The sequence below is a fragment of the Sus scrofa genome, chromosome 11, assembly GCF_054392235.1.
Source record: "Sus scrofa isolate SSC_HxYL_T2T_F1_AM1 chromosome 11, Sscrofa_HxYL_maternal_Yorkshire_Landrace_v2.0, whole genome shotgun sequence".
Classification (NCBI taxonomy): domain Eukaryota; kingdom Metazoa; phylum Chordata; class Mammalia; order Artiodactyla; family Suidae; genus Sus; species Sus scrofa.
In genome coordinates, this window is record NC_139393.1 from 18,596,917 (window position 1) to 18,667,720 (window position 70,804).

General features: G+C 46.8%; 2 protein-coding genes across 3 annotated transcripts; one reads left to right on the forward strand and one right to left on the reverse strand.

The window, feature by feature from the left end:
• The first annotated feature begins 3,340 nt into the window (after nt 1-3,340).
• Nucleotides 3,341-36,045, forward strand: EBPL (EBP like). Its single transcript, XM_003130959.6, has 4 exons — nt 3,341-3,581; nt 28,320-28,389; nt 33,462-33,600; nt 35,503-36,045. Exons 1-4 carry the CDS (start codon nt 3,411-3,413, stop codon nt 35,741-35,743), a joined length of 621 nt encoding a protein of 206 aa, XP_003131007.1. The 5' UTR covers nt 3,341-3,410; the 3' UTR covers nt 35,744-36,045.
• A 25,167-nt stretch (nt 36,046-61,212) lies between these two features.
• On the reverse strand, nt 61,213-63,517 carry ARL11 (ARF like GTPase 11). 2 transcript variants are annotated; one of them, XM_003357835.6, is made up of 2 exons: nt 63,151-63,517; nt 61,213-62,367 (listed from the first exon to the last, which is right to left on the reverse strand). In XM_003357835.6, the coding sequence occupies exon 2, from the start codon at nt 62,347-62,349 to the stop codon at nt 61,801-61,803; it is 549 nt and encodes a 182-aa protein (XP_003357883.3). In that variant the 5' UTR covers nt 62,350-62,367; nt 63,151-63,517; the 3' UTR covers nt 61,213-61,800. The 2 variants fall into 2 exon arrangements, with proteins under 2 accessions (XP_003357883.3, XP_005668457.2); XM_005668400.4 differs by having other exon boundaries at nt 61,213-62,408.
• Nucleotides 63,518-70,804: the final 7,287 nt, after the last annotated feature.

Here is a 70,804-nt window from a genome sequence, read left to right on the forward strand (position 1 = left end):
CATCGTGGTTCATGAAGTGGGTGGGATCAAGAGGGCCTAAAACTGACCCAGCTGGCAATGCCTTCGATGTGGAGTTTGGGGAGAGAGAAGTAGCAGTGATTTCTGTGTCTCTGGGCTGCTGTAACTGATGAATGAAGTAACATAAGATGGGGAACACAGACTCAGACATGGAGGATGATGAGTTGAGTTTGGGTTGGGTTGTGTGGAGACATCCAAATGACTGTCCAGTGGGGCAGGTGGGAATACTGGTCTGGAACTCAGAGGAGAGGGCCGGGCTGGAGATTTGAATCCTCCGCCTGTCTTGTGGTTACTAAAGCTAAGCGTGAGGGTGAGACTGCCTGGGTCCAGCACTGAGCGTAAGAACAGGGCTTAGAACCAGGTGTTGTGGAGTTCCAGCATTCGGTGGGCATGTAGAGAGGAGGAGCTTGCAAAGGAAACAGAAGATATGGCTAGAGAGGTGGAGAGAAACCCTGTGTGCCTTCGCAGAAAATGGAGGGAAGGAGTTCCTGTCGTGGCTCAGCGGAAATGAACCTGACCAGCATCCATGAAGACGAAGATTCAATCCCTGGCCTTGCTCAGTGGGTTAAGGATCCCACGTTGCCGTGGCTTGGGGTAGGCCAGTAGCTACAGCTCCAATTAGACCCCTTGCTTGGAACCTCCATGTGCCACGGGTGTAGCCCTAAAAAGACAAAAGACCAAAAAAAGAAAGAAAAAGAAAAGGAGTTCCCGTTGTGGCACAGCGGAAATGAATTCGACTAGGAACCACGAGGTTGCAGGTTTAGTCTCTGGTCTTGTTCAGTGGGTTAAGGATCTGGCGTTGCCGTGAGCTGTGGTGTAGGTTGCAAAGTTCAGCTCAGATCTGGCGTTGCTGTGGCTCTGGTGTAGGCCGGCAGCTGTAGCTCCGGCTCAACCCCTAGCCTGGGAACCTCCATGTGCCACGGGTGCGGCCCTAAAAAAAAAAAAAAAAAAAAAAAAAAAAGATAAAAAAGAAAGAAGGAAAGGAAGGGAGAAGAGATTTTAGTGTCCAGTGATGCTATTGAGGAGTCAGGTAAAGTAAGGTAGTGATGCAGGGGTCACCTTTAGTGAGAGCTGTATCATTGTGGTAGTGAGGGTGGAAACAGTAGGAAGGGCTGAGGAGCAGGTGCAGAATATGAAGCCAGTGAATGGAATCAGGTTCTTAAGTTTCGGTTTTACTCTGAAGGGGAACAAGGCAGGGTAATCACTTAAGAGTGGTGTGGTGAAACTGATGGAGGAAAACCAGTTGAGAAAGATATTGAATATACAAGAGAAGAGTGATCATTAATTACCTAAGTTACAGGAGAGAATCCAACGCACAGGAGACAGGATTGGCTATAACCACTCCTTCAGCTGGCATTTATTTAATTGAGCAACTCGTATATGCCAAACTCTGTAACAGGTGCCAGGGATACAACAGTAACTAAGCCAGACGCAACCCCTGGCCTTGTGGAGCTTATATTCTAGTGGCAAGAGACTGGCAATACATGTATAAATAAATTTCATACGGTGTTAACAGCTACATTTAAAATGATATAGGGAGTAAATAGGGGAGGAAGTTTTTGAACTTGTTCTCAGTGCCAGAAGTCACTTTCCTTTTTTCACTTTTAAAATATTTTTTGAGGTCAAATATTGGTTTTTTTTCATATTTTAATTTTTATTGAAATACAGTTGATTTACAATGTGCAGGTTTCAAGGTGTACAGCAGTGATTCAGTTATATGTATAAATATATACTTTTTTTTTACATTCTTCTATTTTAGGTTATTACAAGATATTGAGTATAGTTGTTGGAAGTTATATAAGAATCTACATATAAGTGATATATATTTGTCTTAAGTCATTTTTAATTGTGCAAAGTACACATCTTGAATATTTCTAAATGTACAGTTCACTAGCTTTAAGTGTATTCACATTATTGTGGAACTATGTTCCAGAACTTTTTCATCTTGAAAATTTGAAACTCTCTAACCATACCAACAACTTGCCTTTTCTCCCTTCCCTAAGCTTCTGGCAACCACCATTCTGTCTCTAGGAATATAACTTTTTTAATGACCTCATATAAAAGGAATCATTCAGCATTTGTCTTTTTGTAACCTGTTTATTTCATGCAGCATAATGTCCTCAAGTTTCATCCATGGTGTAGCATCTCAGGATTCCCTCCCATTTTATAGCTGAATAATACTCCATTGTGTGTGTATACCATATTTTAAAACAATAATTTTTTCAGCATAAGTACCCTAGTGATACATTAGAATAGTCTTCTAAATTAAGTCTTTTTTTATCTGAAATTTTTCTTGGTTTTCTATATTTTATCTGGCTACTCAGAGGTGACAACACAAGCTTGATCAATAAGGGTTACAGTCTTTTTAAAACTCTGATTCCTTTCTCCATTGCTAAGTCTCCCTGTGGAAGGGAGGGGGGGAGAAGGTTAAAGGCAAATGAACAAGATGCTAGCAAATTAGAAAAGGTTAATATGGTGATCTTGATAAAGTGACACTGCCTTCAAGGAGAGCTAGTATGTCGTCCCTAGGTACCCACCAGGCGATGGTTCCAGAAGTCCCCAAATATACCCAAATCTGGAGGCTCAAATCCCACAGTTGGCCCTCCCTATCCGCGGCTGCAAAACCCGCAAATACAGAGGGCTGACTGGGGTTGGTTGTTAAGACCTCAGTGTGTGCGGGTCAAAAGCCTTAGGAACAACGCCCAGTCATGGGCACTAGTCTTGGCCGTCACTGAGAGCCCTTAAACAAGTTACTTGATCTGAGCCTATTTTCACATTTATAAAATAGGAAAGCACATACTGACCTCCTAGGGTTGGCATGAAGCTAGATGATATAATGCAGGTGGAAGTATCTAGCACCAAGCCCATGTGGCCTATTGCTCCTCTCCCCCAAACATTTGCTGCTTTTCTGGCTTTTTAAAAAATAGGATCAGAGTAAGCCATGAGGGCTTTAAACAGACTAGGGGTGGCTCAGAACGCCACTGGCCCGTACTAATTGCAAAATTTTCAAGGGGCTAATTAGAACCTTTGTCGCTAAAATTCTCCCCCCTCTATTAGCAAAATTTCCAACATCTGGACTTCACTTTCTGGCTTAAGGTTTTGAGCCTTGTTAAGAATCAAACTGCATCAAAAGATGCGTGCCGACCACCGGTCTTTTGGACGTGGTCTGGGAGCTGCTTGGGTCCTGGCAGTTCAGCGAGATGGTGAGCAAGATCCTGACTTAAAATCTTGGGGCTCGGCACGCTCGCTGGGAGGCAGGGCGGGAGAGGAAGCCTCCCTCCACCTCGCCGGGGCCGAGCAGCCCCGCCCCGCGCCGCGCCGCGCCTCCCCGCCTCCCCAATCCAGGCTCTCCCTGCTCGCGATGCCCGCAGTCGGCGCCCGGAGCAGGAAGCATGTGCGCGGGCTGGGAGCTGGGCTCTGCGGCGGGCGGCTCGCTGCTGCTGACCGCCGCGCTGCTGGCGGTGAGCTGCGCGCTGGGTCTGCGCTTGGGCCGCGGGCGGGGGGCGGCGGACCGCGGAGCGCTCGCCTGGCTGTGCTTCGACGCCCTGGTGCACTTCGCTCTGGTAAGTTTCGTCACCGTGGCCCGGAACGCGCGGTCGGACGCCGGCTCACTTCCTTCCCTGTGCTCAGGGAGTTTCCTGAAAAGAACCGGGACGACTTGGCCGCCCCGTTCCCTGTGGCGAGACCCGGGACGCACCTGGAGGCCGCGGTGCCCGGGGCCTTCGGCGAGATGCTGCTTCTCTCCAAGGTCCCGAGTCCGTAAAAAGAGCCGAGCTTCCCTAGTGCCACTTCCAATAGCAAGTTAAAAAAACCCAAAACCCTGAGAATTGTTACTCCTGCACGGTGTTACGATAGTCGGATTGTAAGCTAGCGAAGGCCTTGGCTTACTTGATACGTGCGGGTTTGAACGCGCCAGAGGGAGCAGGGAAAAAGACGTGAGAGGAGTTCCGGGCCTGTAACAAAACCGAACCCCTGCGCCCTAATAGTAATGGCCATTTATGGGGTGACGACTGTATGCACTGTATGCAGGCATAATACTGTGTTTAAAATTTCTGCTCTACAAACACCCCACAATACTTTTTATTGTCCTCCTTTTGCAGAGGAGAAAACAGGCCCGGCATAGTTGGATGACTTTACAGTGCCCCACAGCTGACGTGATTCAGAATCTGTTGTAGTCCGGCTCCAAAGCCTTGCAACCTGATTTCATGCCACGCTTTAGGAAACATATCCCTAAAACTCTAACCCACCTAATAAATGGCCAGGAGGGTTGTATTTAAGTGATTCTGTTGAAATACCTTTATTGCAAATTTGACCTTCCGTAGTAGGCAAACCTGTAGCTAATGTGAAGCCAGAGTCTATGCAGTCAGTCCTCCTTATCTGCAGATGCATCCAACTAAGGATCGAAAATACCGGGAAATGGAAGCTCCCTTGTGGCACACAGGTTGAGGGTCTGGCATTGTCACTGAAGCGCCTGGGTCTCTCCTGTGGCTTGGTGTGATCCCTGGCCAGGTAAATGGTGCAAGCGGGGAACTTCCACTTTACTGCAGGCTCCGCCAAAAGAAAGAAAATACCAGGAGGAAAAAAAAAAAATTCGACAAACTCACTACCCCTGAGCTTGGCAACTCACAACATAGCATTTACATTGTATTTACAACTCTTTACATTGTATTAGGTATTAAAATAAGCTAGAGATGATTGAAAATATAGGGGAGAATGTCAGGTTCTATGCAAATAATGTCATTTTTACATAAGGGACTTTAGCAATTGCAGATGTGGGTGTCCCTGGCTGGGGGTGGGGGCATTCCTGGAGGCCATCCTGGCGGGATACTGAGAGAGAACGGGAGTATTAAGGAAGAGAAAGCAAAGCTTTGGATCATCGTTGAGGTCGGTGGATGTTTATCAGTTGGATATTGCCCATACCAGCTGTTGCTGGAATGATGAAATTCCTTCTTTCCTAATAGTCACCTTGGGGAGGTAATAGACAGTAAATATTTCCCCGAACGCCTTTACTTACAGAATTGATGTTTAAGCTGTCTTTGAACAGTAAGTGGCCAATAAAACAGGTTGCTAGGTCCACGTAAAGAAAGGTGTATAAGATTTTAGATACACAAAAATGGTATAAAAACACTAAAAGGTAAATAAACCCCTATGAGCATCGCCTGGTTTAAAATTAAGTCTACTTTTTAAGCACAGACTGTGGCAGGTAGCACCACACACATCTCCATTTGTGGCACCTTGAAAGGCAGCCTCCTGCGGAATCATTTCTCCCCCTCCGCTTTCCTGGTTCTGGAGGAAATGCCTCCCTTCCCCTCCCCCACAGCCCCACCTTGTGCCATTTACTTGACCCAGTTGTAGAACAGCCCACTAGTTAAAGGTACCCTACCAGGAGTTGCCGTTGTGGCGCAGCTGGCCTCGCTCAGTGGGTTAAGGATCTGGCGTTGGCCTGAGCTGTGGTGTAGGTCTCAGACACGGCTCAGATCCTGCATTGCTGTGGCTCTGGTGTAGGCTGGCAGCTGCAGCTATAGCTCTGATTGGACCTCTAGCCTGGGAACCTCCATGTGCCACAGGTGCAGCCCTAAAAAACAAAAAATAACAGTACCATACCTTAGTTCTTTAATTCTAAAATGCACATTTTTTCACATATTAGAACAGTCAGTGACCTATCCACTGTGGGTTATTTTATGGATATTTCACATTTGGAAGTTGGCATGTAACTTGTAATTGATGAACTATGATAAATAAAAATACGCCTATTAATATGGGCAGGCTGGTTAAATTTGCTGTTTACACCCAGTGCTTCAGCCAGCATCTTTATACCCATATCTTAGAGACTGGTGAGGAGGACACTTGAATTAAGTGGTTGAAGCCTGCAAGACAAATGCATGTCCATATTTGGAATAATTGGGAGTTGGTCGTTAAGAATACCCCAAAATGTAGCACAGGCTAAGACTGGAATGTAAAGCCTCAAGGAAAACTAAAACCACAATTCACTTGTTCCCACTAGAACCTGAGCTGCCTCTCCTCACCCTTTTTGACTTTACTTCTCAAAGAGGAGCTATTCGGGTCTGTTGGCCACCATCAAAAGCGGAGCTCTCCTGTTGGACAGGGTTTCAAGCCAAGCATTCCCGAGGTAGTGCGGCTCCCTAATGTCCAACCAGAGTGTAATTACCTGGGGCAGCAGCACCGACCTTCAGTTCTGTTGGTTATGGCCAGGGTTGAAGGGCTGGCTGGTTTCCCATTGGGTAGGTGCCCCAGTGACATGGCGAGGAAATCAGTGGCTTGGCTCACCATTTGTCAGAAGTTGCTCTGGGTGTTTCATGCACTGGTGCTTCATGGATTTTTCCCTCATCTACTATCTAAGTATGGCTCTCTAGGCCTGGCCAGAGCCTGGAAGCAGGACGTGTGTGTCCATGCTGGGGAAACATCTTGAAGTCCACATGGATTTCAGCACAAGGTTTACATAGGGTAAGATTCCGGCGGCATCTGGTATGTGCACGTATCCAGCTGATAAACATCTACAGGCCAACGCTTTGCTTTCGTTCTCTCTCTTGATCCTACAGCCCTCTCTCCGTATCAGTGGAGGATTGCTTCCAGGCCCTGTGGGGATACCAACATCCTCAAGTGCTTATGTCCCTTGTGTGTAAAGTGAGAGGACAGGCTCGAAAGGGATCTTGGATGGCAGGGAAGAGCTTGAGTTTTATCCTGTAGTAGAAGGCCATTCAAGGGTTTCACTAAAGGAAGTAGCGTGGCCAAAGCAGATCTTTCGAAAGGTAATTTGGTGGTGGTGTGTTAAGTCAAACTGTGAGAGGTCTGAGATTTGGCAAGTGATACAAGTTAGCCTGCTTAATCCCCCAAGCCCCACACGGCCACACAGAGAGGGCCACATGGTACTTGCACATGATGGGGGTGCATTACCGGAGAGGAGCCCCCAAACTAGGTCCCCCTCTTATATGGAGCTGCTGGTGACCTGCTCATACTTCTCTGTGGAGAGAGACCTTCTCTTTCCTCAGGAATGGTGACAGACTTTCTCTGAAGAAGAGGAGGAAAGGTCTTTATCTTCACTGCCCTGAAACATCTCAGGAGGATGAGGTCTCTAAGCTGTACTACCCTGGACCGTCTGCTTACGTAAACATTCTTCAATCGTGTAAATGCCTTTGCTCAGACAGTGCAGGAATAGGTGGTGTTCTTGGAGAATTCGTCTCCCAACACAATGCAGGGTGGATGGGAAAGGGTAGTTCAGGGGAGAGACGATCAGCTAAAAGCAGTTGCAGTAAATCAGGAGTGAGAAGAAAGACCTGAGCTAAAGTGGTGAGAGAAATGAACACGGGGAGGGAAGCTCAGTAGGAGAGAGAATCTTGTCAAGTCAGAGCGACCATTGACGCACTGGGCATGGAGGTGATCTTGGGGTTTAGAATCTGGCCAACAGGGGTCCTGCTGATAATATTAACAAAGACAGGAAAGTCGGATTTTTAGAACCGTGAATCTGGGGTTCTGGGGTGTAGTTGACGGGAAATGGCCAGGGCGCAATTGAAAGTGTAAGACGCTTTGGAGAGACAGAGTCAGGGCAGAGTAGAGAGCTGGAAGTTCTTTACCGCCTTGGAGGACACAGCAGGAAGCCCTGGGGACAGGTGACTTGTGAGTAAGAACAGACAGGTAAAGAGGCTGAGGTGACAGCAGAATCTTTCAACACATCTGCATTGAACAACCGGGAAGAGGAAGGTCCAGGAAGGGGAGAAACTGGACAAGATCAAGGACAGGATAGTGCTGGATCCTGGGACCCAAGGAAGGAAATTTCAAGATCACGATTAATGCAGTACCATTAAAAAAAAAAAAATTTAAAATTAAAAAAAAAAAAAAAAGTGGAGGGCTGAGGGCTGATTCAGGGCCTCTGGGACCAAGCATCAGGAAGTCGATGGTGAAGTGGTACTGCCTGAATAAAGGCGCCCAGAGCCAAAGGCAAGGGCTTAGCAGATGGGATAGAGAAGATGTGGGGTGGCAGGTGCAAGATCCTCAGGAGATGTCCTGGGTGGGAGGAGGGAGAGTGTTGGAAGATGCTGACTTAACAACATAGAGCGTGAGGGTTGTGAGTTGAAATTTTATTCGCCACCTTCCTGAGGACTGTGGTCAGGGGACAAACTCTCGGACGCTCTGAGGAAACTCCTCCCAAGGGGTAGGGAGAAAGCAGCTTATGATGATCTTTGGCTGGGAATTCGTGTCATCAAGCACTCACCTCCGGGAAAGCTCACTGCTAGTCACAGGGGACAGGCATCCAAGTTAATGATTTCAGTGCTTTTCCTTGTGTGGGAAGATGCCAGAATCCGGGCTCATTAAAACTCTTCCTAAAATATACATCTAGCTATCTATGGATTCTGTTTTTCTAAAGCTTAGTGTCTCTTCCTGTTTTTTGTTTTGTTTTGTTTTCTTCTTCTTGGGCTGCCCTGAGACGTATGAAGTTCCTGGGCCAGGAATTAGATCTGAGCTACACTCGCAGTCTGCCGCAATGCTGGATCCTTAACCCACTGTGCTGGACCGGGGATCAAACCTGCATCCCAGCACGCCCAAAGCACTGCTGCTGATCCCGTTTCGCCACAGCGGGAACTCCTCTCTTCCTGTTTTTTGTCCCGAATTCCTCGCAGGGTCCCCTGTCCATCAGCGACTGCAGTGGCTGCCGACCTGATCCTTATGGAACTGGGTGATGAGCAATGTCCTTAGTTCTCTGTTGACAGAGGAAGGCTTAGAAGACATGGCAGGGGCAGGCGAGGGACGTTGAGTTCTGGGTGAGTTGGGAAGGTCTGAGCGCCCTTGAGCAAGAGCCCAGTCAAGGGAGGGGAAGTGCAGAGCCCTGTGTTGGCAGCACGTGGCCAAGTGGCCTCCCGAGAGCCACCTGGGCCTGAATCCACCATTTGTTTTCTGCTCCAACCCCTCGACTAGCCACTCCCCCACTTCCATCCCCGGAAACGACTCAGGCTGGTGTTTGGTGTGAGAAGCAGGTGTCATGGAAAACCCAGGCCTCGGTGGTCTCTCCTTTCCTTCTGCTTTAACATCCATGGGTGATCTTGAAGAAATCCTGAAGCTCGGGGACTGCGTGAGGCCCTATCAATTTGGGATTTGGGACATTACCCTTTTCTCAGTCACATCGCCATCGGTTCAGCCTCCCATCCTGGGACTTTTTTTTTTTGGTCTTTTCTAGGGCTGCTCCTACGGCATATGGAGGTTCCCAGGCTAGGGGTCAAATCGGAGTTGTAGCCACTGGCCTACACCACAGCCACAGCAACACGGGATCCGAGCCACATCTGCAACCTACACCACAGCTCACAGCAACGCCGGATCCTTAACCCACTGAGCAAGGCTGGGGATCGAACCCGCAGCCTCATGGTTCCTAGTTGGATTCGTTAACCACTGCGCCACAACAGGAACTCCCATTCTGGGACTTTCTAAAAATGTCTTCCACCTCCTACTTTATCCTTAGGTCTGAAGGTGCTTTTTAACTCACCGTCCGTGGCTGTCTCATGTTTTCCTTCCTGTTCTGGCAACGTCATCTTGGTCAGTTTGGCTCCACTTTGGCTCTAAGACAGGTACCCTCTCTGGGAAACGACTTGGCCGTCGTGCTGTGTGGTAGGCGCGGTGGCTCGCAGTTGTTTTAACTGTGTTAGTGGGAGAGCGATGTGATGGTTAATGTCACGTGTCAGCTTGCCTGGGCCGTGGTGCCCGGACAAGCACGATCCTTGGTGTTTCTGCGAGGGTGTGTTTGGATGAGGTGAGTGTTCCGGGTGGTAGAGTAAAGCAGGGCGCCCTCCCTGCTGTGGGGAGGCCTCATCCTACATTGGGAAGCCCGGCCTTCCATCACATCAGTGCGAATTCCTCCTTCGTGACCACCTTCAACCTGCGACACTGGCTTTTGTCCACGTTCAGACCTGAACTGAAACAGCGGCTTTTCCTGGGTCTTCGGCTGCCAGCCTTCAGCCTAGACGGACACCGTGGGTTCTCCGGACTTGGATTAGAACTCTGTTAGCTTTCTTGAGTCTCCAGTTTGCTGACTCATAGGTCTTGTCTGCCTTCATAATTGCATAAGCCGGGTCAGTCTCTTTAGACAGATGAACAGACCTCTGTATACACATGGATATGGATGTCATCTCCCACTGATTCTCTTTCTCTAGAGAAGCTTAGTACAAACTTAGAAATGGTGCCTAATCAAAAGCCTCCAGAATAGGAACAGTCCTGACCCCCTGTCCATTATTGAGGGTGTGGGGTAAACAGCCCTTGTATTTCCGCAGACAAACTTCAGTCTGTCTTCTAACATCGGAAGAAGGATGTTACCTAGACGTAGAGGGGACTGTCTATGTAGCCACATCTCAGAATGTTATATTTCTCTTGTTCCTCATTTGCACAAAATGTGAGTGCCTCCTTGGGTATTTGTGTCTTGCTGTGCTAGACACAAAATAAATGGCCCCTGTCCTCCCAGAGCTTAGGGAATAGCAGAGTTTTTCTCTTATTGTTTCATATGGAGAAGACGTTACTAATGTCGCTCTTAATGTGAAGCCTATATGAGAAATTTCTTCTGCAGATAAGTGCCAGGAAAAACTAAGTTAGTCTGTCTATTTCTCTCTGGCAGCAAGAACAATATAAACGTTTCTCCTTTTCACTTTGGCTGCTTGGAAGCTCAGAACCCCATTACGCTCTGTAATAACAAAAGACTGTATGTGGACATTCTTGTCCCCGGATCCAAATTCTTATGTATGTATTTTACCATTTAATTGAATTTTTTTGTTGTAATTGACTTAAAGTTTTGTATAAGGGGAAAGTATATAAATACTTCAAAAATTTTTAATGCAACTAAAATTTATTTTCTTTGAAATGGAAAAGGCATTCTAAAGGAAATATATTTTTTCCTTTATATCATGAAACACAATTTGTAACTATTTTGTGTCTCTTTGTCTCCAGTACCTGGCATGGTGCCTGGTTTGTAGGCGCTCTTCTGGAGTATTGGTTAATAGCAAATGAATGGAAGAATGATTCTGTCCTTTTATTTATAGTAGTCATTTACATTTTAGGTCTCAAATTGTTCAGATATATAAAATGTCAGTTCTTTTTCTATGTCAAGATAGTCTTTTAACGCAGAATTTGTTTAAATTGTGTACTCCCACAGTCATTGCGAAACATAACATTTATATATCTGAAAGGAAGAAAAGATAAAATTACCCAGAGATAGTTATTGTTCATAGTCTTAGGAATACTCTTTCAGAATTTACATGAAAATATAGATCCAAGGAATTCCCACTGTGGCACAGTGAGTTAAGGATCTGACATTATCTCTGCAGTGGCCCTGGTTGCTGCTGAGGCACAGGTTCAATCCCCGTGCCAGTCCCACTCCATACAATGCATTAAGGATCCAGGATTGCCACATCTGTGGCATAGGTCACAGCTGTGGCTGGGATTCAGTCCCTGGCCTGAGAACTTTCGTATACCGCAGGTGCAGCCAAAGGAAAAGAAAATAGACAGGTAACTATTTTTCAGAATTCTTTTTACAAAAAGTGGAGTCATATTATTCATTCTTTGTTGTCTTTTTCATTTAACGCTGTTCAGTGAGCATCCATGTCCGTCTGTTGAACTACCTCATAATAGTTAAATAACTGCATAGGAGTCCATCATACTTTCACTCTATTTCCTAGTCCCTAATTGTTGACTTACGGACTCTTCCCATTGCTGGCCATTAGAATGTTCTATGTGCATTTTCATGCAGTGGCCTTAGGTACTTACCCAGGAAGAATCCTGAAAGTAGAATTTCTAGTTCTAAGGGAAGCCCGTTTTTAAAGATTCCAGAAAGAGGGCACCCATTTTTATTCCCATCAGCAGCCTTCTCACACTCATCCAGTATTGTATCAGATGCCTCTTTTGCATCCCTTCAGGTCTTCTTGGCCTCATCTGACCCTTGACAATATGCTCTGCGGCTGCCACCATGGTAGTGACCACCTCCAGCTTCATTGGGCCCCAACCAGCCAGCACCTGCCCCTACCTCCTGCCCCAGGCATCCTACCCACTCAGCTCCCACACACCTGCCCACAGGATGCACTTCTGATGGGGGTGCTTCAGAGCCACAGGATAAATTCTTCTTCCCTCCACCCCTAAGGTCGACTCCCCAGAGAGGTGGTAGTTCATAGAAACTATGGAAAAATTTAAGACTGAAACATCAAGGAGTGCCCTGGTGGCTCAGTGGGTTAAGGATCCAGCATTGTCACTGCTGGGGTGTGGGTTTGATCCCTGGCCTGGGAACTTTCACGTGCTGCAGGCACAGCCAAAATTTGTAAAAAATCAGTTAGCTTGTTCCTAAGCAGTGTTCCTAAAGCCGGTACTGCTGCCTCAATCTGATTCATACTCCTCTTCTGCCTCCTTGGGATGGCAATACCCATAAAAGCAGTAGAACATAGTATAATACTTTCTGGGGGACCTGGGTCAAAATATCCTTTTTCTTCTATCTCATAGCACGAATATGCAACAATTGAATCAACCACACAATCTCCAGCTTTATGGGATTTCTTGGGAGTTTATGCTACTAAAAATAAACCAAAAACTACAATCAACATCCATGAATAGATGTCTTCACTTCTGTATGACAAATTTCTAAAACTGAAATTTGGGTTTAAAAAGTATGTGTAGGGAGGAGTTCCCGTCGTGGCTCAGTGGTTAACGAATCCGACTAGGAACCATGAGGTTGCAGGTTTGATCCCTGGCCTTGCTCAGTGGGTTACGAATCTAGTGTTGCTGTGGCTCTGGCGTAGGCCGGCAGCTGCAGCTCCAATTAGACCCCTAACCTGGGAACCTCCACATGCTGTGGGTGTGGCCCTAAAAAAAAAAAAAAAAAAGGTATGTGTAAGGAGATAAGTTTTTCCACCACAAATGTGTCATATGAGAAATAGTTCTCTTTTTTATCAAAAATTTAACGAGTTCCCGTTGTGGCGCAGTGGTTAACGAATCGGACTAGGAACCATGAGGTTGTGGGTTCAGTCCCTGCCCTTGCTCAGTGGGTTAAGGATCTGGCATTGCCATGAGCTGTGGTGTAGGTCGCAGATGCAGCTCAGATCTGGCATTGCTGTGGCTCTGGTGTAGGCCAGCGGCTACAGCTCCCATTCAACCTCTAGCCTGGGAACCCCCACATGCTTCAGGTACAGCCCTGAAAAGACAAAAAAAAAAGTAAGATAAAAAATTTAGAAAAGAGGCCCATAGGAATAAAATCATGTCCACAGTAAACATTAAAAAAAAAAAAAAATTAGGAGTTCCCGTCGTGGTGCAGTGGTTAACAAATCCAACTAGGAACCATGAGGTTGCGGGTTCGGTCCCTGCCCTTGCTCAGTGGGTTAATGATCTGGCGTTGCCGTGAGCTGTGGTGTAGGTTGCAGACGCGAATCGGCTGCAGTTCCGATTCGACCCCTAGCCTGGGAACCTCCATATGCTGTGGGAGCGGCCCAAGAAATAGCAAAAAGACCAAAAAAAAATATATATATATAGGTTAAAAAAAAATTAAAAAGGTATATTTGTGAAGTGATGGGTGTTTTAATTCGCTATGGGAAGCCTTTTACAATGTATATAAATTATACAGTTTAAATATCTTACAATTTTATGTGTCAATTATACCTTAATAAAGCTGAAAAAATGAAAATAAATTGGATTGGAATGCTCTTAACCTGCCCAGGAGTGAGAACTATATTCAACCTCAGTTACTAGGGGGTCTTCTCTCATTTATAAAGTCTCATAAAACCCAGGAGGCTTATATGATTCCCAGGAAAAAGGAACATCCAGTCTTTGCTCCATCCTCCTCCTAGCGGATGCCCTCAGTGACTGAGCGTCACGTTTTCTTGCTGGAGGGCGGCTCTGCTCTTCTGTACCAGGCGTTGAGACAGGAACCTGGGCTGGGCTGCTAGGTCCACCTCTTAGAGCCTCTTTTTCTGTGGGACCGTTCATCTTTTCCTTGTTGATCTGCAAGAGATATTCTTATCTTAGTGCAAATAATAGCAGTTACAAATTTTTTTTATGCATTTTTTGGCAGGGGAGGCAAGAAAGTATTTCGTCTTTATTTGTTGAATAATTCATTTTTTCTCCGCTTGAAATTCCATTTTTATCGTATGCTGAAATCTTTCGTATGCGTAGATATGTTTGGGGATCTTTTAACCTAGTTTTACCTTATGAATCTTTTGGTTTCGATTCTCTCCACACTGTTTCTTATTATTATAGCTTGATAATGCCTTCATAAGAGCTGATAAAGTGAACCCTTATCCTTCCAGATGAACTTCATTCATTTTTTATTTTTATTTGTTGTCTTTTTAGGGCTGCACCCATAGCACATGGAAGTTCCCAGGGCTAGGGATTGAACTGGAGCTGTAGCTGCCGGCCTACACCACAGCCACAGCAGTGCGGGATCCAAGCCACGTCTGTGACCTACACCTCGGCTCACGGCAGAGCTGGATCCTTAACCCACTGAGCGAGGCCAGGGATCGAACCTCATGGATACTAGTCAGATTCCTTTCTGCTGAGCCCCGACAGGAACTCCCTCCTGGGGCTCTTCCGTCCTGTCAGTCACCCCCACACATGCCCCGGCTGCCTTTCCAGGGCAGTGCTGGTTACTCAGTGCTCCGACAGAAGAGTTCTGACCGATAGTCAGGAGGCCGCGGCAGAGGGGGAAGGTGGCAGGAGTATGGGCTTCGGGGTCCGACAGATGCGCTCTTGCAGCTGGCTCTGCCATTTCCCACCTGGGGAAGCTTGGGCAGCGCCCCTTTCCCTGCGGAGACTCCCTCCCGGATGCGGAGGGGCGGGAAGGAAGGACACGTCTTCTGTCTCAGTTCCTTGTTGTCTTGGTCCCTTCAGGCTGCTGTAACAAAATGCCACAGAAGGGGTCACTTAGAAACGACAGAAATTTAAATCTCACAGTTCTGGAGCCTGGACGTCTGAGATCAGGGTGTCCGCACAGTCAGGTGAGGCCCTGCCCCCTGGTTTGTGGCTGACACCTTGGTGGAGACGGGGGGCTCTTGCAGGAGCCTCATTTATAAGGTACGGATCCCTTTCACACTGGCTCCACCCTCCAGGCTTAAGCACCTCCCAACACTGTCATCTTTCGGAAGTAGGATTTCAGCAGGAATGTGGGGCCGTGTCGTAAAGTATGGGAATGATGTTTTCCTCAAATGGTTGTTACGAGGAATAAATCTCTAATTTAGGGCAGTGCTTGTCAATCTGGACTGTGCACAGAAATCGCCTGGGGATCTTATTACAATGCAGATTCTGATGCCCTAGGTCCGGGGTAGAGGCCAAGATTTTGCATTTTTCACAAGCTCCCAGGCGGTGCCCATGCTGTGGTTCGTGGACCGCAGCTGAATAACAAGGATGTGGACCCCGGGCGCAGTGCCTGACGCTCAGCAGAGTTGAGGGCATGTTCATTCTTCCTCTGTCCCTTTTGACCCCTCCTTGCCTTACTCCTTACTTGGATTACCTTTAGTTTTCATCCCCCCCCCACCCCTGCCGCATGTCATATCATGATATACATGTCCAGTTACGATGAGCCTTGGGGGGTTTCGGATCTCTAATCTGAGCAGTAACACCTGTCTTGGCAGAGAAGAGTAGATTCTTAAAAGGGGGGAAATGTTTTTGAAGTCCTCAAATCAAACACTAAACTGCCAGGTTGTAGGAACAATCGAATTTTGTGGCTGTTTGATACCCAAAGTTCTGAAAGGGCCAGCATGGTCCGTTATTCCTCTTGGGCCAGAGCCCATCTGCCGGGGCAGGTTCCATCAAATGGAAGTTGTCATCTCATTAAGTGGGTGACAGCTGTGCAGCATACGTTTATGAAGTCACTAAAGCCGTATCACCTAGGAGCCATAGGAAGCTGAAGCAGCTGACCCTTCTAGAAACAATGGTGTATGTTGTTGCCAGGACATGGAAATATCAAGTCTGATTAGGCTGAGATTTTGTGGGTCAGATCAGAAAATGCTAATAAATTTTGACAGGATTTACGAACTGCTTCTAGTTTTACTCTGCTTTATTCTCCCACTCCTTAATGAATGTTGCAGTGTTTATTCTGCCTCTTCATTCAAACACTTTAAAAAAACACACAAAAAAAACCAACCTTGCAATACATTTACATACAAATTCAGCCTTCACAGTACAAACACAAAGTACAAAAAAGAAAATGTATGTTCTTTTTTATTTCTATAAAGCCTTTTTTGCTGCTCAGTTTTTCTTGAATGGAGAAATGAGCAAACTGGGCATTCTCTGCAAAATGGTCATTGAATTACAGAGAGCAAAAGCTTGCCCAGCTCAAGCATTTTTTTCTTAATCTGAGCTTTGACTTATAGCAGTCTAAAGTCTGTACAGCACCTTGTTAAAATTACATGTCCAGAACACCTTAAGTGAAGAATGAGACTGGTCTTTGTTATTTAATTTATTGGCCATGATACAATTTAGCTTTTAAGTTGATTTTGTTGGCAACTTGATGACATAGGTATAGTTCAGTCACATTTTATAACATCTAATAAGAACGTTCCTGTGTTTTTATTATTTTTTTGTCTCTTTTTAGGGCCACACCCACGACATATGGAGGTTCCCAGGGTAGGGGTCCGGTCGCAGCTATAGCCACTGGCCTAAGCCACAGCCACAGCAGCACCAGATCTGAGCCACATCTGCAACCTACACCACAGCTCACAGCAACGCCAGATCCTTAACCCACAGAGCGAAGCCAGGGATCGGACCTGCGTCCTCATGGATGCTAGTCAGATTCGTTTCTGCTGAGCCACGACGGGAACTCCAGAACTTTCCTATGTTTTTTAAAACCGAAATTCCTAGTACACAGAACTTTAAAATTTTTTTAAGTAAATAATCATTGTGGAATTTTTTCCTCATCACCCTCTAGGTTAATAGTAGAAAAACTAATGGCAGGGACAAAGTATTTTAAACATTTATAGCTACATGATAACATATACATGAAAAATATCTTAAGGCTACTATGGAACTCAATAGTGGTATCTCTGGGGGCTGAGATTGGGGGATCAGGAGAGACAGAGACTTTTACCTTTCACTGTATAGCTTTTTAGACAAATTTTGAAAATTACACTATAGTTGACTTACAGTGTTGTTTCAGTTCCTGCTGTACATCAGAGTGACTCAGTAATACATATATATATATATTCTTTTTTATATTCTTTTATATCGTGGTCTATCCCAGGAGTTTGGCTATAGTTCCCTGTGCTATATAGTAGGATCTTGTTCTTTCCATTTGAATTGTAATAGTTTGCATCTACTAAACCCAAACTCCCAGTCTATTCCAAACCCTTCCTTCCCTTTGGCAACCACAAGTTTGTCTGTGAGTCTATTTCTGTTTGATAGATAGGTTCATTTGTGCCATATTTTAGATTCCACATATTAGATATCATATGGTATTTGCCTTTCTCTTTCTTTTTTCACTTAGTATGATAATCTCTAGTTGCATCCCTCTTCCTGCAAATAGCATTATTTCATTCTTCTTATGGCTGAGTAGTATTCCATTGTATATATGTACCCCATTTTTATCTATTCATCTGTTGATGAACATTTAGGTTGTTTTTTATGTATTGGCTATTGTGAATAGCGCTGCTATAAACATAGGGGTACATGTATCTTTTTGAATTAATAGTTTTGTCCAGATATATTTCCTGAGGTGGGATGGCTGGATTATGTATAGTTTTTTTTTTTTAACTTTCAGGACATATCCCTTTTGTAATTTTTAATAGTTAAAATAGCAAAGGTACATCACCAGAAGGAATGTCAGAAAAGTGAAGAAAAATTGGATGGCAAGTTAGCATGCCATGGATGTTGGGAACACAGACTTGGGAAGGACAGGTGACATGTGACAGGAAGAGAGCCTTTATTCAGGGGAACAAAAGCCCACCGTGCAGCTTCTCTGCAGACTTCACTAGGCAAGAAGAGAGAGTTTGCTCAGCCTGTCACCCAGAGCCAGGAGGACACCACGGCTGACATTTTGATGGCTGGTCATTCACGAGGAAGGCAGAGGTAATTTGGAAAAGGAGTATGAATAATGAGAGCTTTTTTCCTTTCTTTTTTTGTCATAACTGTTGGCTCTCTCCTTTCTTTTCAATCTTTTTATGCAAGTGTCCTCGTGGGGACAGTGGGGGGAGGGGCACTGTGGTGCTGGCAGAAGAACCTGCAAAAGTGAGCAGGTTTGCCCTAAAGTTTATCGAGGTTTGAGTAACCTGGGGGCTCACAGCAGTGCTGTCCAAGCACATATTAAAGAGCATCTGCAAGGGGGGTAACCGTAGTGGTGCAGTGGAAGCGAATCCAACTAGGAACCATGAGGTTGTGGGTTCAGTCCCTGGCTTTGCTCAGTGGGTTAAGGATCCAGCATTGTGATGAGCTGTGGTGTAGGCCGGCAGCTGCAGCTCGGATTAGACCCCTAGCCTGGGAACCTCCATATGCCCTGGGAGCGGCCCTAAAAAAGACAAAAATAAAATAAAGAGCATCTGCGGGGAGAAAGGACGGCAGACGGCATACTTCTGTGCTGTGCTCGCTCTGCCTGCTGGGCTGCAGCCCTGTCTGCTTTCGCCTCAGCTGGGCTACCCAGGCTGATCCAGACCCGCACACCCAGGCTGCACGGGGTCTCCAGGGCGTCCTGGGAGAGCCGAGCCTCAGGGCCTGCAGTCCAGGCGCTCCTGACTGTGTCCGAAGCAAAGGCAGAGGGTCTCTGGGACCACGGGGTCCTGAGTCACGAGTCCAGAAACGTGAAGGGCAGCCGTTGTGTTTGACAACTATATGCCTTTTCTAAATGAAGTTTTACGATGAAAAAGTTCAAACATTGACACACGTAGAGAGAATAATGTTAAGGTTCGACATGTTCAAGTCTTGCAGTACTTGCTTCACCGGTCCTTTTTCTTTTTCTCCCTCCGTCCCTTTTTATCTTACTGTTGCCCAGTATCCTGAAGGGGATCCAGACCTGCTAGCATTTCACCCCTACGTCCTGAGTCCGTCTCGTCTCTCGCTAGAACCTCAGGTTGCGCCTCTTCGGGGACAGGTGCCTGCCTCTCGCGCCAGGGCAGGAGTCACCGCGAGAGCGCGGGAGTTCTTGCGGGCATCGGCGCAGCCAGCCGCTCAGGCAGGGAGTCCATCCTGGTGGCTGCTGTGAGCCTGGCCTTCCGGTGGTGGATGGGCGTTGGCAGGTGTCCTCACAGCGCATTCTCGCCGGAAAGCCTGGGGCTTAAACAGGCGCTGACCCCACGGTCCTCCCGGGCACCCCCCCCCCCACACCTGACCCTCCGCTGACAGGCGCTGCCCCCAGGCCGCTGCTCGTGGACTCAGCAGGGAGGGCAGTGGACCAGGTCCTGCGATCAAGGCTTCCAGGCAGTCAGACACACTCTGAAAAGGCAGAGAAGTAGACCTGGTCTAATTCTGGGCCTTCGTCTTTCATTCATTCCGTTATTCTTTCATAGACATCTGTTGAGAAGACTGATTCCTTTTCTTGATTAGGGAATTGAAACTCCAAGAGGTAAAGGTAGCAGGGAATGTAAGAAGTAAAGTCTTCTCTTTTGTTTTTGAACAAGCTCACCCAGATCCTCAGCGTCCAACACATTCGCTTTACCCACATGCCCATCCGGTTCCAAGCCTCTTTCCAATTTACAGCCTCTCCCTGGCCTTTGCTGCTTAACCACACACCTTCCACCTCATCCTTAAAACCTCCAGGTGGTTTTTGAGCCCAAACAGGAACTTTAATTCTAAATGGCTAATTCTTTTTTTTTTTTTTTTTTTTTTTTTGCTTTTTAGAGCCGTACTCGTGGCATATGGAGTTTCCCAGGCTAGGGGTCTAATTGGAGCTGCGGCTGCCAGCCTCCGCCAGAGTCACAGCAATGCCAGATCCGAGCCTCGTCTGCAACCTACACCACAGCTCACAGCAGCACCAGATCCTTAACCCACTGAGCGAGGCCGGGGATTGAACCCAAAACCTCATGGTTCCTAGTCGGATTTGTTTCTGCTACGCCACGTCGGGAACTCCCAGATGGCTAGTTCTTGACCAGGTATTATGGAGCTGATAACCTTCCAAGTTTATTCTACAAGTTGAGCTTCATTTTCCAGAGTCTAGAACTAGTTTTAAGGGGGAAGAAAAATTTCTTTAACATTCATTTGATGTAAAATGAAATTCATGGGAGGAGCTCAGTCTGTTTCCACCTTCTAGAATTCTACAGAAAATGTGGACCCTTGGTAAATAGCAGCTCATGTTTTTCAGTGATTTTGATCTAGGCCTCTGTTTGGTTAGAACAGATCTGGTTCAGAAGCCTCCAGAGAATCCTTCTTTTTTTTTTTTTTTTTTCTGGTCTTTTGTCCTTTTTAGGGCTACACCTGTGGCATATGGAGGTTCTCAGGTTAGGGGTCTAAGCAGAACTGTAGCTGCCGGCCTATGCCACAGCCACAGCAATGCCAGATCTGAGCTGCATCTGCGACCTACACCGCAGTTCAAAGCAATGCCGGATCCTTAACCCACTGAGTGAGGCCAGGGATCGAACTCTCAACCTCATGGTTCCTAGTCGGGTTCGTTTCTGCTGCACCACAATGGGAACTCCCCTCAAAGAATCTTTAGGCCCATAAGAGCTGCTCTCATTCTGAGGCTGGGCCATTACCTCCTGCTACTGGTTTGCTCAGTTTTGCATTGAATCTATTACTGGCAGAGATGGTGGACCAGTCAGTGTTCATCAATTTACCTTCCTCATGGCGAGTTTCTGTAGATTAGGCCCATCTTCCTAAAAGTTAAGCACTGGGCATTGTCGCTGTTGAAGGACATTTGCTATCACCAAAAAAGCCTCTATCAACATATCTGTACATGGAGTTCCCTTTGTGGTTTAGTGGTTAACAAACTCGACTAGGATCCATGAGGATAAGGGTTCGATTCCTGGCCTCACTCAGCGTTGCCTTGAGCTGTGGTGTAGGTCCCAGATGTGGCTTGGATCTGGCATGGCTGTGGCTGTGGCCAGCAGCTATAGCTCTCATTCGACCCCTAGCCTGGGAACCTCCATATGCCCTAAAATAGCAAAATAAATAAATAAATAAATAAAAAATAAAAAAGATTTGTGTACATATATATGTGAACATAAGTTTGTATTTTTCTCAAATAAATGCCCAGTGTAATGGCTAGATCATATGGTAATTGCATGTTTAGTTTCGTTTTAGGAAACTGGCAAACTCTAGTTTTCCAGGAAGGCTGTTCTATTTTCATCCCACCAGAGATGTATAAGCGTTCCAGTGTCTCCACATTCGCATCAGCATTTGGTATTGTCCCTATGTTTTTAGTAAAGTATAGTTGATTTACAGTGTTGCGCTAGTTTCTGTTGTACAGCAGAGTGACCCGGCCATACGTACACACACGGTCCCTTTCTTATATTATCCTCCGTCGTGGTTTATCCCACAACTTGGGATATAGTTCCCTGTGCTGTACAGCAGGACCTCACTGCCCATCCATTCTAAATGGAATAGCTTGCGTCTACTAACCCCCAGCTCGAGGTCCATCCCACTCCCTCCTCCCATCAGTATTTTTTATTTTAGGCATTCTGACTGGTAGGTAACAATACCTCATTGTGGCTTTAAATGGCATTTCCCTGATGGCTCATGATGTTGAGTGTCTTTTCATATGTTTATTTTCTATCTGTATATTCTCTTTGGTGAAATGTTTCTGCATTTCTTTTGCCCATTTTCTAATTAGATTGTTTGGGGGTTTTGTTTTTTGTTCTTTGTTTTGTCTTTTTAGGGCCTCGTGTGTGGCATATGGAAGTTCCCGAGCTCGGGGTCAAATTGGAGCTGCAGCTGGTGGCCTACACCACAGCCACAGCAATGTGGGATCCAAGCCTCGTCTGCGACCTACACCACAGCTCATGGAAATGCCTGATCCTTAACCCACTGAGCGAGGCCAGGGATCAAACCCATGTCCTCATAGATACTAGTAGGGTTCTTAACCCGCTGAGCCACGACAGGAACTCCCAGGTTCGTTTGTTTTTTTTTAACTCTCTCGTTTCCCCCACTCTTCCTTTTATTTATTATGCTTTTAGTAAGTGTTTATTAGTATGCACCCTCTGTAAGGCATTTGGAATACATAGATAAAAGACAAAGACTTGACCGAAGGAACTGACAGCTCTAAGGAGGACATAAATAAGATCCTGTGCAGAAGAGACATCCCCCTCCTCTCAGGAGAATTAGAGAAGCTTTGTTTCCTGGAGGAGGTGACGTCTGCAGCATTTCTCCAAATGAAGATATTCATTATACATTATATGCACTCTCCTATACTATATTACACCTAGAATAGTAATATCATAAGACATATACCCTTCTAAAAGCCCCATAGGGCCCCTTTCTTTCTAAGTAATTCGTTATGTGGATTTATCATGAATTCAAGGTTAGCAAACACTGAACACAAAATAGCCCCTGGGTTTGGGGATTCGAAGACGGATAAGACAACATCCCAGGCTCCCAAGATGTGTGATTAACGGGGACTGGAGATTCACAACCAACAGACAGTTGATTACAGAAACACACATTTAGTAACAAGGGAGAGTAAGAAATTGATTTTTACTGGGAGTTTTGGGGGAGATTTCTTAGAAGAAGGAAAGTTTGAGCTGGGATTTGAAAAAGGAGTAGAACTTCAACAGGTAAATATAAAGGAAATACTTTTTAAAAATTCAGTGCATTATTTTTTTATTACCTAAATTTACAACATTTCGATCTCAACCCCCCAGCCCATCCCTCCCCCACCCCAGCCTATCACCTTTGGCAACCATAGGTTTTTCAAAGTCTGTGAGTTAATTTCTGTTCCACAAATAAGTACATTGTATCCTTTTTTTAGATTCCACATATAAATGATAGCATATGATGTTTGTCTCTTACTATCTGACTAACTTCACTTAGCATGATAATTTTGAGGTCCATCCATGTAGCTTCAAATGCCATTATTTCTTTCCTTTTAATGGCTGAGTAATATTCCATTGTGTATGTACCACATCTTCTTGATCCACTCCTCTGTCAATGGGCATTTAAGTTGCTTCCATGTCATGGCTATTGTATATAGTGCTGCAATGAACAACAAGGTACATGCATCTTTTTGAGTCATGGTTTTCTCCAGATATGTGCCAAGGAGTGGAATTGCTAGATCATATGGTAATTCTACTTTAATTTTTTTTTGCGGAATCTCCATACTGTTTTCCATAGTGGTTGCACTAATTTACGTTCCCACCAGCAATGTAAGAGGGTTCCCTTTTCTCCACACCCTCTCTAGCATGTACTGTTTATATACTTTTTTGATGATGGCCATTCTGGCTGGTGTAAGGTGGTACCTCATAGCTGTTTTGATTTGCAGTTCTATAATAGTTGGTGATGTTGAACATCTTATCAAGTGTTTTTTGGCCATCTGTATGTCTTCTTTGGAGAATTGTCTGTATAGATCTTCTGCCCGTTTTTTGATAGGGTTGTTTGTTTTTTTGGTATTGAACTGCAGGAAGTGTTTATATATTTTGGAGATTAATCCCATGTCAGTTGCTTCATTTGCAAAGATTTTCTCCCATTCTGTGGCTTGTCTTTTCATTTTGTTTAGGGTTTCCTTTGCTGTGCAAAAACTTTTAAGTTTAATTAGGCCCCATTTGTTTATTTTTGTTTTTACTTTCATTACTCTAGGAGGTGGATCTGAGAAGACATTGCTGTGGTTTATGTCAGAGTGTTCAGCCTATGTTTTCCTCTAAGAGTTTTATAGTATCTGATCTTATATTTAGGTCTTCAATCCATTTTGAGTTTATTTTTGTGTAGGGTGTTAGGGAGTGTTCTAATTTCATGCTTTTAAATGTAGCTGTCCAGTTTTCTCAGCACCACTTATTGAAGGGACTGTCTTTTCTCCAGTGTATTTTCTTGCCTCTTTTGTCATTGAGTAATTGACCATAGATGCATGGGTTTAATTCTGGGCTTTCTATCCTGCTCCACTGATCTATATTTCTGTTTTTGTGCCTGTACCATACTGTTTTGATGACTGTAGCTTTGTAGTACAGTCTGAAGCCAGGAAGCCTGATTCCTCCATCTTCATTTTTCTTTCTCAGGATTGCTTTGGGTATTCTGTGCTTCCAAACTTTAAAATATTTTGTTCTAGTTTTGTGAAAAATGCCAGTGGTAATTTGAGAGGGATTGCATTGAATCTGTAGATTGGCTTGGGTAGTATAGTCATTTTTGACAGTATTGATTCTTCCAATCCAAGAGCATGGTATATCTTTCCATCCATTTGTGTCATCTTTGATTTCTTTCATCAGTGTTTTATAGTTTTTGGAGTACTGGTCTTGTGTCTCTCTCGGTAGGTTTATTCCTAGGTATTTTATTCTTTTTGATGCAAAGGTAAATGGGATTGTTTCTCTGCTCTCTCTTTCTGATATTTCACTGTGAGCATATAGAAATGCAGTTGATTTCTGTGTATTAATTTTGTAACTTGCAACTTTACTTATGAGCTCTGTTTTCTTGTAGTGTCTTTAGGATTTTCTAGGTATAGTATCATGTCATCTACAAGCAGAGAGTTTTACTTCTAAAAGGAACAAATTTCATATACATTCCTGAGTCCCTGCCATGTTATAGATTTCAAGTCTCTATCTTGCTCTTAGCCAGGAAATTGCTTCTGAGGAAAGATCCCAGACCAGGTGTCAGAGTCCATGTTTGCTGATGGCCCCAGCTGAGGAGTTTGCTAGTAGAAGTCACATCTAGTTTGAGGATGAGATCAACAATCTAATTTTGGGAAGTCCTTCATCTCACAGATAAATGGATTGAAGCCTGGAGAGGGTCAAATTCTGCTCAGCCTTATTGAGTCTACTGGCCAGTCCAATGGATGTGTTTTGTCTAGAAAGTTGCCAGGCCATGCCAGGAAAAAGGTGTAGATTTCCTCTGGCTGTGCTAAAAATAAAAAAATCAATTGGTGAAAATAGAGAGTTGCAAAATGAATGAGGAATACTTCTTGTTTAAAAACACTGCTATTTATCTCACATGTAATTTTTAAAAATCTTCTTTAAAGACTACAACTTTTACCTATGCTCTGAAATAAACCACACTTACCAATTATGTAACTTACAGAGTGTCAAGAAAAGAGAAAATAAACCAGCTTCAATGCCTCTGCTTGGCAAAGATGAAAATGGACAATCTTACGGAGCTGGAAGATACTAATGAGATAAGGAGAAAGTCAAGTTTTGTCTCTTGATTAGAGAAAAAGAAAGGCAATTACAAACTGTAGCATAAACAAAAATATCTTATAAGAAAGTCATGGCCCAAATATGAAGCAAACTAAAAAGTGGCATGATTTTGAGAAACTCACGAATATAAGAAAGAACTCTCCACTTGCCACATTCTTCTTAAGTGACAAACATACTGGATTTGTAGAGTAAGACGTTGTGGCCTATTGCCGTGAACAATATTTAGGTAATCACCGTATTGTAAGTGCTATTGATTGGCTTTTCAGCTTTTAGAATCTACTTACAGACAAAATAGGGAAGACAGATATGTTTACAGAACAAGAATGGAAATATAATTAATCTCAACAATGTGGACGCAAGGTGGACAGAGCTTGAGCGTTGGAAATGGAGAGGAAAGGGAGAGAGTGAGGTGGGGGTTCCTATGTGATAAGAGGTCCATGTACTGCACAGCACTGATGGATGAGTAACTGAGGTTGTGAGTTTATTACTTAGGCTACAAATGTGGGTAACTAATAGAAGAATTAAGGAAACTTAATATAGCTCTTAAAGGGGTGCATAACATGCCACTCCAAAAGATGCCACTGGGCATGTTGACTATCTTGAAGGCAGTGGAGAAATAGTAAATGCAGGCAGGGCTCTCTGACCACCCCCTTTCCACCAAATCAGGTCTTTGAATTTCCCATGAGAAAGGTGCCTCCCCCCCCCTTACCAGGAAGGAAAGAACCTTCTTCTCTCTGGGGACCGGGCGTCAATGCTGAAATGGTCCTATACAACCAAACCTACTAAAATGACCCTTATCTTTCTTTTTCTTTTTTTTTTGTCTTTTTGTCATTTCTTGAGCCGCTCCCGCTGCATATGGAGGTTCCCAGGCTAGGGGTCAATCGGAGCTGTAGCCGCCAGCCCACACCAGGGCCACAGCAACGCAGGATCTGAGCCGCGTCTGCGACCTACACCCCAGCTCACAGCAACGCCGGATCGTTAACCCACCGAGCAAGGGCAGGGACCAAACCCGCAACCTCATGGTTTCTAGTCGGATTGGGTAACCACTGCGCCACGATGGGAACTCCTGACCCTTATCTTTCATTAGTTTCTCCCCATATATTTCCTAGTCACTTTCCCACAATTTACTGTCCTTAGCCCAAGCCCCTTTGTCCTGTCACATCCCTGAAGTTCATAGTTCTTTGTGTAAAAAGGTATTTAAGTTTGGGGCCCTAGCAGCTTATTCATGTCTTCATTTTCCTTTCAAAGACTGGCAGTTCCCATAGTGGCTCAGTGGTTAATGAGCCCGGCTAGTATCCATGAGGATGCAGGTTTGATCCCTACCCTTGCTCAGTGAGTTAAGGATCTGGCGTGGCTGTGGCCAGCAGAAACAGCTCCAATTCAACCCCCAGCCTGGGAACCTCCATATGCTGCAGGTGTGGCCCCCAAAAAGACCAAAAAAAAAAAAAATGTATTCCTTTTGAAGACTACCTTGTACCTGTAAAAATATTAAATAAAATGCGTGTGCTTTTCTTTTTTATCTTTTTATATCAGTTAATTCTTAGGCCAAGTACAGAACCTAAGAGGATGGAAGGAAGTTTTTCTCCCCCTATGTTATCAAAAATTGGAAGGAGGGATGGGGAGAGAAATGGAGGAAATTATATCGTAGTTTTTTAGGAGAGGCACTTAACTGATAAGATCTAAGGAGATAGCAATATAAGTAGATTATGAGTTAGAAAGATAGTTGCCAGAACTACAGGCAGAAGTGGTTAAAAGTGGTAGCCTCTGCGAAGTTGTATTAGAAGTGAGTTTAGGGATTAGGCAGAGACAGTTTTGATGTCACATAAGTGATTGTTTTGGTCAAAAGAAGTGAGAAAAAAAAAGTTCTCTTGACCAGCAACAAAATTTCTTCGAAGGAGCAACATGCCAGTCAAATATCCTAGTGAATTCTAGTTTGTTAGTTTTTGAAATTTTAGGCAAAGAAACATTTCAATGATGGGCAAGTACTACGTATAACTGTAGATATTTCATTACTTAACATTTTAAATGTAGGAGTTCCCGTCGTGGCTCAGTAGTTAACGAACCCGACTAGGAACCATGAGGTTGCGGGTTCCATCCCTGGCCTTGCTCAGTGGATTAAGGATCCGGCGTTGCCCTGAGCTGTGGTGTGGGTCACAGACTGCTCAGATCCCATGTTGCTGTGGCTCTGGTGTAGGCCAGCAGCAGCAGCTCCTATTAGACCCCTAGCCTGGGAACCTCCATATGCCGGCGAGAGCGGCCCAAGAAATGGCAAAAAGACAAAAATAAATGAATAAAATAAAAATTTAAATGTAGCCTGTAAGCATTTTTAATTTCCCTAAATTTTCCCTTATGCAAGAAAAAGGACTAGTTCAGCCCTGCCAGAGATACTTGAAGGCCACTTTTGTTAAAAGAGATCTTGGATTTTTTTCAGGCGAGATGAAATGAACGGCTGTGAAAGGTAATTGTCAAAGGTGGAAGGCCCCTGAAATAATCCAAATTTTACCTTATTTAATATAACATTTGAGCACTTTCTTTGTGCAATTTTTTTTTTTTTCCTCTTAGGGCTGCTCCTTCGGCATATGGAGGTTCACAGGCTAGGAGTCAACTCAGAGCTGTAGCTGCAGGCCTACGCCACAGCCACAGCAACGCCAGATCTGAGCCTCTTCTGCAGCCTACCCCGAAGCTTGTGGCAACTCAGGATCCTTAACCCACTGAGTAAGGCCAGGGGTGGGATCCGCATCCTCATGAACACTGGTTGGGGTCTTATCCCACTGAGACACAAAGGGAACTCCTCTTTTTGCAAAATGTCAACTTATTTCCTCCCATCAGAATGTACCTCTGATTTTATAATGCCAGTCATTGAAAACTAGCATTTATTGTATAAACATTTGCTTTGGACACATCTACTTCCAAAGTCAGGGAGCCAGGCTCCAAGATCGTGGGATGCAGGGCTAAGGATGTGCGCTCCTGGGGTCAGAGCATGGCGGGGGGTGGGGGGCGGGGGGTGGGTGCACTGAGCTGTATCTGCGACGCCCTCCTGTGGTTATGATTCTGAATTAGAGCGTGTTTTCCTTTTCTTCTCTCTAGGAAGGCCCTTTTGTCTACTTGTCTTTGGTAGGAAACATCACAGATTCTGATGCCTTGATTGCTTCATTGTGTAAGTAATTTAAAACCTTTGCATTTGCCATGTTCGAGGGGATTAATTGCAAGTGTGGCTGTCAATTAAATGAGTACTGGTACCCCATGTTGTCCAATTCTATTAACATGAAATACCCAGAACAGTTGAATCTACAGAGAAGATTATAGAGTAGCCGTTGTCTGGGGGTACGGCAAGGCTATAAGCCGGAAATGGGGAGTGGCTGATAATGGCTACAGATATCTTTTGGGGGAGGGTAGAGACATTATAAAGTTAGATTGTGGCGATTCAAATCTGAGACTATACTGAAACTTACTGAATTATATACTTTTAATTGTATAGTTGATCCCAAATCAGACCCCAAGTCTGGCATGTGAATTATATCTCAATAAAGTATTTGTTGTGTGTGCAGGTTGAAGAGTTTACAGTATTTAAACTGGATGTTTCCCATATTTTGTGTGTGTGTTTTTGTCTCTTCAGGGCCTCACCTGCGGCATATGGAGGTTCCCAGGCTAGGGGTCTAATTGGAGTCTAATCCAGGCCAGGGATCAAACCTGCATCCTCATGGATATTGGTTGGGTTTGTTAACCACTGAGCCACAACAGGAACTCCATTTTTCCATATTTTTAATATCAAGCTTTATGTATATATATAAAATCTTGTAGATAAATTTCCAGAAATCTTCCTGCTCTGCAGACAGTTGGGTTTGTTTGTTTGTTTGTTTTGTTTTGTTTCCGGGTTTTTTTGTTTTTTTGTTTTTTTTCTTTTTAGGGCCTTGCCCATAGCATATGGAGGTTCCCAGGCCAGGGGTCCAGTCGGAGCTACAGCTGCCGGCCTACATCACAGCCAAAGCCACACCAGATCTGAGCCGCATCTGTGACCTACACCACAGCTCATGGCAACACCACAGCTCATGGCCAGATCCTTAATCCACTGACCAAGGCCAGGGATCGAACCCACAAGCTCGTGGTTCCTAGTCAGATTTGTTTCCTCTGTACCAGAGGAACTCCCCGTTGTTTTTTCTTTTATACCAGTATCTGCATGAATTAATTTCAGGATTGAATCATGTAAGCTTTCAAGCAAGAACCTTTTTTGCTCCTTTTTATGGCTGCACCTGTGGCATATGGAAGTTCCAGGGCCAGGGGTCGACCTGGGGCTGCAGCAGTGGTCTACACCACAGCCCCAGCAATACCGGATCTGTAACCTGCTGGAAGAGGCCAAGGGTGGAATCCACATCCTCAGAGACAACATTGGGTCCTTAACCCACTGAGCCACAGCGGGAATTCCCTGCAGAGATATTAACTAGTCTTCCGTCTTCATGATGTCACCATAAATCAGTCAACATTCAGTCAGTCAGTATCGACTTCCTCCCATGAACTTGGACAATCTTGAGAAATAAGCGAGCGGTGCCACAACTGGGTTTTTGGCCACTGTGATAGAACTGCCCTGCACAAGATAACTTCTTTTAGATTTTTTGTCTGAAATTCTGCATTCTTTATCTCCTTTCCTCTGCAATTCTGAAATCTTGTCCTCTAGCCAAGGTCTGGATTCCTGTCCACCGCCAGTATTAGGAAACTCTTCTGGAGAATTGAGTCAGCCGAATTGAGTCAGCCACAGTTTGTGCTTCTCAAAGCAAAACACGTGTCATCTTTGGAGTTTTCTTATGATGCAGTGGGTTAGGAATGTGGCATCAATGCAGCAGCTTGGGTCACTGCTGTGGCAAGGGTTCGATCCCCAGCCCAGGAATTTCCACACACCATGGGTGGGGTCAAAAAAACAAAAAACAAAAAACAAAAAACAACGACCAAAAAAACCCCCACATGTCATCTTTGATGCCCATCAGGTCCTGTCTGATGGGCAGAGAGAAGGGCAGCTGGGCACCTTTTCGGTGCATCTGCCGGGTTAAACTGTGCTTGAGAATTGCTGTGGAAGCCTGAGCGCTGCCGGACTCCAAGCCCGAGTGATCGCCCTCCCACCTCTGCTGCCCGGCTGGGCATCAGAGAAAGCAAACAGTCCAGATTTGGCTCAGTCCTGAGAAATGCAAATAGCTAATTCAGCCTTTATCAGTTGTCTCTAATTTACATTTTCACCTTAGAAAAAGTGAAAGTGCATTTAATGGAGATGCCCTTTATTAGTGTGAAAGTGCAAATCCAGTAGATAAGGTCAGGTAGTGCTTCTTGGACTTGAAAAGGTGGTGCACGCGTGGTGCACAGACTGCCTGGGGGTCTTGTTAAAATGCAGATTCTGATTCGGAGGGTCTGAGGAGAGGCCTCCCAGATGCTGATCTTAGACTAGCCATTGATTCACCAGGATATAGAACCTGCTAAAGAAAAGATACTTGCAGAGTTCCTATTGTGCCGCAGCAGAAACAAATCTGACTAGTATCCATGGGGCTGTGGGTTCAATCCCTGGCCTCGCTCAGTGGGTTGGAGACCTGGCATTGCTGTGAGCTGTGGTGTAGTTCACAGATGCAGCTCAGATCCCAAGTCACTGTGGCTGTGGTATAGGCCGGCAGCTACAGCTCCGATTAGACCCCTAGCCTGGGAATCTCTACATGCTGCAAGTGTGGCCCCAAAACAACAACAACAAAAAGATTTAAGACATGATGTGCCTCGATCTGGTAAAATCCATTGGGCTTCATATATCCTAACTGCCAGACCCCTTCCCCGCCCTGCTTCCTCATATAAGGTCCCTAGACAAGCAGCCCCCCCGGGCTTGGGGACCAGGCTCAGTGCCTGTGTATCTGAGGAGCCGGCTTCTGTCCCTGCCTGTTCTCGGAATTACTCAAACAAGCCCACCACATCCCGCTCCTTTCTGCAGAGCCCCCCCAGCCCTCCCTCGTTCACTCCACTTCCTAGTGCAGCCCCCATGGGGCCCTACATCCTGCAGCGTCCTCCTCCCCCAGCCTGAGTTATCTGACTGAGGCATGGCCATCAGCCTCATCTGACCAGTGTCATTGGGATGGGGGAGGGGGGCACATTAGCCAGGGCAGGAATCCCGCCCTCATGTACCAGCTGAAGAGGGAGTAATCAAAACCCCCCTCCCCTAGGCTGGCTGAGAGCCTCTCCTCCGTGGCCCCATTCTCTGTCCACATCGCTGTCTGCACGGTTCAGCCTCACTGCAGTGTGAGCCACCAGCGGGCAGACTTTGTATCCTGGTCGCTCCCGCATTCTTGATACCTGGCACAGAGGCTTCTGTGAACTACAAAAATGGTGTGGAATTAAAGAACTATATCCAGTCCCTTGGGATAGAACATGATGGAAGATGATATGAGAAAAAGAATGTGTGTGTGTGTGTGTGTGTATATATATATATGACTGGGTCATTTTGCTGTATAGCAGAAATTGACAGAACATTGTAAAGCAATTGTTCTTTAAGTACAAAATGTTTTAAAAAGAAAGAATGAATGAATGGGATTGTTTTTCGTGAATGTCTAAACACCCACTAATCTCTTAGCTCCTAAAGCATTGACCTTTTACTTATGATATTTTCTTGGATTTTGGATGACGAAATGGTACATTTCACCTATTGTAACTATGTTTAAATTTAGAGGGAAAACTTTTACTTTCACTGTTGTGTTCTCTTCCAGTTGGGTCATGGCTGGTAGTTGGCTAAGGACAGGCTGGACGGCTGTGCCCGGCCTTTCACCGCATTGCCCCTCAGAGGCATGTGTCTGTGTGTTATGTCATTAGATAGCTAATCCTGTTTACAGGCCTGTCCTTTCTCTGGGGACAGCCTTTCATCAGAAGCCTTTGTCCTTGGCCCCAGAGGGATCCTAACCCGAGCCATTAGGAGACTATTGCTTTGTGCTGCTCCAACCAGTCAGATCACGTAGCTAATTTTTGACCATTCATGTGTCTTCTAAGTAACATGAGAATAGTATTTAAAGGGAGAGAAGAGGTAGGGACTTCAGGGTTTTTTCCCCTCTGGTTTTTCCCCGCTGGCTATTTAAGATCTTAGACTGGTGTGGGGGTTTTTGTTTTTTTGGGTTTTTTTTTTTTTTTAGTCTTTTTAGGGCTGCACTCGCAGCATATGGAGGTTCCCAGGCTAGGGGCTGAATCAGAGCTATAGCCACCGGCCTCCGCCAGAGCCACAGCAATGCCAGATCCGAGCCACATCTGCCACCTACACTACAGCTCACAGCAACGCCGGATCTTTAGCCCACTGAGCAAGGGCAGGGATTGAACACGCAACCTTATGGTTCCTAGTCGAATTTGTTTCTGTTGCACCACAATAAGAACTCTTAGACTAGCATGTTTTTGATAAATTAAGAAAGAAAGAAAGGAAAAAGGGTGAGGAAGGAAGAAGGAAGGAAAGAGAGAGACAGAAGGAAGAGAGAGAGAAGGAGGGAGGGAGGAATACAACGTCCCCTGGGTCCTTGGTCCTTGGTCCAGCTATAAAAAGGCTTTCTGACCTCATGGTACTTTCTAGAAGAAACTGTCCTGAGAGTGGGGTCTGGGAGGATTTCTTAGGGCACACCTGCTCCCCGAGCAGCACAAGCGAGGCTTTTTCGGTGGCTGTGGTTCGCAAATTCCGTCCCTGCCGTAGACTGAAACGCGCCCTTTGTCCGTTTTGGACTCGAGGCTGTGCGAGTCCCCTCCCCTCCCTGCCGCCCCCTCAGTTCCTCTTCAATTATTAATAAGCATGTGTTTTTTATAAACATTTCCTTAATAGTAATTTTCCCACATCTGGGTGCAGACTTTATATTGCAATTTGGAAGCAAGGAATCAGAATGCCTTGACCAAGCTAATTATTAAAGATTGTTGTTGCAAAATCTGACTGCGTTGAATTAATTTAGAATTCTGCTGCTTGTGATGAAAAGGGAGGGGGGAGAGAGGGCACACATGTGAAAGCGGTTTGGAGACTGCAAGTTATTTTACAACTGTAACGGGATGTTGTTGTTATTACTTGTGTCGGGTTGCAAGTGCCTTTTCTTCTCAGGGCCTCTCTTGCCTTCCAGGAAAGCCTTGTGAAGATTGTAGAGAGAGTGGTAGTTCCCCTTTTATCTCCTCCTCATGGGCAAAGGGGGTCCTTGCCATCGACTGTCCTGGAAACGATGGCCAGATGAGTAACACCGTGTTTTTTGTTTTTAGGGAAGGAATATGGCAAAGCTGATGCGAGGTGGCTGACTTCTGATCCCACCATTGTGGCTTTGGAAATTCTGACTGTTGTCCTCGATGGCTCTCTGGCACTGGTCCTCATTTATGCCATCGTCAAAGAGAAATATTATCGGTAAGTGCTCTTCTCCTGTCCTTCTGAGAAGAGGAGACCCATGAGCTGCCCTGATGCCAAAGTGACCTGGGGAGTGGATAATGACCGCTGTTCTTGGTTAGAGGAAAAGTAGAGTAGAAATGAAAATCATCTGATAGGAGGTAAGGACCACGGTGCCACCAGGATAATTTCAGACCATCTGCAAAAAAAAACATGAGAAACACGACGCCGTGACCACCTCTGTGCTGCAGAGGCAAGCCCAGTATTAACAGCGTTAGCAGACTGGCCACTGATCTGTTGGAGAATCAAAGGATAATATCTCCATCCTTTTATCCCCAAATCATTCTAGAAAACTCCTATTCCACTTGCCAGGGGGGAGAAAACATCCCCTAGGTAATTCGGAGCTTGACATACAAGACAAGCCTTTCAGACGCAGGTCGTGGAGGGACTGAGGAAGGCAGGAGAGGAGGAGGAAGACGGCGGGCTAGTCATCCATCCGTCAGGCTCCGAAGCTTTGAACTCCGCTTCCTCCCTCCCTCCCTTCTTCTCCTTCTTAGGGACACAGTGACCCGGGACAACGAGATTGCTCTCGGGGAATGATTTCCCTAAAACAATGTCCGGGGGGCCCAGGGGCATTCAATTTTCCACCATCCTCTATTACAGAAGTCTTATGTAGAGCTTCATCGTAAAATTTCAGATTTGAAAGAGACCTCAAAGATCACACTTCCCCCCCACACACTCAGTTTTACATAAAGAAATGGCACGAAAGTTGAAATTTCTCCTTGGTGCCTAACCCGTGATCACGGTTGTGGATTTATTACACGCCCATTTCTTATTATTTCAAACATTTATAACGTAGGCATTGTTGTGGGCTTCCTGGGTCCTGGGCACAATGCTTTATCTACATATCTCATTTAATCTCCACAGTATTATTCAAGGAGTGGCCTATTATTATTATTATCCCTTTCGGAGCAGGTAGAATTGTGGCTTATGGAGAGATTCACATCCAGGTCTCGCTTGACTGGGTCAGGTGTGACCTCACTCAATCTTACCAACTATAGGACGGGAGAGGAGTTCCCTGGTGGTCTTGCTATTAAGGATTCAGCATTGTCACTGCTGTGGTGTTGGTTCGATCCCTGGCCTGGGAATGTTCGCATGCTGTGGGTGTAGCCAAAAAAATATAACAATAAAATAAAAATTAGAGTTCCCACTGTGGTTTAGTGGTAATGAACCCAGCTAGTACCCATGAGAATGTGGGTTTGATCCCTGGTGCTGCTCAGTGGGTTAAGGATCTGGCATTGCCTTGAGCTGCAGTGTAGGTTGCAGTCTCGGCTCAGATCTGGCATTTTTGTGGATGTGGTGTAGGCTGGCAGCTGTAGCTCTGATTCAGCCTCCAGCCTGGGAACTTCCATATGCCACAGGCATGGCCCTAAAAAGACAAAAGTAAATAAAGTAATTTTTTTTTTTTAGGTAGGAGTTCTCGTTGTGGTGCAGTGGGTTAAGAATCTCACTGCACGGAGCTCCCACTGTAGCTCAGCAGGTTAAGAACCTGCCATAATGTCTATGAGGATCCCTAGCCTCACTCAGTGGGTTAAGGATCTGGGTTAAATCTGCAGCTCAGATTTAATCCCTGGCCTGGGAACTTCCATATGCCGTGGGTGCCGTGATTAAAAACAGAAAAAAAAAAAAGAAAGAATAAGGCAGGACACCCCAGAGACCTTATTTAACTCTGAGAATAATCTTCTAGAAAGGGCGGTATTGCTTCTTTGAAGAAAGGACAGTCTCCTTTAATTACCAACTTGCCCCATCAAAGGAACACTCCATAAAACCCGCGGTCCAGTCTCAGGGAGGTTTTCTGCGCTGGAAGACTGGCCACAGTGGTGCCGCCGGCAGCTTCATCCCTTGTCTCTTTCTCTCTAACAGGCATTTCGTACAGATTACCCTGTGCGTGTGTGAACTGTATGGCGGGTGGATGACCTTCTGCCCAGACTGGCTTTTGGGAAGCCCCAACCTCAGCACCAACAACTGGCTCTACTTTTGGGTCTATCTGGTATTTTTCAATGGTGTGTGGGTTCTGATCCCAGGCCTGTTACTGTGGCAGTCGTGGGTAGAACTCAAGGATGTGCATTGCAAAGGATCCAATGCAGGCAAAAAATTTCAGTGAATTTTCAAAATCGTAAATGTTGTTATTTTGCTTTATGAGCCAGAATGAATCAACCTTCTTGTTGGGCCAAAATATAATACATTCCTTTTATATTGTCATTTTTGAACAGCCTAATGGATTTCAGTGGATTCCATTTCAAATGGATTGTAAGGTGGCAAGTTGTTGTTTTGTTGTTGTCTCCAATTAAATGGCAAGATAGGGAACAGAGAAGAAATTTTAACTTGTAATAATAACACATTGAGTTATACATTTTTGTGGCTGACACTAATTGTTCTACATTAATAAAGCCAATTATCATGAAATACTATTCCGTACAGCATGTTATATTAATATTTTATTTCAAAGAACATATCGTTTCTTCAACTTTTGATCTTCCCACCAGCTTGACCAAAGTGAAACCAGAAACGAAATGAGTGCTTCTGTTTTGCATGAGAGTAGAACAAATTGGTGAGTGTGCTAACTCCTCATGAGTCAACATTGGGGATTCAACGAGACAACTGATTTATATCTGTCCTTTGTCAAGCAGGAAGATTTGAGATACCATACCAAAATACATCAAAAGTAAACCAGGGCTTACTTTTGTGGCTTAGCAGGTTATGAACCTGACTAGTATCCATGAGGATGCAGGTTCGATCCCCAGCCTCACTCAGTGGGTAGGGATCCAGCATTGTTGTGGCTGTGGTATAGGCCAGTGGCTGCAGCTCCAGTTCAGTCCCTAGCCTGGGATCTTCCATGTGCCTCAGGTATGGCTGTAAAAAGGAAAAAAAAAAAAAAATCAGGAACTAGGAACATAGGGAAAATAAGAGTGAGAAAGAATAAGATGAAGGTAAAGTTATATGCAAAATGGATGCCATGATGGCATGTGGCATTGATAGAAGTGAAGCATAAATTTGACACTTACCTTCAGTACCAAGAGGGAAATAGGATCACGTTGTGTTTGGGAAAACACTGAAACATACCTGTGTGGGCAGATGATTAGAGCAGGTCTGTCAGAGGTGGGGAGCAGGTTCTTGCACTAACTGGTTCAATGCCTGCCTTTCTTACTAGACGCTTAGCTCACAGATGGAGTCTCTGCTTAGAAGAGAGCCCCGGGGAGCTCTTGTCATGGCTCAGTGGTACCGAACCCTACCAATATCCACAAGGATTCGGGTTCAATCCCTGGCCTCACTCAACTGGGTTGAGGATCTGGCATTGCTGTGAGCTGTGATGTAGGTCACAGATGTGGCTTGGATCTGGTGTTGCTGTGGCCCCTAGCCTGGGAAATTCCATATGCAGCAGGTGCAGCCCTAACAAACAAAAAAAAAAACAAAAAACAAAAAAAAGGAGTTCCCGTCGTGGCGCAGTGGTTAACGAATCCGACTAGGAACCATGAGGTTGCGGGTTCAATCCCTGGCCTTGCTCAGTGGGTTAAGGATCTGGCGTTGCCGTGAGCTGTGGTGTAGGTCACAGATTCGGCTCGGATCCCGCACTGCTGTGGTTCTGGTGTAGGCTAGTAGCTACAGCTCCGATTCGACGCCTAGCCTGGGAACCTCCATATGCCGCAGGATCGGCCCAAGAAACGGCAAAAAGACAAAAAAAAAAAAAAAAAAAGTCCCATACGTACGCCAGGCACTCGATCAGTGTGGTGGATGCTGTCGCTGAGCTCGGTCTGCGTTCCCCCCACCTTCTAGAGTTCCTTGTACCCTGCAGAGAGCTGCAGGTTACGGTCCTCGATGCAAAATTGGTTTCACCTTTCAGAGGTACGTGTGAGGGATTTGGCGGGTGAAAGCATGGAGAGCATTTTCAGTTGTTCCTTGCTGTTGTTGTTTGTTTTGTGGTGACAAGTAAGATCGTGGAAATGTGAGGGTTTAGGGGCATTAGCACAGCAGGTGTTCAGCTTCGTGGGTACTGAGAGGCACTTGTGGTTGGAGCAGCGGGAGCAAAGGGTCTATGGGCTGAGCTGCTCCAGTGATGACCTCACAGGTGGTGCTTCCAGTGGGAGAGTCTGTCCTGCGGTCCCCTGGGTCCCATTCCTGGACTCTTAGCCAACACCTGCTCTGCAGTCCTCTGCTGAGTGTTGTAAGCATCTCATTTCCTCTGATAAATTCTTCTGCTTAACACATCTTGAGTAATTGCTTTTTTTTACACTTTTATCCTGAATGATACCTATCATATTTGTTGAATTTTGAATAAGCAGGGCCAAGTAAGTTTGAAGAATATTATATTAGCATATTAAACTCGTTAGAAGTCCTGCAGCAAAGGAAATAGGTTAACTTGTTTAACCCAACTTTTCCTAACATAGTTACCAGATCACTTTCACAAGTGAGGTGGTGTTTCATGGGACACCAGATAGGGAAGCACAGAGTTCAGTTTTCATGAGATTAAAAAAAAAACAAAAAAACAGTTATCAGTAAACAATTAAAATAGAATTAAAAAAATACTGTTGACCTGTAGCATCAAAACATTCTAATATTTAAGGGGAAAAAAATGAAGGATTAAGACCTACACAGAAAATGAAAAACATTTATAAAACATTGAAAGAAAGAAGTTAAAAAGACCTAAATCAGCAGAAAGTTATGTCATATGAATTGGTTCGCTCAGTATTGCAAAGAATTAATTCTTGCCAAATTGATCTATAGATTCTATGTAATTACAATCCCAGGAGATTTCTTTAAAAGGATAAGTTAACTTTGAGATATTTCATGGCGGGAGTGCCCTTCGAGGCTCAGCAATTAATGAACCTGACTAAGATCCATGAGGTTGCAGGTTCAATCCCTGGGCCCCTGCAGCTCCGATTCAACCCCTAGCCTGGGAACCTCCTTATGCCATGGGTGCGGCCCTAAAAAGCAAAAAAAAAAAAAAAAAAAAAAAAAAAGAGTATGCTCTGCCCTTGACAAAAAATTCAGTACAACTCGGGCTGTTTCTTTCTTTCTTTTTTTTTGTCTTTTTGCCTTTTCTTGAGCTGCTCCTGCGGCATATGGAGGTTCCCAGGCTAGGGGTCTAATTGGAGCTGTAGCCGCCAGCCTACACCACAGCCACGGCAATGCCGGATCCTCAACCCACTGAGCAAGGCCAGGGATCGAACCCGCAACCTCATGGTACCTAGTTGGATTCGTTAACCAGTGTGCCACAACGGGAACTCTGACTCAGGCTGTTTCTAACAGTGTCCCCCATATGGGCCTGAAGGCAGGATGCCAGAGAGAGTCTGTAAAAACCTTTCTATGCAGGATTACCTGGTTGTTTCCAGTGCTTTGCGCTCTGCTGATCTGGCTCAATCCACGGGTAAACAGAGTAGAGAAAAATGGGTGGGCCTCATGTCCTGCAGGCGGTCCTGAAAACATGATTTTTCACCACTGAGTTTTTGCTGCGTATCGGATGGGAGAGAAGTGGGGATTATAGGCTGACAGGAATGTGGAGGACACATGCGCTCCACTGCCCAGAAAAGGCAGATCTAAACATCCTGGCCCTTACGTGAGTGAGTGGGAAGAAGGATTGGTGTCCTCGTAGGACAGTCTAGCAGGTCACTGTGAATAGAAAGCCATCTCCCTGTGACTGGCAGCTGGGGGCAAGTTGAGATGGGTAATGCTGTATTTCGTTAGCTCTAGGGTTGATGTGTTCTACCCACATTTTAACATTTTAAAAATGAGAATGCATTTTACAGTTGATGGGTCATAATTGAGGTGGCAATGTTTTTTCCCCTCAAAAATAGAATGCTTCTTGGAGTTCCCGTCGTGGCTCAGTGGTTAACGAATCCAACTAGGAACCATGAGGTTGTGGGTTCGATCCCTGGCCTTGCTCAGTGGGTTAAGGATCTGGTGTTGCCGTGAGCTGTGGTGTAGCTTGCAGATGCGGCTTCGATCCCGCGTTGCTGAGGCTCTGGTGTAGGCCGGCGGCTACAGCTCCGATTCGACCCCTAGCCTGGGAACCTCCATGTGCCGTGGGAGCGGCCCTAGAAAAGGCAAAAAGACCAAAAAAAAAAAAAAAATGCATCTTATAATTGATGTCATCTTAGATTTAATTAGATAAATCACTGCCTTCAATATTGTTCCTCTCTTTGGGCCTCAGTAACTCTTAACTCCTTGAGGGGGTATAGTTCAGATATATTTTAAGTCTAAATTTTGCCTGGGCCCTTACTCCACTATCTGCCCACTACACTCCCCTTCCATCATATTTGTTTCCTAGGAGCTGCCCAAAGAAGGCATGTTTTGCTGAATATGTTAAATGATTTGCAGTACATTATAAATTGCTTATATTGGAGGTAACTAGATTCCTGCAAACCTTCCCTCCCTCCCTAGAAGTGTTGACACTATAGATTTCCTTTGCAGACTCTTCTCTTGCAGAGAATACAGATAATTCGAGGCATATATCAGCATAACCCATCAAAAACCAGAGTCTAAATGCTGATGTTTCCTTGTATCTAATTATGTCATCTTTGCACCTCCTGAAGTGCTAGTGCTTGGGCTTCTGGAAAAGTCTGCAGACTGCAATGTGAAATGATAAAATAAAGCTTTGTCCAAAAAAGGCATGATGGAAACCAAAATGCCAAAAAAAAAAAATGTAGAGAAGAATCCTTTGTCTTTCTTTTCAAATTATTCTTAAAATCCAGGAACAAGTATTTTGTTTGTTATGAAATCTGGAGTTTGGATCTAAAAGTAAATAATTGGTAATGAGAATAATTGGGCAAAGCCTTGAATGAGAAAGGTGAACTGTTGCTGTCCTTAGTTTTAATAAAATGCTCTCTTGAGTTATAGGAAGGGCCTGGCAGGCCTCCTCCACCCACTGTCCTTTTAGAAGCTCTGCATCTTCTCTCCCCTTCCACTGCCTTCACAGCCTGGCAGACCCGAACCAGCAAAATCCACATCCCACCACCACTTCACTGTAGGCAGCAAATCACATCCAATAATTCACATGAAGGTGCTAAGAAGTGAGAGTAGTTTGATGTATTATCCTTCCCTCATGCATTTGCATTAAAGAATATATTACACAATTGATACGTGTCCATTGCTGAAAAATGGAAACCCCAGATACGCAATAAGGAAAAAAAAATTTACCCCCCCCCCCCAGTATCATCAGACAGAACCACTATTACAAATCTAGTTTCTATTTCTCAGGCTCTTGCCTTTGTGTGTATTAACATTTGGGGGAGGCTTTTAATGATTGAAGAAGGACTTCGACCTCCCCCCTTCCCTCCTCTCTCTCCCTTGCCCCAGATTCATCATCCAAGAAGCAGCAGGTCTACACGGACACACAACACCGACTGGATAGTGTTACAGAACATACCCCATTCTGGAGAAATGCATGCGCTTCGAGAGGTTGATGGGTAGCCGTTAGCATTTATTTTTGGAAACCGGTTTCCTTAGATGTTTACGTCCACACAGATCAAGTTGACATCTTAAAATATTGGATTGGCCACTTCCCAGCTCTTCAAGGGAGGGATCAAGTGTGCTGAGCGTGCTGCAGGGTTGTGTTTTAGGTGTTTAATCCCTGTCCCCCCAGAAGCTTTCCCTCAGTCCCCGAGGACTCAGAAGGCGAGGACTCCAAAACTCTTGCAGCCCTTATGTGTGTCACTTAAATGTCCCTGCACTGTTTTGTTGTTTTTGAAATCCACCTTCCCAGCTGCACAGGGCCCCCTCAAGGCCACACTTAGAATCCTAGAGGCATGTGTTGTTTAAAGGGGCCTTGGACAGGTCCAGTTCATACACGAGGAGACAGAGGCTCAGAGGGGTTAGGTAACCTGCCCAAGGCCACAGAGTTTTTTAATAAACTAGAACCTGGTTCACTTAAATGTGCTCTTTCTAGTCCAACGGTGTTAGACATGTTCCCAGAAACCTATAATCTGTGAAAACTCTTCACTTTTGTGGATTTTTTTCTCATCAAAAAACTTAACCTCAGTACATTTCTGATCATCGGGGTCTGTTCATTCTACTTGAGTAGCCTCTTAATTGTGTTGTTTTGATTTTGTGATTTGCATTGTTCTGTTAGTATTTTTCACTGGTTGGACCCAGTGCTCCTGTGACAGCAGTTACCTTTCTTGCAGTGGTTTTTCTGGGGGCGGGGGGGTGACAAAGTGGGGGACATGCTATCAGGGTCTCCACTTTTTCAGATGTGAGCAACACTCCACAGCACTCTGCTTCTTGTTCCCCACAAGTGTGTTTGTTGATGATGTATTTTAGTTAAAAAGTAAGTGACTTTTTAGTTAAAAAGTGTCTTGGCCTCTCATTTCTGATTCACTGTGCTCGAAGTAACCGTGAACAGATTTTTGGCATTTCTTGGTTCCGTGTTGGGAGTTGAACTGATTTGGGTCCCAGGGGCTGGGATCTAATCCCTTATAACTGGAAGCAGGAAACAGATCTCACTGATGTGCCCCTGAGCGTCCAGGGTCTGAACGGTCCCCATAAAGTCTGTGCCTGTCCGGAGCTGGACCACAACCGTTCATGTTCCCTGTAACAGTGACCTCTGGTGGCCCTGGGACGATAGGACAGCAGTTGAGTGGCGGATGTGTGGATTTGGATGAGATGACCTAATTCTTTGTGGTGAGGCAGTTGCCTGTCGCCATAGAAGTCCCTGCCATTTCCCAGGGAGGCCCCTTCCCTCCCGTGACACACCCACCTGCAGTCACCCTACACCCAAGGAGCACCTGCAGCGGCGCCCCTGCTTCCTGTGGGCAGTCTCCTCCTCCCAGCCCCTCCCCATCCCGGCCACCTGGTGGGACGAGTGGACTTGCCCCATCTGGCCCACATCAGCCACCACCTGCCACGTCGGCCCGGATTCTGGTGCTCTAGGGCCGGTGATTTACTGCCTCCCTGGGCAGCAGGTGGCTGGGGTATTTTTAGTGTCTGGAGCCTTTAGGAGAAGGGTGGGGTGGGGGTGGGAGGTAGTGGTGAGTTCCGGGGGGAATCACAAGTTCAAAGCCTCCAGTTGTGGGGTCTGTTTCCCAACCTCTTGTTGGCTTTCAGATTCTTGGTATGTCCTCTGGAATCTGCCTTAGGCACTTGGTAAGCCTGAGCCAGAGAGGGTGAAACCTTTGGGCTGCCAGGTTGGTTGGTTGGTGTCTAGGGAAAGGACTGTGTACTACAAATGCCCTGTATGTGCATTCATTCCAATTCAAAGCACTTTTCTGGAGTTTCTGTCGTGGCTCAGTGCAAACGAATCTGACTAGTATCCATGAGGATGCGGGTTCAATCCCTGGCCTCGCGTGGGTTAAGGATCCCGCGTTGCCATGAGCTGTAGTGTAGGTCGCAGACTCGGCTCGGATCTTGTGTTGCTGTGGCTCTGGTATAGGCTAGTGGCTACAGCTCCGATTAGACCCCTAGCTTGGGAACCTCATATGCCACAGGCGCAGCCCTAAAAAGACAAAATAAAAATAAAGTAAAATAAAATAAACTATAAAATACTGCTGAGAGGAATTTTTTTAAAAAGCACTTTCTGCTCATTGTTTATCTGCTCCTCACGATGGTCCCATGTTGTGGACAGGGATTATCCTCTTCCTTCTACGGAAGGTGAACCTGCTGAAGGACGTTGAGCATCAGTCCCGTGCCACAGGCAGTGGGGGGGACAACCTGGAGCCCTGCCATCTTTGCCACTGGGGGATGCTGGGTGGGGACCTGTGGTATTCGGGAGCAAGATGCTTTGAGCGTCTCCTTAACAGAAACGGAGTCATGGTATTTGGCACACACACTTGTGAGGGGAGCACACTCCCTCCGCTGTTCTTACCAAATAAAAGCTCACACATTTATTCAGCGTTGACTGGGTCTGTGGTCCTGGTCCTGAATATACGACATCCCCGCTGCCGCCGGCTGAGAGGCAGTCTCAGGACCAGCCCTTAAACGTGCTGGGTGCTCAGACCGGAAGCAGGACAACTGGCCCAAACCTGGGGCTTCTGAGCAGGCAGGTCAGAGAGAATAAAAGGTGAAAACGAGCAAGACTGTGCTCCCGGGAGCTTCGTCAGTCTGTCCAAGACTGGGTTCGAGCTACTTTCACGCCGCTGTTGCTTTGCATCATCAGGGCTTTTGTGATTCCTTGTCCTCGGCATCCTTTGGTTTCCTTTCTAAGGAAATCTTCTGCTTGTGCTTCTGGAAAGGGGGATTTGACATCGGGGCCGCAAGAGACCTGGAGCAACTGGGAAAGGAGGGACGGAGCCTCCTGCAGTGAGGGGGCTGGAAGCAGCTGCGACTGTGGAGTGTCAGCTCCCGCATTTCATCCAGACCCGCTGAGCTGGTCCCCCCAGGCTTGTCCTCCCCCGGCTGCCCCTACCCGTCCAAACCGAGTCTGACAAGGCCTGGGCCCCCAGGTCTCCAGCGGGGGGATAGGGTTGCTGTCGGGCTGATCTTAGTTGTAGTGGGGGGGGGGGGGGCTGTCCACACGCCAGGGATCCATGGGTCCCCTGGACCCAGCCTCCTTGCTGGGTCCCCAAGCACTTTAGACCTCTACCCGCGAGGCTTTGTTGAGTTTGCACTTCAGTTTGCCACAGGGACAGAATCTGTCTCGAACCTCAGTTTGTTTTCCTGTTGGCCCTGAAACTCTCAATGGACCTGGCCTGTGGAGCAGGGCTTGGTGGCGGCAGTGGAGGTGTCGACACACAAGGATCCAGATCCTTTTCCTATTGGTGCCGGACCCAATGGATGCCCAGCCCCGACTCTGCAGTATCTTTTTTTTTTTTAAGCTATTTTAGGGCTCAACCTATAGGATATGGAGGTTCCCAGACTAGGGGTTGAATCAGAGCTGTAGCTGCCACAGCAATACAGGATCCGAGCCGTGTCTGCCACATACACCACAGCTCACGCCAATGCCGGATCCTTAACCCACTGAGTGAGGCCAGGGATCGAACCTGCATCCTCATGGATATCAGTCGAGTACATTAACTGCTGAGCCACGAAGGGAACTCCTCGAATCTGTGGACTCTTGTCAGTAGTTACCTAGTCCCAAATTATGTTCTGTGAAGAAAAGATTCCATGGTCATGATTAAAAACTGTTTACCAGAGTTCCCGTTGTGGCTCAGCAGTAATGAACCCACCTAGTAGTATCCATGAGATTTGGGTTCAATCCTTGGCCCCACTCTGTGGGTTAAGGATCCAAGCTTGCTGTGAGCTGCAGTGTAGGTTGCAGATGCGGTTCCGCTCTGGTGTCACTGTGGCTGTGGTGTAGGTGGGCAGGTGCAGTGCCAATAGACCCCTGGCCTGGGAACTTCCGTATGCCACGGGTTTGGCCCTAAAAAAAGAAAACAAAAAAAACAAAAAAAAAAAAACCTGTTTACCATAACTTCCCCTGTGGCTCATCAGGTTAAGGATCCAGTGTTGTCCCTCTATCACACAGGTTCCATCCCTGGCCCAGGTGTGGACAAAAAAAAAAAAAACAAAAAAAAAAACAAAAAAAACTCTAGGCATTCCTGTGTGGCTCAGTGGGTTAAAAACCCAACATAGTGTCCATGAGGATGCAGGTTCGATCCCTGCTTCACTCAGTGGGTTAAGGGTCCAGAATTGCCATGACCTGTGGCATAAGTTGCACAGGCAGCTCAGATCTGGCATTGCTGTAGCTGTGGCATAGGGCGACAGCTGCAGCTCTGATTTGACCCCTAGGCTGGGAACTTCCATGTGCCACAAATGAGGCCCTAAAAAGAAAAAAAGAAAGCTATATACCCTATCCCTGCCTGCCATGCTTTAGAGACTCGCTATCCCCATCATCAGGGCTCTGACGTGTCCTACAGTGGAGAAACCTGTATAATTCCATTAAACCCAGCGTTTCCCAAGCTTGTTGGACCAGAGAACGCTCATTTCAGGCCAACAGCCCTTCACAACCTTCAGAACTCGTGTTTCACAGATCCCACCCCTGGAAAGCACTCACCGTGCCACAGCCACCTCGTGAGAGCTGTCATCTGCCCTCACTCGTGGCTGCGTCCACCCCAGGTGGCTTCTCCTTGGACACAGATCCCTCCCCAAAGTGAACCTGAGCTCATCCCATGATGAGTCAGCCCCGCCTGGCCCATCTCCCCAGTCCTAGTCTCAGTCAACCCTGGCGGCTTACCTCCTTCCAGCTTGCCTGGTAGCTGAGCCATCGTAAGGCAGCGGGGAAGGGAGAATTCCCCGGTGTCTTCAAATCCATCACAACCATCTTCCCCATCCCCACCCCCAGATCAACAGCCGGAGGGTGCTGCTCCCTCCGAGGCCAGGAGCCCTGTCAGAGTGATCTCCTTGCTTCCCTCCTTTCCCCCCCCCAACCCCCACCCCCCACCCCACCCCCCGCCCCCCGCTTCCTCCCTTCCAGCTCCTCAGCATCTGCCTGGAACACCCTGGGGCTGAGAGGAACCTTTTATTAAGTGAACTCGCTCCATACAGCTTCAGTCCTGATTTGGAAAACTTCAGCCTTGGCTACCCTGGCTGGCATTCTGAGAATCTATTAGCCTATTTTTTCCCCTTAAATCCAAGCAAGATGTGAACCATAGCCTTTGAATCTACCTGTCCTTCATCCCTGGTTCCCCTCCTCTTCGCTTCCCCAGACCCCCAAGCTTTGGTTGAGTCTCTCCCACCCGGCGGCCCCATTCCAAGCAGGGCTGACACTGCAGGAAGACCGAGGATGCTCCGTTACAGGAGGTTAGATCCCAGGAGGTCCGGCCCAGCTTAGGCGCATTTCCCGGCTATTTCATGGTCTTTTCCTCCTCTCTGCTCTGATCAACATTGTAAAGGAGTCTCTGCTTTGAATCCATTGTAATATCTCTGGCTTCTAGAACTCATTGCTAGCCCTTCAGTCTTTATTAAAACCTGCTCAAGTAAACATAGCATCTAAGGAGTGCATTCACATTAAGTTAGGACCAACTAAACACCCCTAGAATGGGAGAGTTTTTATGGCCAGGGATTCCTCCTGGGGGCACATGAGATCAGGAAGCCAAGGAATCTAAGCATTCTAATATGCAATTTCACACAACATAAAATGGAAAAGTAGCCATTGTCACCACATCCTCCCCGTCAACACCCAAGGACACGTATCCCCTGGCGCACCACGTTCATGTTGGACTGTCTCCCGTAAAAAATGTCAGAGCATTTGCTAAGTAAGCAGGACATCTTTCGTCATCCACCACACTTGTCGAGGTTAGATGATCTTAGCTCATAAATGATTAAAGACTCAAGGTCTTTTTTAAATTATGGTTGATTTATGATGTTGTGCCAACTTCTGCTGTACAGCAAAGTGACTCAGTCACATATATATGAATATTTTTTCTTTTCTAATATTCTTTTCCATCATGGTCTATCCCAGGAACAACTGGATGTTTTTCCCTGTGCTATAGAGCAGAGCTCATTGCTTCTCCATTCTAAATGTAATCCTTTGCATCTACTAACCCCGAACTCCCAGTCCCTCCCCCTTCCTGCCCCACTCCCTTGGCAACCACAAGTCTGTTCTTCATGTCGTGAAAACTCAGGCTCTTTTTTCTGTTTTGTACTTGGGGTACCATCCCTGAGCATTTATAAATCTGTGAAATCTTGGGGTAAACTGCAGGTAGGTGGTTTCCAATGTTCCGTGCCTATATTAGTCACCCAGCACCCAGAGGGGAAACACACAGATCTTCTCAGTGGCGGGCAACAATAAGCATTCGTCCTCGGAGCTCCGAGGGTCCTCTGGGGTTTGGCTGATCTGGACTGGACTCAGCTGGTGGACTCTGCTCAGGCTGCAGCGGCTCAGGGGCTCTGCTTCTCACTTCGGGTCTCTGAAGCGCCTTGGAAGGTTTGCTCTCCATGGCTCCCTTCCTGTCCTCCTTGGACAGCAGGCTAGCTAAAGCTCCTTCTTCCAGTGGCGATGGCAGAGGCCCAAGAGGGTAACCTCCAGTGCGCAAGCGCTTTTCAAAGCCCTGCTTGCGTCCATCTACTAACATCCCATTGGCCAAAGAAAGTCACATGGCCAAGCCCAGCGTCAGCAAGGAAGGACATGCCTTCCTATAGAGCCAGAGCAAGCGTGTGGCTGGAGAAAGGCATGAAGAATTGGGGCGAGAAACACCACCAGGCGGGAGTTCCTGTCGTGGAACAGCACCATGAAGTTGCAGGTTTGATCCCTGGCCCTTGCTCAGTGGGTTAAGGATCCGGTGTTTCTGTGATCTGTGGTGTAGGTCCCAGACTCGGCTCAGATCTGGTGTTGCTGTGGCTGTGGTGTAGACCAGCAGTTGTAGCTCCAATTCGACCCCTAGCCTGGGAACCTCCAGATGCTGCAGGTATGGCCCTGAAAGGACAAAAGCCAAAAAAAAAAAAAAAAAAAAAAAAAAAAAAAAAGAGAGAAAGAAAAGAAATACTACCATGCTCACCTGTGGCGAATAGGAAAGAGATAAAGGGTTTCTTCCGCCGGTTGCTGCTGGCATCGTTTTGTTGCAAAGGTGCTACAGGGAGCCCAGCGGCCCTGGAGAACCAGGCGACCACCCTGCTCCATCCAAGTCAGGGTCTGGTGGGCGTGAGTAGCCCAGGAGCCCAAATGAGGAGGAAGGGGCAGCAGGCGTGCAGAGAGCAGTGTAGAACCAGACAACTCTTCCACGGCCAAAGGTGAGGACCATTATGCTCTGACATAACAGATGCCAAGGAAAGCGCTGGCGAGGTCAGAGACCCTGGGGCCAGCCAGGTGAGGGTCAGCATTCCTCTGGAATCAGGACAGGAAGGAATACCAACTAGATGAGGCTGGGACCCTGACCCGAGCCTACAATTAGTTGGGTTTATGTGCTCACATTAACCACTGGATAAGTAGGGTTATCTGTGATGTTCTGGTTGCTCTTGCCTTATTTATTTATTAAATAAAAATATAGTTTTTATTTTTATAAAAATAATACAAGTGTCTAGTTTAAGAAGTGAAATACAAATAGAGACTTATGATGGAAAACACTGGTCTCCAGCCTCATCCCTTCTCAGCCCTAATTACTTCTCCCTAGAAGCTGTGTCTTCGCATATTTTCTCTACATTTTTTTCCCATGTTTGTGTTGCTGTTTCTTGACTTTTCAACTTTGGACATAATGTATTCTCTTCCTCCGCTGGAAGACAAGAAGCTAGCTCTCTCCCAGTCTCCCCCATGCTCCACTCACACGCAAACACTTCCCTTCCTGCAGCTTCCTTATAGAGGTGCTTTGGTTAAATGAATATTTAAGTATTTACATTATTATGACTGATGTTAAAAAAAAAGTTCACAACTGAGCCATTTCGTGTACTATGGCTATTGCCACTTTTTGTCTGCCCATGGTCCCTGTTGTGGTCTGTTTGCTTGGTTTTCTACCTACTTGTCAACCTAACAATAATACAACGCTACGCTGTCAAAACTGAAGATTTCACTGATGTAATCAGATAGATAAGGTAAACAGTTGGGATTTTTTGTTTGTTTGAGACGTTCTCCTGGGAACCACTGGTCCTCTTGATCCCATCTCTTTAGATGGCTCCGGAGGCCTCTGCATAGCTGTTTTCTGAAAGTTCCTTTGCTTCCCTCTGGCGGTGAATTCCCTGTTGCCTGCATCCCAGGATCCCAGGTCTTCATCTGGGTTTACTCGCTTGAGGGAGCATGACCGGTAGCCTTCTAATAAAAGATGCACAAGCTCTTGTTTGTCAGAACATGGCAATATTCTATCATCACAATTGATTGATAGTTTGATTGGGTGTAAAATGCTAGGTTGGAGCCCTCAAAATGTTCTCTTTTAACTTTTCATTTCGATATGATTTGGGACTTACAGAAAAGTTCTGAAAACACTGCAGAGTTCTCTCTAACACCTTTGCTCTGCTTCCCCTAAAGCTGACATCTCACATAGCCATCGTACAGTGATCAAAACTAAGAAATTAGGAGTTTGCGTCATGGCACAGTTGGAAACGAATCAGACTAGGAACCATGAGGTTGCAGGTTTGATCCCTGGCCTCGCTCAGTGGGTTAAGGATCTAATGTTGCCATGAGCTGTGGCATAGGCTGGCAGCTGCAACTCTGATTCAAGCCCTAGCCTGGGAACCTCCATATGCCTCGGGCGCAGCCCTAAAAAGCAAAAAAAAAAAAAAACCTAAAAAAATTAACTTCACACTACTGTTAACAAAATGATAGACTTTGGATCTCACCAGTTTTTCCCAATAATGTCTTTTTCTTGATCTAGGATCCAATTCAGGATCTCACAATATATTTAGTTATTGAGTCTTCTTAGTCTCCTCCATCTGTCATGATCTTAACAGCTTTGAAGAATATTGGTCAATTATCTTGTAAGATGTCTCTCAGTGTGGATCTGTCTGATGTTTTCTCATGATTAGACTGAGGTTATGGATTTGGGACAAGAATACCATTGCTGACGTGCCCTTCGGAGTCCATCCTCTCAGGGCACATGATGGTGCCATGACTTAGTACTCAAGATATTTATCTTGATCACTTGGCTAAGCAGTTTATGCCAGGCTTCTCCACTCTAGAGTTTCTATTTTTCCTTTTACTGTTAGTAAATATATTGATAGACATACTTTAAGATTACACAGATATCTCGTTAATCCTTATAAGTCCATTTGTATCATTTTTTTAGATTCCACAAATAAGTGATACATGATATTTGTCTTTCTCTAACTTATTTCACTTAGTATGAGAATCTCTAAGTCCATCCGTGTTGCTGCAAATGGCATTATTTCATTCTTTTTTATGTCTGAGTAATATTCCATGGTATATATGTACCACATCTTTATCCATTCATCTGTCGGTGGACATTTAGCTTGCTTCTATGTCTTGGCTATTGTAAATACTGCTGCTGTGTATGATGGGGTGCATGTATCTTTTCAAATTAGAGTATTCTCTGAATATATGCCCAGGAGTGGGATTGCTGGATCATATGGCAACTCTATTTTTAGTTTTTTTAAGGAACCTCCATACTGTTCTCCACAGTGGTGGGAGAACCAACTTACATTCCCACCAACAATGTGGGGGGTTCCCTTTTCTCCACACCCTCTCCAGCATTTATTATTTGTAGACTTTGATGATAGCCATTCTGACAGATGAATTACAGTATTTTTTTTTTCAATTTTTCTGTATGTTTACATTTTCCATAATAAAAATGTAGGTGGAGAAAAGAGGGAGATACCAAAAAGTTGCCAGAAATCTGTGTGAACCCTGTGTACAAGGGCAGAAGGGATCATCAGCGGGTAAGCCAACTATTTCATCTAAGGACCTTCGGATGTCGTGTTGTGTGTCTTCTCTCCAGCTGGCCAGAGCTCCTAGTGGGGAGCTCCCAGTCCCCGCCCCCGTGTGTAAACCTCACTGCCAGCCCCTGGGAGCCAAATGGGGAAGGGTCCAGGCAGTCTCACCCGTCCGTTCACAAACCTTGGAGGAGTTCTCTTTTCAGCGATGTTTCACCCCATCCTCTCTTGGGCGACGCCTCCTGGGGAACAAACTGAGATGCTGCCAGGGAGCAGAGGGGCAGTTCCCCGGCCTGAGTAGAACTGTGAGGGCGTCTGAGAGTCTGTCTCTTCATACAGACTTTCCACCAGTTCTGTTTCCGGCCCCACCTTGGTATCCCAAGTCCTGAGATTTCCGGGGGTTTGGGTCAGAACCACTTGCTGATCACTATGAGGCTGTGTAGAGCATGGTTTCAGGGTTGTACCTCTTCAGGGGTTCAGATTTGGCTCTGGGACCTGGGACAAGCCATTTAACCTCTCTGTGCCTTATCCCCTAAGTCCGGTTATGAACTGCTGAGTTGTGGAGGGATTACACGGGTTAAGACACCTTCAACACACAGGCCAGTGCCCAGCACAGGGTGAGTCCTTTGATGACACACACCCACTCCTACCCCCACTAACTCCGATTTCTACTTTCCTAGTCTACAACATCACTTTTTATCTTCTGTAATTTCAGTGCTATCTCAAGCCTGCTAGTCTCACTTCTGCTTTCTTTGTCCTTGTGGGGTTTGACTTAAAAAAAAAAAAAAAGTCCCTCCAGTGAGGCTTGGGGAGACAGTAGAGTGAAAGTATGTGTGCATTTCACTACAATAAACCACAAGTCTCAACGACTTTCTTCATCCCTTCTGAAGACCCCCTTCAGGCAATACATTCATCATATTCTAGCCTGAACACATGGAGTGTTGCGAGCAGAGCCTAGAGAGTGAATGCCAGGCTTCTCAGGGAGGTCTGGGACTAGCTCCTAATGTTCTCTCTGGAAGATGCTGCGGGAGTTCCTGTCGTGGCTCAACGGTTAATGAATCTGACTAGGAACCGTGAGGTTGTGGGTTTGATCCCTGATCTCACTCAGTGGGTTAAGGATCCGGTGTTGCGGTGCGCTGTGGTGTAGGTCGCAGATGCAGCTCGGATCCCACATTGCTGTGTCCCTGCTGTAGGCTGGTGGCTACAGTTCCGATTGGACCCCTAGCCTGGGAACCTCCACATGCCATGGGTACGGCCCTAGAAAAGACAGAAAGACAAAAAAAAAAAAAAAAAAAAAAAAAAAAAGAAGATGCTGAGAAGCGCCCCCAGGAGGAACCTGCTGGTTGAATGTTCCATGAGCTTCTTTCTGAAACCTCCTGAGTCAACATCACTGGCTGAGGGGAAGGAAGGGTTTGTGGTGGGGCCCCCTGAGCTTGGGTAAGAACCTCGTGACCCATGGTGGTGTCAGAACCAAACTACCAGCAGGCTTCTCAGCCCCACCGCCCAGAGCTTGATTCCTGAAAATCATCTGATTGACCCAGAGAAGCTGATCGTATTTTCAAAATGGTAGAAGGGGGCCCCTTTGCAGATGACTTGCTTGCAGAGCTTGGAATGCTGGTTTAAAAGAATGGATTCCTCCCCAGGTAGGATGAGGCTCATGGAATTTTGCCATCTTCTCTCCCGGGTCATGATGTTGTCCTGTTGCATGCAGAGAAGCCCCACTCAAAGTGTTGGATACAACTGAGGAAAAGGTGGCTTTTCCAATGAAATCTGAAGCTTCTGGCTGGTTGTCCCGTTGGACTTGAGCACTTTCTACCGGAAGGTAGTAAAGAATTTGGGCTGCTTATTTTCATGCTCCATTCCCCACCTGACCCTGGATCCCTTCTCCAAACCTGCCCACACTATTCTGTGCCCTGGGACAAGCTCTGATGGAGACACTGGCCTGAGATGGGAGGGTGAGAGGAAGAAGAAGCCAGATTATTAATTCTCTGTCCATTCCCCAGCCTAAAGGGGTGCTCCTGGGCCAGCCCATTAGCTCTGGGCTCCCTGGCTCTGGGCTACCTTTTCCAAGGACCTAAGAAGGTGGCGGTCCACACACCTAGACCTTCCTTCCCAAGCTCTTTTCTTTTCTTGCTTTTTTAGGGCCACCTGTGGTATATGAAAGTTCCCAGGTTAGGGGTCGAATCAGAGCTACAGCTGCTGGCCTATGCCACAGCCACGGCAGCACGGTATCTGAGCTACGTCTGTGACATACCGCAATGCTGGATCCCTGACCGACCAAGCAAGGCCTGGGATCGAACCTGCATCCTCATGGATACTAGTTGGATTAGTTTCTGCTGAGCCACAACAGGAACTCCCCCATGCTCCTTTCTGGCACAGTAGGTCCTCGCCCTGTGTACAGTGAGAGGGGTGTGGCCACATTCACCCCATCTCAGACAGTCGTGACGTCTGGCCCATTCTTTTTGGCCGCACCCCACGCTTGCTTCTTTCAGCTATTCTCAACATTTAGCTTTGCTTCCGTAATAAAACTCTCCTGAAAAGGTCTTGACAATTCATTCACAAGTAACAAGTAACTTGTGAACACCCTGCTGCCCTTCTTCTAGGGCAAGTAACACCCTGCTGCCCTTCTTCTAGGGATGGTTTCATTGAAAAACTGAAGTTTAAGGGATGAGTCTGAAACCATCACGTTTCAGAGAGGTGTGTAATTGGGTGGGGGATTGAACCCCAGCCTTCTCAGATCATTCCTCTCTGATCAGCCCATCAGCCTTTGCAAGAGAAGCGTGCATTTAAAGTGCATGGGGCGGACACTAATTCAGGGCTTTGGATACTCCAAGTGAACATGCTTTGGGCAGGGCAGGGCTGGGATAGAGATGTCAGCGCACGTGGTAGGGAGGAGGAGGGAGGCTGCGTGTCCAGAGTTCAGGAGTCACAGAGCAGTCTGGGGCCCTGCACCCCGACTCCCTCTACCCTTCTACCAGCCCTGGCCCCCTCTTCACCCCAGAACAAGCCTGAGTGCAGAGAATTCTGAGAGTGGGAGAGGGGTCTGCAGAAAAGCCTGGGCCCCCAGAACTCTATGCTTCATTTGCACTTGTTGCACGCTTCAGTGTGCTTCAATCAGCGTGACTTAATAGCAACCATGTGCTGTACATGCTTCAGCGTGACTTAGTGTTAACCCTGTCCCTTATGGAAAGCTAGACTCCGTTCAAGGGCACGGACTGTCTGTATCTCCTCCAGCCTTGCAGCTCTTGCATGTGGCTCAGTGCTTTGCACATAGCAGGTGCTCGGGAGATACCAGTTACCTAGAGGAATGTATTATCTCACTGGGTTCTCTTAAGAGCTTTGCGAAGTACCTCCTATTGTTAGTCCCGTTTGGTAGATGAGGCTGCTGGAGCGTAGTGGGCTTAAATAATTTGCCAGGTTGGAGAGGAACAGAGCTCATGTGGGGGTTTCAGCTCATGTTCTCATCCATTCTGATGGACTTCAAGGCCAGACTCCAAGCCAAGAGCCTTTAGAGGGCACCGATTTGAGCAAAGTTTGGGGTGGCATCGTTGCCAAAATATCAGCTGCCTCTATACACCGATGTCGAATAGAAACACGGAGACAGAGCTGGAGGAAACAGGAAAAATAACTTTCATCACCAGGCAGAGAGGGGAATACAGCAGGCCAGTGCCTCAAGGACTGTGCTCTGCTTTGAGAGGCAGTGAGGCGTCTTACAGTGTTTGAGGAGCAGGGCGTGATCAGCTCGTGGTCCTTTTCCTGATCGGTGGGTGGTGAGGTCGTTGGGAATCAGCGTCATCCACCTTCTGATTCCAACCAGTCTAGGGTCCTTGTGTTTGTGGGCAGCACACAGTTGACTTTTTGCACCTGGTGGGGGTTTCAGCACCTGCCAGACAGCTCCAAGGATGTGGCTGGGAATATTATCTATAGTCTTTGAAGAAGAACTGAAGATCCTTGACGTGGCTTAATGGATAAATTATTATTACAGTTGTCTTTTCGCTCTGTATATTCTCACTTCTCTGATTAAATTGGTTTTTGACTAAAGTGTGTCTATAGATAAAAAGGCAGGTGGCGGGCACGAGGGGGCATCTCCATCTTGGTAGTGAGTCTCTCGCGGGAGAATTTTCATAACTCTGAACATCTTTACATATGTTTCTTTGTCTCCTTTATGTTTCTCCCCCAGGCTAAGCCAACACTTCATGCCATGTGAAATTGAAGTTTGCGGGATGTTAAAAAAAAAAAAGTAGAATAAAAATTGCAAAATGATATGGTGTCATGTTCATAATCCAGAGGTAATTTATAATCATGATGCCTCCTTTTATTGGAAGAATTGGACGTGCTTTTGTGAGAATTCATTAGTTGAGGTTTGTAATTTCATCCGCGAAGGCGGCTGTCAAGATACCCACGTGTCCCCAGTTGCTAGCAGGGAGCAGGGCGAGGAGGAAGGATTCATGATTAGGTTTGTAGCTTGAAATCTGAAGCAGAACAATGCCATTCCTTGTGGAAAATTTTTAAATGCTTATAATCCTTAGCAAGATTTCCTTGGGGGTGAATTTATCAGAGGAGTGGAAATCAAGACAATGAGGTAAAAATAAAAGACTTTTTTTTTCCTTCTAAAATTGTTTTTCCTGAGCTGCTGCTTTTAGGAGCTGTGTGGGAAGGGAACGCAGGGGTCAAACTTCAGCGTGCTGAGAAATACATCTCTTGGTGACTTCTGAGCCCATCACAGGTTTCTGTCATCCGCAGAGGGGAGTGCCGCAGGTCGTACAGAACTTGTGCTTGTCCTTCCTAATGAAGTGCCTTCCAAAACCTTCTAGGAGGCTTTTTTTTTTTTTTTTTTTTTTTTTCAAGGGCTGTGCCTGCGGCATGTAGAAGTTCCGGGCTAGGGGTGGAATCCAAACTGCAGCTGCCAGCCTACACCGCAGCCACAGCAACGTGGGATCCAAGTCATGTCTGTGACCTACACGGGAGCTCATGGCAACTCCAAATCCTTAACCCACTGAGCAGGGCCAGGGATTGAACCTGCATCCTTATGAATACTATTTGGGTTCGTTACTGCCGAGCCAAATAGGAACTCCCAAACTTCTCATATCTTTATGGCAGGAGGTAGTTCTGCAACTCAGCATGAGGCTCCCGCCCTCCCAGAGATGGGAGAGGGGCCCTATGTCCTTTGCCAGTCTCATGTCAAAGGGCTGGATCCTTGGTCCTTGAGAAAGACAGCCCTGAGTCCTGAAGCTGGCAAGAGGCTGATTGACCTTTTAAAAAGATTTACATGCCGAGTTCCCATTGTGGCGCAGTGGTTAATGAATCCGATTAGGGACCATGAGGTTGCGGGTTCAGTCCCTGGCCTTGCTCAGTGGGTTAACAATCCGGCGTTGCTGTGAGCTGTGGTGTAGGTTGCAGACGCGGCTCGGATCCCGCGTTGCTGTGGCTCTGGCGTAGGCCGGTGGCTACGGCTCCGATTGGACCTCTAGCCTGGGAACCTCCATATGCTGCAGCCCAAGAAATAGCAAAAAGACAAAAAAAAAAAAAAAAAAAAGACAAAAAAATAAAAAGATTTACATGCATCTTTTTCTTTTGTTTCTTTCCTTTTTTTGTTTTGTTTTGTTTTGTTTTTTGCTTTTTAGGGCTGTACTCGTAGCATATGGAGGTTCCCAGGCTAGGCGTCGAATCAGAGCTGCAGCTGCCGGCCTACACCACAGCCACAGCAACGTGAGATCCAAACCACATCTGCGACCTACACCACAGCTCATGGGGGTGATAGAGCCTCAACCCACTGATCGAGGCCAGGGATTGAACCCCTGTCCTCATGGATACTAGTCAGATTCCTTTCCCCTGGGACACAATGGGGAGTCCCTATATGCATTTCAAAGAGACAAGTTACAAGCTTTCTAAAGTGAATACTCCAAAAAGTGGGAGGAGGGGAAACCTCTTCCCTTATTTTCAACGGAGTTAAGCCTCTTCTTTAAATTTGCATTTGCCCTTTCAGGCCCAAGAGGTGGCAGCAAAGTGTGGGATGTCTGCCTCCCGTGCACTCAGGGACTCTCCCACTTTCACCCAAACAGTCTGAACAATCTCATCACCCCCTGCTCAACTGACTTGCCACTGTCTGTCTGTGGGGCTGGGGCTTCTGGAAGGGACCAGTGCCCCACCTGGGTGGCATCTCATCATGTGGATTCTGAGGAAAGTGTGAGTCTGTTGCCAGGTGATCTCACCACCTCACCTGAGCTTGCAGCTGGGACGCTCGAGGTCTGGTGTGTTCGAAGGCCTGGAGGACCAGAAGGAAGGCAGAGTCCTGGCTCACCCGCATGCTGGGGATGGGGGCCTGGCCCCCTTTAAAGGACACAGCTGTGCCAGCCCCAGGGGGAGGAGGAGAGGGTGAAGAAGGACGGACACCTGAATCCCAAAACGCAGCAGGACCACACCAAACCCCAACTCCTGCGGTTCTTACTTTTACCAAAGGATGGCTTCCAACCAAGAGGGGAAGGAGAAACATCTTCAAAATCAATGAGTCAGGAAGGGAGAAACTCAACCCCAGAGTCAAAGAAGCAATTAGCTCTCCAACGTGGAGAAGCTCACTGCATGCAGTGTTCACAGGGATAAGAGGAGATTGTTTATTTATAAGAAGGAAATGGACATGGGCTGTTCCGCACATACAGCCACATCTGCTCGAGCACCTCCTCACTCCCATGCACGGGTTGATGGGAGGCTGATGGATCTGAAAGGTGGGGGTGAATTGGAGCAGGCAAAAGACCTCTCCCGCAGGAAAGCACCTTTTATGTATTTATTTATTTATTTTTATTTTTGTCTTTTCTAGGACCGCACCCTCGGCATATGGAGGTTCCCAGGCTAGGGGTCGAATCAGAGCTGTAGCCACCGGCCTACACCACAGCCACAGCAACGTGGGATCCGAGCCGCGTCTGCAACCTACAGCACAGCTCACAGCAACGCCGGATCCTTAACCCACTGAGCAAGGCTAGGGATCGAACCCACAACCTCATGGTTCACAGTTGGATTCGTTAACCACTGTGCCACTACGGAACTCCAGGAAAAGCACCTTTTAAACAAACAAAATAAAACAGAAGGCAAGATGTGTCTTTTCCTAAGGTTCCCTGCATTGCAGCTCTGTGACGTTAAGTCCATGTGTGCATACACGTGTGTGTGTGTGTGTGCGCGCACACGTGTGCACGTGCCTGCCTGGGGTGGGGAGGCAAGGGCCAAAGCTACTCTGCTGGCCACTGACTGCCCTGCCCTGCTGTTGGCAGCAGCCTGAGGAGTGAAATTCTCAGTCCTAAGGACCAGCGTCGACCTCCCAGCTGGAAAGGCCAGCCCCCACCCATGGTCTGCAGGGAAGATTCTAAATGAGAATGGGGTTCTACCCTCCCATTGGTGGGAACAGAAGGAAGGATGGAAGCCCTGGAGAGACCAGGCTTAGGCCACTGCCTGGACGCCATGGAGCACCCTCTCCTCTTCCTGGGCACAGACTCTGGGCCCTGCACCTGCTCTTACTGGTCACCTCTGGGAGCTCACCCTTTCCTGGGTCCTGGCAGATCCTTAGCGGCACGGCAGATGGACCCTTTACCACTGTGGATTCATAAATGTTGGGTAAACTAAAATGGGTAAACTAAAATAAAAAATTGTTTTAATGTAGGAAGTCCTTGAACAAAAAAAAAAAAAAAAAAAAAAAGGGAAATCCCCAAATGGCAGACATGAAGAGGTTAAACCACAGCCGAAGCAGGAAAGTGAAGCCTGGATCCATGGGGATCTTAGAGGAGCCAAACTTAGGCTCTAGGGACAGGGCTGTGGTCATAGCACCCACATGGGAACAGGAGATGTGGCCTCACTCTTGCTTGGAGGAGGGAAAATTTTGATCTGATCTCAGCCGGAAAGCAAAAGCATGAAAATGGTGTCCCTTTCTTAAAAGGAGATTGGAAAGTTCTGCCCACCAGCTTCAGCAAGTTCTGCGAAAACAAATGGTCTCTCTTGGAACATGGGTGCAAAGAAAAGCAATCACCCATGAGAAACTGAATCTCTGGGGCCTGTGCCATGAATAAGCACCGAGTTCAGATTTCTGCTACCTGTGAGGTCCGTGAACCTCAAGCCGAGAAACTAAAACAATTGAAACTGCCAAGATCCTACAGAATGAATGTGAAATCACTCTGTAGAAACACTGTCGCAACCCAGAGCACATGAGAGTCACACAGGAAAACAAATCCTACTAAAGAGGAGCTCACAATAAAAAAACCACAAATCAGAGTTCCCCTTGTGGTGCAGTGGAAACGAATCTGACTAGGAACCATGAGGCTGCAGGTTTGATCCCTGGCCTCGCTCAGTGGGTTAAGGATCCAGCATTGCTGTGACCTGGGGCATAGGTGGCAGATGCGGCTCGGATCTGCCATTGTTGTGGCTGTGGTGTAGGCCAGCAGCTGAAGCTCCCATTAGACCCCTAGCCTGGGAACCTCCACATGCCATGAGTGCAGCCCTGTCCTCAAAAAAAGCAAAGCAAAAAAAGAGACAAATCATGTGAGGAAATGAGCCTCCATGAGTGGAAACCAGCAAACGCATCCAGAGGCTCCTCAGCCCCTCAAGGGCAGCAGTTAATGGAATGGGCTGAAAGGAGCTATAACTACATTCAGACCTACAGGTTCTGGCTCCTTCCCAACCTGTTCTTTCTGGGCCCACTTTCTTGTTCAGTTCAGTCCCGCCTGCCACATAGACTCAAAACCTTGAGCTTCTTCCTCTCTCAGCCTTTTCTCTTAAAAATGTCTCTTGGAGTTCCCTGACGGTGTAGAGATTAAGGATTCAGTGTTGTCACTGCTGTGGCTCAAGTTTGATCCCCGGTCTGGGAACTTCTGCATGCCACAGGTGCAGCCAAAAAAAAAGCTCTCAGCTTTTGTCTTCCTCTTCTCTCCTCTGTTACTGTGGTGGGCATCTCACTGGGCTCCCCGCCTTTCCATCCCCCGTGTCCCCCTTCTCTTTATTTCACCCCCATCCTGCCACTCAATCAGCCTCTTAAATGGAAGCCAGATGATTTCACTTCTCCAAGACAAACTCCTGATTATGAAAGTCTAAGCCTTCCCCAATTTGAAGCTAAACAGTCTTTCCAGTTTTGTTTCCTGTTTCAATACATCACCTGCACCCCAACGTCCTGTTTCAGCCTTTCTGGCTTATTTGTCCTTCCAACACTCTTCCTCATGCCTCCAAGCAGTCTCTCTCCTCTAACCAGATGACTCCCCGATCACATCTGCCAACTGAAGGTCAACCTTGGTTTAAACCTTCTAGAAGCATGACGTTGTGGGAGAATGCAGGCTTCACTGGGGCTCATATTTGGTTTCAAAGTCCAGAAATGTCATTAAGAGGAGTGCCTCAAGCAATTCACAACCTCTCTGAGACTCAGTGTCTAATTATGGAAAATGGGAAGGCATGATACCTACTTTGCAGAGCTGGAAGAAGTAGAGAAAATCTCTGTAAAGCACTGAGCACAGAACTGGCCCCAGCGCGTGCTCAATACACAGTTGCTGATGCCGAATCCTTGCCCTCTTATGGGAGTCACAATCTCCTGCTTCCTCAACCAGAGGTCCAGGAGGCTGAGGCCTTATTCCCTTAGTCTTTGCATCCTTGTACTTTTCTGTGTCTAACATAGGAAGTGTTGAAATACTTCACTTGACAAGCAGTGAAAAGAACTAGGCATGTCCAACCTATTTTAGAAGGGAAGTTGTTGGGTAGAGGAACCTCTCCAAGGTTGGAAGGGCGTCCAGGGCCAGTTTACATTGTGTCACCCCAGAGAGGGCAGAACCACCATCAGGAGCCATAAGGAGACTGATGTTAGCCCAACATTTAGAGCTGGTTCACATGAGAGCAGGTACCAAATGGAAGCTGCTCGCCGTTAAAAAAATCTCAGATTATAGAAAGTATTCCTGGATTGGATAAGAGATACAGCCAAATCAGTGATTCTTAACTTTTGGGAGTCACAGGTGCCTGTAAAAATCTGACAAAAGTTATGGATTGTCTTCCCTAGAAAAATGGCTCAACATAATATTCCTCAAATAATTCCAAGAGCTTCATGGATCCTAGGTAAAGATCACCTGAAAAGTCTTCTAGGATGCTACATTCAACTTTTTTTCCCACTGTGAATAGTGAGAGGTTCATTGCTGTCATACATATCTTCAAAATTCACACCTCCTACTTCGAGGTCCAGCTCCATATCTAAAGCTCATTCCCTTTGCCACAAATTCAATGATACACATATTTTTGATTAAGTGAATGAATAAATGAATGAAATCATGGATTAATCTGATTTTTAAGGAAACGTTATGTGCTACAAGAAGGAGGCAAGAGAAGGAAAAAAGAAAGCAATGAAGGCTTTTAGAAAAAGACTAGCACACGATAACAAACAGTTGGAGAAGGGTTTAATTGGGGTCAGAGAAGAAGATCAGTTTTGCAAGGCCTGAACTCCCGGCCTCTGCCGGGGCTGAGCGCCCCAGCGAACCTCTAAACCCAAGATTCCGCAGAAGCCGACTCTATCCTGCCGGCCCTGGCCGCCTGCTCTCAGAGTGATGGTGGTGCATACCCGGGGGCTACCAGGGAAATCGCAAATAAGACCGTGACCTTGTCCAGGTGAGATGCTGACTTGATTTTGAAACCTCTGTCCCTCTGTGAATTTGTCTGAACTGTTCTGCAACCACAGGTTCTGTTACCACAGTTCACAGTTGTTACTAAATGAACTATGTTGACGTACGTGGTTTTCCTTAGAGTAACATTATGCAAAGAATACTTGATTTTCAGTATAAATACTGGTGACAATAAGGCCCAAGACGAAAATATTCTGTCCAAGCGCAGGAGGATTCCTTGTGTGAGAAACCGAATTTGAGATGCCCCGAGATTAGCGGGGCTTCCGGTCCCCACGGGCTTCCGGTCCCCACTGCTTCCGGTCCCCATGCTCTGCCCAGGTCAGGACTTCCGCTCCCTGCCCACCTGCACTCACCTGGCCATGCAGAGGCTGCAGGATTTCAGGAGGCTCCTTAGGCTCTCCAGGGCCTCGGGCAGCCCCGCGCCGGTGAGGGCGCTGCAGGCCCGCAGGTCCCAGGAGCGCCCCAGGAAGCCCTGCAGGCCCAGGCGGTCTCTGATCTCCGGCAGTGACAGGGCCTGGGGCACCTCCTGCTTGTTGGCCAGCACCAGGAGGGGGACACTGGCCACGCTGGGGTCGTCCAGGACCTCCCTGAGCTCAGCCACCGCCTCAGGCAAGCGGGCTTCGTCTGTGCTGTCCAGCACATACACGAGGATGTCTGTGCCCTCCAGGTGGTCCTTCCAGCTGGCCCTGAGCTGGCTTTGTCCCCCGACGTCCCAGAGAGTCAGAGACACATGTCCAGGCTCCTCCAAAGGCTCCACGTTGAAACCCACGGTGGGCAGCGTCTCCACCAGCTGGTAGCCCTTTAGTCTGTACAGGAGGGTGGTCTTGCCGGCCGAGTCCAGGCCCATCATCACCACCTGGGCTTCCGCCCTGTGACCTCGGGAGCTCACAGACCCCATGGCGGCCCCTGCCAGACCCTAGGGGAGAACGGCCGGGTGCACACATCAGCTATTCTTTTCTGTAGGAACACAAATTCATGCAGGCACATGGAGGAAGGGTTTCTATGGCCAAAGTAGGGAAGCATGTCAGGTTTCAAAGACAGGCCTGGGCTCTGAAAGGGCCAGGAAGTAGGGGTGGGTGAATCAGCTGACCCGTCTCTCCCGGCTGCCTCCTACAGAGCGGAGCCCCCCGCCCCAAGACATGGAATGTGGGCTCACATTCCCTGTGGTTAAAGCAAGGAGGCACAACCAAATTCCAGCTAGACAAGCTTGGTTCAGTAGAAATGACTGAAAGATTCTTCCATTCCTGCTGGTCTGTGGCTTCTAGCCTCTCTTGTCCTCCTGGAAGCCTAAACCCTGAAGTGGAAGCTATCCTGGGGTCAGGACACAGAGGGAGGGGGACCGTCGGCTCATGGTAACTTCTGCTGCCTTTGGAACTCCCCATAGGACCAGGCTGCGTGTCCTGTAACAGTGGCTATTTATAAATACTGTTGACTGAGGACAGATGTACCAGTCAGGGCAAAGGGCTTTCCTCCAGTGTCTTACTGAGGTAAGTGACCTCTAGAACATTACACACGAATTACAGGAATCCCAGCTGCTAAGACTAAGACCTGATGCCAACTTAGTCTAGGGAAGCCTTGGCTGGAGCAGGTGAAGGAACATCTCACCCCCAGGAGTACATTTCAGTTGGCCCTGGAAGAAAATAAGACAGCCTCTGTTCGTTCCTCATGGCAGGCGTGGAAGAGTAAAAATTAAAATTACCTCAGTATTGGGAATTCCTGTTGTGGCTCAGCGGGTTAAGAACCCAGTCTCCATGAGGATGCAGTTTCAATCCCTGGCCTCGATCAGCGGGTTAAGGATCCAGCGTTGACGTGAGCTTCGGTGTAGGTCGCAGACACAGCTCAGAGTTGCTGTGGCTGTGCTGTAGGCCGGCAGCTGCAGCTGTAGCTCCGATTGGACCCCTAGCCTGGGAACCTGCATGTGGTGTGACACAAGGTGTGGCCCTTAAAAGAAACAAACTACCCAATGTGATTAGACTGTGGCTGAAAGCTCCCCTGTGACCGTGTCCTCCCCTGCAGCTGCTTTCCGCTGCTCAGTCAGGTCCCACGATCGAGAGGTGAGGGAAGTCGAGTGGCTGCTACTGGTTCTCCTTTTTCTGTTTCCCTTTCCCACGTGGTTGGAGGCAGGGCGAGCTCCGCAGGCCGTCTCTCTGCTCTGGCCCCTGGGAGAGAGCAGACCTGCTGGGGTCAGGCACAAAACGTCCTCAGTAACACCTGCTTCTTAGCAGCTCAGACTCTATGCTGCAGGGAGGGCCCCCCATTCAGGACCACATCTGCGTTTGCTGTTTCTACTGCTCTTCCTCTCACCGTCCTGTGATCCTCTTGGTGGAGGAATCTGAGAATCCCCCCTTTTCCCTCAGCTCAGTGTGTTTCTGGTGCCTGGAGATTCTTTTATTTGCTTGGAACCATGTGTGCTTACAAGCTGCCCAAATAGGAGTTCCCGTCACGGCTCAGCGGTGACTAGCATCCGTGAGGTGGCAGATTCCATACCTGGCCTCCGCAGTGGGTTAAGGATCCAGCGTTGCTGTGAACTATGGTGTAGGTCGCAGACACGGCTCGGATCCTGCGTTGCTGTGGCTCTGGTGTAGGCCAGTGGCTACAGCTCCAATTGGACCCCTAGCCTCGGACCTCCATATGCGGCCCTAAAAAGACAAAAAGACAAAACCAAAAACAAACAAAAATAAAACACTCTTAAAAAATAGGTTTAATGTTGCAGGTAAACCAAAATGTGTGTGTGTGTATCACATATACACATACATATGTGTGTATATAAATATATATATGTTAAACCATAAAAATTAAAAGTTGTGTTAATGTGGTGGAACTAAGGGTGATTAAGCTTATTGCTTAATTTTTTTTTCTTGAACAATGTCATTTTGTTTTTCCCAGTAAAAAAAAAAAAAAAAAGATACTTCCAAAAAATAGAATTTTCCAAAAAATTAACCACTCAGAAGCCTTTGCTTCTGTAGCAGATTCTGACTTGGCTCTGGAGCTCCAGTGACTTGGCGCTCATAGCTGGTAACAGTTCTGCTTTCTGGCACATTCTTTACTAAATCGTCAAGGACCAAGATGGGGGTTGGGATTCTCTCATTTTACTAATGAAGAAATGGCTCAGACGGAAGAGAGAATTTGTTCATGATCTTGCTGAGATTTATAATTCATCTCTCTTTCATTGCATCGTGTTGCTCACTGAGAAAGTGCTTTGCAAATGGCGAGCCCCTCATTGTAGCGGCTGTCGTTGTAAGGTGGCTATATTTTAACAGGAGGAAGCGATTGGGAAAAATCGGAAACATGGGCACCACTATGTCATGTTGTTGATGTCACTGTCCTTTTGGGTTTTGGGGGGAGCCTGTGGTTCTGGCTACAGTCGTTTTGGTGAGAAACTGAAGCATAATGGAAGGGATTTAGAGGTAGAATTATAGTCAAAGAAAAACCACAGCAGAACAATGGTTAAAGTGGTAAAAAAAGAAAAAAAAAAAAGGTTTTATTCAGGACTATTGCAGAATAGTCCTGCAATAGGGGAAGAGACCTTCGTGCAGAACTGGGCTCCATTCCGAAAAAAGCGTGGGCAAGTGGGGATTTATAGCCAAGGAGCTGGGGGTGGGGGCGGGTGTCAGTGGATATGGAAAATTACTAAGAAGAAGCATCAGGGGAGAGCAGGGTTCTGGCTAAACCGACCTAATGGGGTCTTCACTAAAGACAGGCCAAGGTGATCAGATTTCATCTGGGGGGCGGTGGAGAATTAGCGACCTGATCAGATATGGAGGGTGGAGATCGGATTATTGCTAAAACCAGATTTTATAAGGAAGTGCGCTGTCTTAAAGCAGCCCAGCACTGTCTGGAGGGCACTTGTCTGTCTTGCCTGTGGTGCTGGGCGATCAGACGAACTTGGGACCCAGCTCTGTCTGGGCCTGGCTGATGAATCAGTGGGAATCTTGCCAGGATTTTGCAGGATTGGGACTGGCAGAGGATACCGGTACAGCAGGCAAAGGATGACCTGTGCTTGGAGGCTGGGGAGCAAAGGGGTGCTACTCTGGCCCTGGTTCCCCTTGTGTGAGCCCAGGGGAGGGGAGAAGGGAGGTGGGCAGAGACGGAAGAAGCCGTAGACTTGAAGGCTTGGAGGCACCATACCAGGCTGCTTGGGTGCTGAGTGCCTGCAGGTGACACGAGGGGAGGCACACTTCCCAGACTCCTGCCCTGAGGATTCCAGTGAAGCCTGGGGCCACAGGGCCAGCATGCAGGCCACCTGGAGGCCCTTTGTAGTACTGACCTCAGACTCAGAGAGACATCTCCCTCTGGGGTCTGGACAGGCATTCACTAAAGTCCCTTGTAAGCTGGAGGAGTAGAGAGCCAGGGAAACAGCAGTTATATTGAATGGGGCTCTAGTCCTGCCCAAAGGCCATGTGGGTATGGAGGTGAATTACCTCCATAAACTCCAGCCCCGTCCCTTTGGCTCAACAAGGAAGCAGGCTTTTCATCAGACACCCAGGTGGGAGGAGCTTTCAGACAGCTGTCCTGGGAGGCAATGAAGCACAGAAAGTAACAGTTTGGGCTTTGACTTGGGACCACCTGGGGGCACCCTTGACCTCTATTATTCTACCATTCATCTTTGAAGGGTCTTGTGGTGGGAGTCACCACTCCAGCCATGCTGAAGGTGGAAATTCTCTGAGATGTTTAATTCCATCCCCTGCGACTGTCGTTTGTTAGGCAACCCTGTGGAGCCCTAAGTAGTGTGTCTGAACTTGGGTGTGTTTGGGGAGCCTGGTTACAGGTAGCTGTGGCCCTGGGTAGGCCTTCCCCAGGCTTGGAGAAAGCGGACAGAAAGCTCTCTGCCCAGTTCCCCAGGTCGACTCATAAACGGAGACCAGTGACTCAGTCTTGGAAAGTTTGAGCAGCACTTGGAAAGTTTGGTGAGCACTTTCCAAAGATGTCCCACAGTGCCCAGGACAATTCTGCACAAGAAAGTTCTTGAATTTGAATTCAACTTTTTTCTTTTTTAACAGTGCCTGCAGCATGTGGACGTTCCCCGGCTAGGGATCAAACCTGCACCCTAGCAGTGACCAGAGCCATAACAGTGACAATGCCAGATCCCCAACCTGCTGAGCCAACAATGAACTCCTGAATCCAACTTTTTTTTTTTTTTTTTGTCTTTTCTAGGGCCGCACCCACAGCAGGTGGAGGTTCCCAGGCTAGGGGTCTAATGGGAGCTGTTGCTGCCACCTGAGCCAGAGCCACAGCAACGCCAGATCCGAGCTGCGTCTGTGACCCACACCACAGCTCATGGCAACACCGGGCTCAACAAGGAAGTAGGCGAGGCCAGGGATCAAACCGGAAACCTCATGGTTCCTAGTAGGATTCGTTAACCACTGAGCCACAATGGGAACTCCTGAATCCAACTTGTGACTGCTCTAGACATTTATGTCATTTTAAAAAGCCCACTATTTAAACATTATCTGATCCTAACACCTAATTTCATTTTATGTGTAAACCCAGACAATTTACTGCCTGGTACTTTAGTACCTAGGACATTTGCAGGTACACTGTCTTTTTCCAGCAATGTCACTACTCCATGAATTGAGGAAAGCTCGCCCTTTTGTCTTGTTTGGAGCTTTGGCATGTGCTGTTCACCATTTTAGAAAATCACACCTCAGACAGCAGCCATGCCTGTGGCATTTAAGCTGCTGATAAGACACAGGAAGACGCTGGATCAGGTGCCATTTCGGCCACATTATTTCTACATTTAGATGCGAGAATTCGACAGTCTGTACCATGATTGCGTCTGAGCACATGTGATAGAAATAGAGATTCTCTTACTACTCTTAGCTTTTTCTTAGTTATTCCTTATCTTTTAGTTACAGCATTATTTTGGTTTTCTTTCAAGACTATGTGGGCAGGTAGATTCTATTATTTCTGATTTTCATTTCTTAATTTTAAAAATAGATGTTGGTGTTCCCGTCATGGCTCAGTGATTAACGAATCCGACTAGGAACCATGGGGCCATGAGGATGCAGGTTCGATCCCTGGCCTCGCTCAGTGGGTTAAGGATCCAGCGTTGCCATGAGCTGTGGTGTAAGTTGCAGATGTGTCTCGGATCCTGAGTTGCTGTGGCCCTGGCGTAGGCCAGCAGCTACAGCTCCAATTAGACCCCTAGCCTGGGAACCTCCATGTGCCATGCGGGTGTAGCCCTGGAAAAGACAAAAAAATAAAAACAGATGTTGTAAAATATGTGTTTTATAAAACAAGATGTGAGTTTTGCTGTTTGTTCCCCCGCCAGGAGAGGATGGAGGAAAGGATGAGTGAGGGACCAGCTGTGGAGGAGCCAGGTGGAATGAAAATGGGGGACCCAAATTGGAAGTCGTATGTGGTGACCGTTCTTGCTGTCTGGTCCTTCAAGGCAGCATGCAGTCTCACCCTGCATAGATCCTGGCCGTGTCCAGTGGCCGACCTTGGACAGGCATAAGATACAGTAGATGTTAACTACAAAGATATTTTGTTTGTATTTATATTTATATTTATGATCTATAAATACATTTATTTTATTTTTTCATAGGTCTGTGCCTTCCCATGCTTTTTCCCAGAGAAGCAGAATATTGCTATCCATTGCCCTCCACAGACTTGCCCAGAACACACAAATCTGTCTGCCTGTGCTATTCTAGCACCAGTAACAGGGGCTGAATCAATAGGAAACATTCGATAAGAACTCTTTATTCCGGGGAGTTCCCGTCGTGGCGCAGTGGTTAACGAATCCGACTAGGAACCATGAGGTTGCGGGTTCGGTTCCTGCCCTTGCTCAGTGGGTTGCCGTGAGCTGTGGTGTAGGTTGCAGACGCGGCTCGGATCCCGCGTTGCTGTGGCTCTAGCGTAGGCCAGTGGCTACGGCTCCGATTGGACCCCTAGCCTGGGAACCTCCATATGCCGCGGGAGCGGCCCAAGAAATAGCAAAAAAAAGACAAAAAACAAACAAACAAACAAAAACCTCTTTATTCCGCAAATGGCACGTGGAAGCTGGATCCCTGTGTTCCCTAAATCCTGGGTTTGGGATGCTCTGTGCCTCCCTCAGGGTGACCGAAGAGCTGGGATGTCTTCCTGGTACATCCTAGTGCCCTTGGGGACTGTCCTGGGCCTGGGGCTTCCGCTGGGAGGCCTTCCCAGGGCACAGCTGCAGGGCCACGTCTGTACCTTTGCTGCCTAGGCTTTCAGCTCCAGGCTTGGCTGCCCAGACTATTTTGAAATCCATCGAATGGCCTTTGTGGAAAAAAACAATGCCCTTTGTTGGCCCACTATTATCACTGTCATCTTTTCTCATCTTTCCTTCCTTTTCTGGCCAGAGTTTCTTCAACAATCTGCAGCCCCCTTATTTCCTGTGTTCCGTTGCATGCACTTAATAATCAGTTTGCCAGTTATAGTCCGGCCTAATTATAGCTGTTCCACGTGGTTGAAACCAGAGTGCACAGGACTTCCGTATTCTGATTGCTTTCATTTAAGTCTGTGTAGAAAACGACACTGCCTTCCCCCTACACAGTCGCCAATAAAACCTTTTGTGTTGCCTTCATGAGTGTATGGCATCAAGGATAAATATTATTATGTCCTTCCAAAATAATGCCGAATTCAAGATTTTGTGAATCACGTCTTTCTCTTCATTCGGATTATTTCCATTGGCGAGATCGCCAGAGTGGGGATTATCTGGGACAGAAGAAATGAACACTTTACGTCCGGCTCCGATCTTACAGTATATCATCAAGTGGCACCACAAGTTACGCCATGATTTTACATGCTGGATTTTTCTCTACATTTGTTTCTTTTATAGGCTGTCTAGCCTGCCAGCTCCTAGGCCCAAATACTCCTGCTTTGAGCTCCTCAGCCTTCAGAGAGGAGGTGGCAGCTGGATGTACTATGGCCAGATCCCTGGCACAGGGAAAAGATTCCGGGTGCCACAGAGACAGGGGAGTGGAGGCACCATTCCCTCCATAGAGGATTCTGGTGTACTGGTTATAATGCTTATGATATCGGTGGCTGCCGTTTAGGGAGTTCCTTTACCTTAGGCATCTAATGACCTCATTTCCTCCTCGCCACCACCTTGCCCAGCAGGTATCGTCATCACCATTTTATCAAAAACAAGCTGAGGCTCTGAGAGGTAACGTAACTAAGCTTTCAGTCGTGAGTTCCAGAACACCCAGCTGCAAGGGGCTGAAACCAGGCCCTAGGTAAGGAGGGAGCAGTTCCAGGTTGGTTTGGCACCTTGATAGCGTCATCAAGGAGCCAGTTTCTTTCCATATCTCTGCTTTGGCATCATCAACTTGTGGGTGATGTTTCCTTTCCTCAGTGCAAGCTTCTCATCCTCACACAACTGAATTCATTGCTGTGGCTGTGGTGTAGGCCAGCAGCTGTAGCTCCGATTGGACCCCTAGCCTAGGAACCTCCATGTGCCTTGGATGTGGCCCTCATTATACAACTACAGATGTGATCAATTCATTTGAGTAATAAAAAAAAATAGTAAGCAGGAAGAAGTGAAAGGTGGCAGTTGTCTTGTGTGTTTGTGTACATGGGTGTGTATATTTTATCAGGAAGGAAATATTCCCTCAGAGCCTCCCAGTCAATTTTCTCTAGTATCTCAGCCTCCAAGAGAATGAAATTGCTGGGCTTTGGCCAGGCAGGGTTCACCTCTGCTCATACTGTCTCCCATCTCTTGATGGCTGAGTAAAGTTGCACTGTTAGCGAGAAGAAATCGGAAATAGGGTTGGGTGGGCAATCGTGTCTAGTGTATTTCCCCAACGTTCCATGGTAGAAGGTTGTCTTACAGCGTGTGTTAACAGTGTGTGTGTGTGTGTGTGTGTGTGAGTGTGCGTGCATGCACGTGCCCATGGGCGTGTCCCAGGTGCTCATCCTTGGTTGCTTGTGTAGTCTGGTCATCAAGTTCAAAAATAAGAAATCAGAAAAAATGCTGCGGTAGTTCTGGTGTGCTATCTCACAAGCGAGAGACAGAGCAGTGAGGCATCGTCATACTTTAGGAAGAAGGCACATTGAAGAAGTAGGAGATCTGGAGTTCCAGTCATGGCGCAGCGGAAACGAATCCAACTAGGAACCATGTGGTTCAATCCCTGGCCTCACTCAGTGGGTTAAGGATCTGGCGTTGCCATGAACTGTGGACTAGGTCAAAGATGTGGCTTGGATCCCGCGTTGCTGTGGCTGTGGTGTAGGCCAGCAGTAACAGCTCCGATTAGACCCCTAGGCTGGGAAGCTCCATAAGCCTTGGGTGCGGCCCTAAAAAGACAAAAAAAAAAAAAAGAAGTAGGAGATCTGGATTCTGTTCTGGCCCCAGGTCTGCTACTTTCTGTGTTATCTTCGGCAGGTTACTT

What these genes read in the sequence shown, in the direction of transcription:
- EBPL (XM_003130959.6), top strand. Translation starts at nt 3,411, where the DNA reads ATGTGCGCGGGCTGGGAGCTGGGCTCTGCGGCGGGCGGCTCGCTGCTG. An exon ending in CCCTGGTGCACTTCGCTCTG is followed by an intron (nt 3,582 to 28,319) that starts GTAAGTTTCGTC and finishes TCTTCTCTCTAG; the next exon opens with GAAGGCCCTTTTGTCTACTT. An exon ending in GTCAAAGAGAAATATTATCG is followed by an intron (nt 33,601 to 35,502) that starts GTAAGTGCTCTT and finishes TCTCTCTAACAG; the next exon opens with GCATTTCGTACAGATTACCC.
- ARL11 (XM_003357835.6), bottom strand. Translation starts at nt 62,349, where the DNA reads ATGGGGTCTGTGAGCTCCCGAGGTCACAGGGCGGAAGCCCAGGTGGTG.